Source organism: Saccostrea cucullata, unplaced genomic scaffold (genome assembly GCF_032062105.1).
Source record: "Saccostrea cucullata isolate Sc308-1 unplaced genomic scaffold, CSIRO_AGI_Scuc_v1 ctg4312, whole genome shotgun sequence".
Classification (NCBI taxonomy): domain Eukaryota; kingdom Metazoa; phylum Mollusca; class Bivalvia; order Ostreida; family Ostreidae; genus Saccostrea; species Saccostrea cuccullata.
Window position 1 is genome coordinate 1 of NW_026933389.1, and position 56,407 is coordinate 56,407.

At 33.3% G+C, this 56,407-nt stretch overlaps 3 protein-coding genes and 1 long non-coding RNA gene across 4 annotated transcripts; 3 read left to right on the forward strand and 1 right to left on the reverse strand.

The window, feature by feature from the left end:
- Positions 1-4,120: 4,120 nt before the first annotated feature.
- LOC134238157 (uncharacterized protein K02A2.6-like) lies at positions 4,121-16,900 on the reverse strand. The gene is made up of 2 exons (XM_062720273.1): positions 16,884-16,900; positions 4,121-4,919 (listed from the first exon to the last, which is right to left on the reverse strand). Exons 1-2 carry the CDS (start codon positions 16,898-16,900, stop codon positions 4,121-4,123), a joined length of 816 nt encoding a protein of 271 aa, XP_062576257.1.
- A 25-nt stretch (positions 16,901-16,925) lies between these two features.
- LOC134238158 (microfibril-associated glycoprotein 4-like) lies at positions 16,926-27,948 on the forward strand. The gene is made up of 5 exons (XM_062720274.1): positions 16,926-17,127; positions 18,387-18,523; positions 18,697-18,793; positions 19,136-19,300; positions 27,686-27,948. The coding sequence occupies exons 1-5, from the start codon at positions 16,926-16,928 to the stop codon at positions 27,946-27,948; spliced, it is 864 nt and encodes a 287-aa protein (XP_062576258.1).
- A 13,373-nt stretch (positions 27,949-41,321) lies between these two features.
- Positions 41,322-43,336, forward strand: LOC134238161 (uncharacterized). The gene is made up of 4 exons (XR_009985949.1): positions 41,322-41,821; positions 42,458-42,521; positions 42,797-42,864; positions 43,089-43,336. It is a non-coding gene; the product is annotated as an uncharacterized LOC134238161 (long non-coding RNA).
- Positions 43,337-50,539: 7,203 nt separating this feature from the next.
- LOC134238160 (microfibril-associated glycoprotein 4-like) lies at positions 50,540-53,674 on the forward strand (the record flags this gene model as incomplete). The annotated part of the gene is made up of 3 exons (XM_062720275.1): positions 50,540-50,663; positions 53,275-53,417; positions 53,578-53,674. Coding segments are annotated over exons 1-3 (364 nt in total), but the record flags the coding sequence as incomplete, so codon positions are not given.
- Positions 53,675-56,407: the final 2,733 nt, after the last annotated feature.

Genomic DNA, 56,407 nt, shown 5'->3' on the forward strand with positions numbered 1-56,407 from the left:
TTTTATACCCCACGTTTGATCAGCGGGAGGGTACATAGTAATCGGGATTTCCGTCTGTCCCTCCGTCCGTCTGTTACGCTTTATCTCTTATCCGCAAATTCTTTTATACTACCGAGAGAAATTTAATGAAACTTTCATAGAATCTTTATTCATATTGTCATTGTGCACCTCCTATGTTACTTTTTTATTCGACACGTATTTTAGGCTTCCCATAGCAAAACATGGACATTGCCATTACATATAGAAGCTTCTGGATAACATTTGATAGGACGAGTTATTCCTCTTTACACATTACCGTTAAACAATATATAGCACCACATTGACATTATGGAAGGCGGGGGTATCATTTAGTGAGCTCATTGCTCACAGTACTTCTAGTTTTTATTAATTTTAGAATATCTCTAGAAGTGTACGAAATTTCGGAATGAGATTTGGTAGAATTGAAGAATGTTTATCTCAAAAGAGATTTAAATAAAAAGTAGAATATTAGAGCACTTGATTAAAAAATATATACTTTATTAGCGAAATCGGTTACCCAGTGTAAGAGTTCCATACCTTTATATTTTTTACAAATAATTTTTAAGCAATATGAGCTGAATGTTTGACATCGATAAAAATATTTCAATTTTGTTATTTACTTTTTCAATGACAGGAAAATAGAACGTTTATAAACTTCTTTTGTTCATATTTGCTTTGGAAGAACTTTTTAAAAACTTCGATTGAAGCAAAACTGAATTATTATCACCCTGTAAAATAATGATTTCTTATATGATACTGTATGTTCGGTTGTACAGAAATATTTCTTCTGAAACCTTTTTAAACTTTATTTTGGTCTTATTGATCATAATGGTTAAATTAACATACAAATTAATCATAATAACACATTTTACCAGCAAAATAAAATTCTCAAAAATGCAGATCATATTGGTTTAAGCGATCCAAAGGCCTATGTGCTACAAATCACATAAAAACCTTTAGTTTTTGTCGCTCAACATTATTCTAACTGTTTTAATCTTGTGTTTGCATTACCGTTGATATAAATATTGAATTATTACTGTGAAGGAAATTCAAAAAGGTTAAAGCTTACCATTCTACTCTGTAAATGAGCCCGGCTCTCTGTACTTCTCAGTACTTTGATTAATTACTAAGGAATAAGAAGTTTATCAGCGCCTAATTGCTCTTTAACATGTTCACGAAAGCTTGATATTAAATTGGAAACAGTCAAATTTAAAAAGCCAGATTCATAACACCTCATCTGGATGCCATTTACAGTATCTGTTCTTTATTCAATGACATTCTAATATTTAAAATCTTAAACATACGTATATATCATTCTCTATATTGTTATCAATTTGAATGATTTACTTAGTATAACATTTTATTACAAAAAATACACTTACTCAAAAGAACATCACTCTTTTGTGAAAATCTTTAAATACTTTATAAAACTCAAACCTATCCAATTAAATATCAAAATTTTCGTTTTAAAATCTAAGTAGCTCTAAATGTTCTTTAGACAATGAAAGTTTCGAAATCATCTGATAATTAATCAGTTTTATGTCATTTATAATTTTTCAAAGAAAGGAATTCAATTCAAAAATGTAAAATTTAAAGTTTCACTTTAATTAGTTGTTGACAAAAGTTTCTGATAATAAGCATGTTTAAATTTATTGGCATTTAAAGATTCATCAGTGTGTAACATTTTATAATTATGGATATTTAATAATGTGTATATTCACCACCACTTTTATACAGTTCTTTCACACGCCTTCTCATACAGTGGACAAGTCGTCGTAGGAGGTTTTGGGGGAACTGTCTCCATTCCTGAATTAAAGCGTCTTTTAATTTTTGTATTTTTTTTCACATCTTGGGGTCGTCTAATAAAGTTTACGACCAAGATTATCCCACACATGACACATGTTCAATGGAATTCATATCTGGGAACAATGCAAACCAAGGCATGATTTCAATGGCTTCTTGGCGAATATAGTGTTGAACAACTCGGGCCCGATGAGGTCTAGCGTTGTAATTCATTAGTACAGGTCGACTTGCTAATGGATGATCATCGAAATGAGGCACAATTAATGGGCTTAGCATGTTGTCTCTGTACTTTTGGGCATTTAAGGTGCCTATGCTGTCTTGCCCATTGTAATCATGCTTCTTTGTGTCTCTGGGATAAGAATGGACGTTCTATTCGCCGACATGGTTGCATCCATTCTTTGTTAAGCCTCCTGTTAACTGTGCTTCTACTGATTTGAGCTTGGGTGTTCCACTTGCTTCTCAGCCTGTTTACAGTGTCAAAAGGGCTCCGTTTAGCAAGATGTTTTAGAAGTCTATCTTCCCTTTTTGTGGTCTTTCGGGGTCTTCCAGATCTTGTCGCTTCGTCCACACATCCAGTTCTTCTCCAGCGCTGTACCAAACACAAAATAGCAGTGTGACTGACATTAAAGTGATCACCAACCCTCCTATACGTCCAGTTCTAACCAGCCTGCCAAAGTTCGGCATCCGATAGTTTCCGACGAGGCATGGTTGCCCAAAACGTGTTACTTTGTTTCCCCATCGGTATAGCTCATGCGAACATTGATGTGAATACAATTGAAAACTGGATTGTTCGAACACGCATTGATACCCTTGAATAAACCGGCGGTTTTATGAGTATATAAACAGAGATATCCAGGTGACATGAAAACAAATTTTAAATAAAGGTCTGATTGACCAGTAAATCTGAATTTATTCAATCAAAATATTTTTTGTTTACTTTCAATTGCCATAACAAAGTCCATATCAGGGGTCCTTAACTTTTGAGCAAATGTATATAAAACCTTATTAAGTGAAAATGGTTTTGATTTTTTTTATTTCATTTTTTTTTTGTTTGTTTTTGTTTTTTTTAGAACAGTTTTAATATCTGTCATGAAGCGAACCCTTGTTTTTACAAATAAGTCTACAAATATTCGATGCTATTCAGTAGACAGCATCGCAGAATCTGATATATGAACCAAATTCTCTGTGGAGTTATCTCTCTTGTCTTTGAAAAACAGTTTGTCTTTTGTGACACGTCAAAAAGCATGAATTAAAGAATTTAAGAGACTGGAAGCAAACCTTTTTTTAACTAATTGAGTCAGTACAATTAACGTTATCAGTTGAATTTTAAAGGATTATATTTAATCATATAACCTTGAGGCATTAGAAAAGGGGGAACGCAGGCGTATACAAACTTGATTTTTTTTTCTACATACATATTAGCACAGGAGTTCGCGTATACCTACCTATCATATATACCGAAATTTTCATTTAGTAAAAAAAATGCGTAATACGTATTATAATAACAAAAGGAGTGCAACCCATTTTTGGTCACCTGGGAACACTTCGCTTAATATCAAGGCTGTCGCCGCACAATGTAATGTTATGTATGACAGGGGAAGGAGGATGTCTCGGATATGTCAAGCACAATAAATCTTGTCAACATGTGCAGCCATTTATTAACTGGTTCTCTAAACTGGTTACAAAATGAAAGCAGCTAGTAAAAGTAAACTTGGCACAGCAAATAAATCCGTAATAAAGTTATGAAAATTACAACTTTTCCTATAACAAAATTTTGATGTAATAAAATTTTAAAGTTCAGTCAATGTCTTTGTTATAATTTCTTATGAAATAATTGGTTCACACATTATAACAACTTTAAACTTGTTAATAAATAATGACTTGGGTAGACTGCCCAGTCATATAAAATGACTAGAAATAATGGGGATTATTCTGGCCCAGTTTACAAACACAAAAATTATTTGCACAAATCATTCATCACTGACTCATCCTTAATCTATTCCTCGAAACGTTTGGGCTTTCGTACTTATCGTCCAGATCGGATACGATAACTTCAAGTAGGATTACGTGGAGATTGTGGTTCCGAAACAATAGCACTCTGAGAGCCTACTGCTGTATCGGATCCCTGTGAACTCTTTGGCTTATTGTCAATGGAAATTGCTTGTTTTGGTTTAAAGTTTTTCTCCTTTGAAATAAGAATGTCCTTCCGGTTTCTACGGCATTCCCCTTCTGGTGTGGTCATCCATTATGATCGGTTTTCGTTCTTCATCACATAACCCGGTTTCCATTCATCTTTGTGTCAGAATCGAACAGCTTGTCCCATAGAAATCTTTGGTTGATCTGGAGCTGAGCGATTGAAATAATATTGTTGTCTCCTTTCCGCTTCCTTTCGATCCTTGACGACGTCTCTGGGTTTCACCGTTTTTGGTCTAAGTTGCCTTTTGGTAACAGGTAATATGGATCTCAACCCTCTGCTCATCAATAACTTAGCTGGTGATTCAATATCCGTTGCTGTGTTCCTGTATTCCAGTATGGCCAAATAAGGGTCACTTCCATCAACTCTCGATTTCTCAAGTAGTTGTTTTACCGTTTGAACTGTCCTCTCTGCAAGTCCGTTAGCTTGTTGATGGTAAGGACTAGAGGTAGTATGCTTGAAGTTCCAATCCTTAGCAAATTGTCTGAATTCCTGTGAAATATACTGAGGCCCATTGTCACTCTTTACTTCATACGGAATGCCATGTCTCGCTAACATGGACTTAAGTCTGTCAATCACAGTTCCACTTCTGGTGTTAGGTAGTTTTGCAACTTCAAAATATCTGGAGTAGTACTCGGTAACAATCCAGTAGTCACTGTTGTGTAGGCTGAACAAATCTGTTCCTACGACTTGCCATGGTCCTTCAGGAATGTTTGTCGAGACAAGAGGTTTCTTAGGATTTTGATTGCACTGTAGAGTCAATGTCTCTATTCGTATTTGGCCAGTATACAATGTTTCTAGCTCGACGCTTGGTTTTCTCCATGCCCATGTGTCCTGTGTGTAATTGTCGCAAGATTTCCGGCTGAATATCTCACGATTCTTTCTCCCTTGAGAACAAGTCCATCTACCACAGTAAGATTTTCTTAATTACAGATTGTAACTGTATATTCTAACTGCAATAATCCTCACAAGATGAAACACACCCTTTAAGTCCGGCTTAATGGTGGCTTATAGGTCCTTAATGGTGGCTTAATGGTTGTCTTTAAGTCACCATTAAGACACCATTAAGCACCTTTAAGTAACATTTACACCACCATTAAGTTACCATTAAGCCAACTCAACGTCCTTAATGGGTGCTTAAATGTAGCTTAATGGTGGCTTACAGGTCCTTAATGGTAACTTTAAGACCACCATTAAGTCACCATTAAGCTACCATTAAGGTAGACTTACAGGTGCTTAATGTCCAAACTCCATTAAGCTACCATTAAGCTACCACTAAGCCACCATTAAGCCAACATTAAGTCACATTACGCAGTCGATAATATTGTTTATATGGGTGAAAAATTATTTTTATAGTGATTTGTTATCAATATTATAAATGTAGAGTTCGCTTATATCTTGATTTGGTAGAAATAATGATAAAGAACGAAATTCAAAATCCAAAATTAAAAAAAAAAGTGCCGCAGTCGGGGCGCGATCCCATGCCCTTAGGGTTGGAAGGCGAACGCCTTATCCATTAGTCTATCGCCGCTCTTGAAAAGGTATTGAAAATATTATATATTTAACTTTTATTTTTTTCAAAATTTGTTTGGACTTGGAAAAGGTATTTACTAGTATTTTATTGAACATTTCCAAAAGTCTTCAATTGATTTATTAATCAAAATAAAAACAATTTTATTTGTGGATCTTAACAAATTAATATATATTTCTACACTGAGTTCGGCTTTTAGATTGATGTAATGTGATTGAGTTCTTCGCTCTGTTATTCGAAAATTTTCGAAATGTAAGCATTAAATCATGATTGAAAATAAATTAATTATAGATAAAACACAAAAGTCTATCATCGAACAAGAAAGAGGAAAAATAGTTTCTACTATTATTTTTAATATACTGCGGATATTAACGGTATCTGTGTCAACAATTTAGTGACAATCCTCGCGTAAGTGTTACCTGGTTAATTACGTTTGCAAAAACTTTTTTTAGAATATCATATTCAGTTTCAATTCTTTTTGTATCATAATGGGTATCAAAATAATTGACTTTTTACGATGAATCTTAATTTTTAATTTGTTATATGCTTGCGTTAAATTTAAATTTTTTAGAAATAATTTATCATTAAAATCTGTCAGCGTACGTTGTGTATGTATAGTTTCCTGTTAGTTAACCGGGGACGGGGGGACTCCTAATTAAGGTCTCTTGTCTGACCAGTCGGTTTACTGTACACTGATCATCTGTTAATCTTACCCCGTTTCTCAATGTGTATACATCTGGTCGGATGTCATGTTTTTAGTCTGATCGGCCGTTCCTCTGAAAATCGATTTTGAAATAACAATCATTGAAGACCTACTAGATTTTGACAGATACTTACCGCTGCATTATTAAAAAAAAATAACGAATTAATTAGAATTATTCATGATGTAAAAGCCATTATAAAGTTTTTCATGGTAAAAGTCAATCTTTGAAAACTAAACATTTGTATACCAGTAGCCCCCCCCCCCCCCCCCCTAAAAAAAGGACAGAGATTTTTTTCATGAGATTATATAGTTATATTCCTGTGAATTCTGTAGCGGAATGTTTCTTTTAACACATGAAATAAAAATACCATTTTGTTTTTAAAAAGTAATTTATATTTTGTGTTCATGAATATAGATAATTTTAAGAACAAATTGATTTTTGGTATGTAAATTTAAGATAATTCACAAGGACTTGCTCACGGTGTGTAATAATTATTCATTTTTAAAAATCATAACACTAAAAATAAAAACAACGCATGTAATAATGATTTATTTAAAAAAAGTAATATACGGTTCTGATACAGGATGTCTTGTTTTATTATCACTGTAAATGATTTCAAGAAAAAAATAGACACCTCGAGCAAGCTACTGTGGCTATTAGCTAACTTTGTTCCCAGCGATCAAGTTTATGCATGTTGACCAAAAATTCGTAGAAAATATGATCGAGACAGAATTATGAGTTGGAGTAGATTTTGCGCAAATGATATTAAAATAACTAAATGTTAGTTAAAGATTCTATATATAAGATGCGTAAAAGTTTTATGAGGGTTGACCATTAAGTCACCATTAAGCTCAGCTTAATGGTGGCTTAATGGTAGCTTAATGAAGTTTGGACATTAAGCACCTGTAAGTTGCAGCTTAATGGTGGCTTAATGGTGGCTTAAAGGAATTAACTTCTTTAAACCACCATTAAGTCACCATTAAGCTACCATTAAGCGATTGCTTAAAGGTGGTCTTTCGTCTTGTGCCTATTCTGAACCAATGATTCGCCGAGTAATTACCGGTATCAGAGAGCATAATTATTGTGCGAGTCTGATATGTATTTTTTTTAATTTTATTCTAGACACAGTACATATAAATATTTATTTATTTTTTAATTATTAACTGACTTAGTATAATCACGCATCTGATATGCACTACATATGAATGCACGATTAAGGAAAAACGATCTTGTATCAACAATTTAAATGAACATGGTTTAAATAAAAATCGCAAGTAGAAACAATCAAGTAATCCATTTATTAAAGTGTGTTTCCTCTAAGCGTAACATAATAATAGTCTATTGACCTTTTTATAATTAATATAATTAGGATTGAAATAGAAACGTTATTGTACATTTTTTTTTGCTGGACACGAGCACGTTATTATTTAATTGTAAGGCATCTTATTAGTTTAAACATCTGTATGCAAAGAATTACCAGTATTAGTTTTTTGGAAATGTGCAACAAATATTTCAAAAGGAAATTGATATAATTTTATTTAATAAAGGGAATAAAAATGTTCTCCTTGAACACGTACAGTAAACATCGTGTTACACGGTGCAGAGAAACGCTGACTTCAAAGACACCGACTTGGTTAGAGGTCCAAGCTAAAGCGTGGACTTGTGGTCCAAGGGGCCCCGTGGTTTTTTTTTAGGATAACTCGTGGCAAGTACTGTATTGTGAAAAGGCCATTGGTTTTCTCTGTACAGTAAAAGTGCATTTTGTTTTGATAAAAATGTCTCCATAATTCGCAGTACAACTAATTGGTCCTTAAAAAGATAACGATTCCATCAACTGAATTGAACTAATCAATAATATTTAAGCGTTTCATTCCATTACCATTAGCCATTTAATTACGAGTAAACTAAATATATCATTTTAGCAAAGAGAACCTATTAAATTATTTTGCATTCATTATTAATGAAGGGAGTAGTATTTCTAAACGACACTTTGTCTACTAAATATCAAAGGAAATGAAGCTAAAATATTACATATCATCTCCCAAATATTAATGTTTAATGGGTTTCTCATACATATTTCAATACACACGGAATTTAAATTAGTTTAGGGAAAAGGGATCGTTAAGAAAAGTCTAAAAATCAATTACTAAATGTTCGATTTTTTTAACTTCAAAAACATTATGTAAAATTGGCGATGTTTAAGAGCAATATTCCGTGACTAATTATACAATTTTAGTATTTTTTTTCATTTAAAGGTCAGACGATACGTTCCTAAAATGTCTGTTATGTATATCTTCATAATATTGTAACCTGTACATTATCTGAGTACTTGATAAATATATTAATTTAATTATTTATAATATAATAATTTTCCTTTAACCTATCTGGGTTATTCTATTTTTTCTTTAATCAAAGAATATACTGTAAACCAACTTTTATTCGCGTGCGAGAAATTTTTGTGATGTTCGCGAGAGCCTCGTCATCGCGAATATTTCTCGCCGCGAACCGGTCTTCAGGGTGTATGTGCCTATTAACAACAGAACAAAAATAGGCTTGATCGCGAAAATTAGTCGTCGCCAACTAGTTTATCGCCGGTAAATCGCGAAATAAAGTCGTCGCGAATAAAAATCGGTTTACAGTATACAAGCGTGGTTAAATTATGACTTGGTAACAAAGTACCGTGTACCTCTAGATTGCCCCAGGTTCCTATTGATGGCGGATAGTAGGAGTTTCCTTCTTATGCAGATCTACACCCCCAGTATCTTGCCTCTATTCCCCGGGTTTCTTGCCACTGGTGCAATGTTTACTAATTTCTTATATTCACCTTTTCTTATTCTAAACCAAATTCTTCTACTGCTTCTTCTTTGGAGCTTTGCATACGACTGACAGACCCTGACACTTTCAGTGCGTTCTTATCTATACACTTTGGTCGAGTCTATTTCAACTCAGACAAAGGGACAGGTTATTCCATTTAACCCTAATTCTTGGTCTCCTTAACGTTTATAGTTACTATAGTTACCACAAATCATTAAAATATATAAAGAAAATACACAATATTCATTACTCTCTGATTTCTAGCGATATTGCTGCGGGAAATTATCAAACTTGGTTTTAATATTTAGTATGCGATTCAAATACAAATTATAAATATCAATAAAAGTTTAAAAAAAAAAAACAACAAGAAATTCACCAGGATTCAGAATAATTTATTGTTAACCATACATCTGGCATGCATCGGACAAAGGGTAATCTAAACAAAAAAATGTCAAAACTTCATCACCATGCTTTGGTATTATTGTAAAAACAATGGAACCCTCTAACGTGTTAAGAATAGTCATTCGTCTGAATAAAATTGAAGAATTTGTTTCCAATCCTATTGCTAGAACATGCCTCTGGGTTTTTTTTCCAATTAGAACTTAGATTTTTGCTTCAATTGGTTTACAGGCTTATATATTTTTAATGTCAAAAGATTCCGACATTTATTTGAGTTAATGTGGAAGCCCCCATCCCCCTCTCAATCTCTCTTCTATCTTTCTTTGAAAAAAACAGACTTTACGAGGGTATTTCCCTTTTTAAAAAGTAGCTTCGTTAGAAAACTAAACAGACTTCTGCTCGATTTCCCTTCATTAATTAAAAGAGGGATATGGAAATAACGAACAGTATTCATTCTCAACGTCCATTTAACAATATACAAAATAAGAGCGGAGCAAACACGGACCTCCGAAACATCAGAGGTGGAATCAGGTGCCATGGAGGAGTGAGCATCCCCTGCCGACCGGTCACACCCGCCGTGTGCTCGTTGTCATAATCAGGAAATAACGGAAAAAATCCGTCGTCAATTCAGTGTATAAATAATGGACTAACAATTGGTATGAAAAACGTCAGTCAGCATTTCATTCAATGATAAATTGTATTTGCTGACAAGGTCATTGTATCGACCATAGAATTTACGAAATGATGACTTTAAACGAGACTGTTGATATTCTTGTTTCATCAACTTGTTTATCAATAATTTACCTCGATTAAGAAATTGTTCATACGTAGAGCATGCTCTTGCGTATCGAATCAACTGAGATATATACAGTATAATTTGTCCAAACCGGCTACCGCCCGTTCCATAAAATTTGGCCGGTTTAGACAGAATCCGGAGTGCAGGAAAAATGCAGGAAAACATTAATTTTGAAAATTTCGTTGTTTATTTACAAGTTCATTATTATACATGATATAAAATATAATTAAATGACGAAACCAATCAATATTTTGGAGTCAAAAAATTATAAAATAGTCTCTTTTGACTTACTGTATTTTCTTGTTTTTCACGAAGATTGAAAGTCGGGTGAAGTGTAAACTAAATCAAAATCTACAGGCACGCATAATATAGGCCTACTATATATCAAGCGAATCATGTTTCGCTTGTCAAAGAGCTCATTCAATGTAAAAAGAGTAATGCACAATTATTTACGATGTGCTAATTATTAGATTGAACTTTTAATTTTTATGTAAAAAATTACGTCTTCCCCCACAGTATTATGGCGCCATTTTGAAATGCGTCCGATTTTCGATCCCGATTTATATATTGATTTGTAAATCGCGTACATATTTATTTTTTTGTTATAATGTTGTAAAAGGATCAAGTTAAAACAAAATTATTATTTTTTAATTGTAATTCAATCATAAACTAGTATTTTTTTTTCAACTGGGCTGTGTCACCGCTGCAATTCACTGAGTTCGTTTCATGGCACTGCTAATGTAAACACAGATTATCAAATCCACCACGAAAGGTGTTAATTGCTTTGAAGTAACTCAGGTGTGGCCGGATTAGAGGAAATAATTACCGTTAATTATGAGCAGTTGGGACCAGTATGGCCGTTCGGAGTACAGAATAGACAGTATCCGGATTACACAGAATTTTTTCTAATGAATTTGTGGAAGAAGTGCATGGGACTAAAATTTATAGACGGAATGGACAAAAATCCGGAGTACACAGAGTCCGGATTAGACAAATTTTACTGTATACTCCGTATGCAGGTGATGAAGGTATATTGCTACATAAGTAAGGGAAGTTGACGATAGAAAAGTTAAAGTCATCACGTTTATCATATAGCTTGGTTGTTAGATTACCATTAGTGTCTTTTTCAAGTAAAATATCCAAGTAAGAAGCAGAAGTGTCAGACTCTGTGGTATCTTTTATCTCAAGCTCACCAGGATATATCGTGTCGACGTAGGAATGGATAAGATTTTGCATAAATTCTGCTTCATATGAATATAAAAATAAGTCTGCTAATAACGGAGAATAATTTGTACCCATTGGAATTCCAATAGATTGTTGGAATACCTGGTCTCCAAAAACCACATAGATATTGTCAATCAGAAACTCAAGCACTTTCTTGATGTCAATTTCAGAGTACTTATGTGTGCAATCAGAATCTGTTTTAACAAAATAATTTTTCAAATGACCAATGACGAGGTAAGTAAATTTACGAGTTCCAATTTTTGTTGAAGAAGCAGCTGTCAATGATATCAAAAAGCCTGGATTTTAATTTGTCGTGGGGAATTGTTGTGTATAAAGTTGAAAAGTCGTAAGTTTTTAAGCTGTTGATTTCTGTAAAGTCTTGTGATTTCAAATTGTCCAAAAGTTCTTTAGAATTTTTAAGTATCCACATCTGATTTACACCACTTCTTGAATATATAGTTGTACAGTACTCTTGAAGTCTTGAAGAATGAATCGAAACACAATTGAACATTGTCTGTTGAGTGCCAATGTGATTTCCTTAATAATAAGTGTAAGGAATAAAGTTATCTCATGAGTCAATAAGAAAACTATAGGCTAATGTTCACTTGTAATACCTCAGCTCTGATGTGCACAAATTTCAAGCATCTGCTATGAGTAGTTGATGAGAAAACTACGACAAAAAATGGCATGTATAAAACGGACAGAGGCACATATTAACAGGAAGTTGAGATAGCATTAGGAAAAAAAAATGAATACCAGAACACGGCATGCCTAACCAAATAGATTGTTGCTGAAAACAAGAGGCCCATGGGCCTTATAGGTCACCTGAGCATCATGCAACAACATTCAAAAGATTAAATTTGGTTCAAGTTTTAAGCTAGATGCTATGGCATCCACAATTTTGAAAGAGGCAACATTGTTTATCATAACTATACACTTAGCAATTGTTTTGTTTGTTTACTTAATACCAATAAGCAGGGTAGGGGAACAAAAAGCATGTCAACTAATCAGTAATATTGAGCAATAATCAGGAGTGCTCCTTAACCACACATTAACTCCTGACCCTAGGTCTACACATTGCACAATTTTTGAAAAGGCACACTTGCTTATCACAAATCTTTGATTAATACCAAGGAGCAGATTTAAAACAATTTATTTTCAGTATATAAGTAGAGCCCCCCCCCCCCCCCCCGATCCTCCCCATTTTGGTATCCCTGACACTGGGGCCTTTAAATTCACATTCCGTGAAGAGGAGCCCATCATAACTATGTAAATAGTTCATCTTCTTATTACCCAGGAGTAGAGAAAAAGAGTTTCATAGATGTAATATATTTTCACCACATAATCATTATAGAGCCACATACTAACACCTTAACCCCTGACCCTGGGGCCATAAAATTCACAATTTTGGTAGAGGCACTCTCCCTCATCTTAACTATGAACTTAATTAGTTTATTTAATACCCAGGAGAAGAGAAGAAGATTTCAAAGAAATAATGCATTTTCACTATTTAATCAATAAACCCCGCCCTAACACCAGAACCCCTGACCCTGGAGCCATGAGTTACACAATTGTGGTAGAGGCATTCTTGCTTATCATAATTATTTACTTTGTTGGTTTATTTAATACCTAGGAGCAGAGTAGAAGATTTTCAAAGATTTAATGCATTTTCACTGTATAATCAATAGAGCCCCGCCCTAACACCAGAACCCCTGACCCTTGGACCATGAACTTAAAATTTTTGGTAGAGGCACTATTGCTCATCATAACTATTTACTTAGTTTATTTTATACTCAGGAAAAGAGTAGAAGATTTTCAAAGAAATAATGCATTTTCACTATATAATCAATAGAGCCCCGCCCTAACACCAGAACCCCTGACCCTGGGGCCATAAAATTCACAATTTTGGTAGAGGCACTATTGCTCATCAAAACAATGAAATAAATTAGTGTTTTAAATACCTAGGAGCAGAGAAGAAGATTTTCAAAGAATTAATGCATTTTCACTAAATTATCAATAGAGCCCCTCCCTAATACCAGAACCCCTAACCCTGGGGACATGAATTTCACAATTTTGGTAAAGGACTCCATGCTGTTTACAACCATACCAACAGTTTGACTGCTTGATGTCTGGAAGTGAAGGAAAAGATTTTAAAAGATTGAACTAATTTTAGTGGTTTTTGCCCCATCCCTCAGGCCCCAGGGGGGCAGGGATCATGAAATTCACAATTTTTGTTCCACTTCACCCACATATGCTATATGCCAAATTTGGTTGAAATGGGTTCAGTGGTTTTAGAGACGAAGTTGAACATGTTTAAATGTTAACGCACGATGCACACCGCACGACGCTCGACGGACGACGACGGACAAAAACAGGTAGAAATAGGTCACCTGAGTTTACTCAAATGACCTAAAAACTGCATATGCAATGAATTGTTGCTCAAAAAACTGCAGCAAAAATTCTCATTGCCTGACGTCACGGCGTCATTCTATATAAGGACTGATATTCGCAAAATCCGAAACTTATAGATTATACCTTAAGAGCTAGATTTTGTACAAGATTATTTACGTAGTAATTCTTTACCTGTAATTTAAAAGAAACGGTTTTCAGGAAAAAAAGAGTGATATTACTGATGCAAAAAACTGTAGTGTTTCCCTAAATCATGTTGCATGGAACGATTTTCCATGTGATTCACCGTTTGAACATGTCCGTGTATCTTTTTTTTTCTGCATTTCTATAATACTGGATCAGTCCATTTATATTCTACGAAAGGGGCTAATCGCTTTTTTCATGCCAAATGTCACTTCTTTCTTCGCGCCTTTTCCTTGGATTGTTCTATTGTAAGACTGGGTGTTTTAACTTCCATGGAATTAAGAGTTTATCCCTATAACCTATTTCAGAAATTCTATCTTCAAATGAATGTTTAGCTCATTCTTTTAAACAGCATATCGTTTAATATACATGCATCGGTAAATGGACATGAAACATAAAAAAAGAGATCTAATTTGTTTCCCGATCCCCCGGTTGGTTTATTCCATAAATGGGCTAGTCCAATAATAACAAGAGGCCCAGGGGCCACATCGCTCACCTGAGCAATTGGCTAGGAAAAAACACAGTTCATATCAGAACTGAAAGTAAACTGAGGGGGGGGGGGGGCGCTTGAATTTTACACCTCCCCCAGGGGGTCGTGATTTGAACAAACTTGAATCTACACTACCTGAGGATGATTCCCTATAAATATAACGAAGCCTGGCTTTGAAGTACTTGAAAAGAAGGTTTTAAAAGGTTTCCCTATATGTTCCTATGTAAAACTTTGATCGGCCATTTTGGCCCCACCCTTCCCCCGGGGGTCATGATTTGAACAAACTTGAATCTACACTACCTGAGGATGATTCCACATGAGTTTCATCTTTCCTGGCCCAGTGGTTCTTGAGAAGAAGATTTTTAAGGAATTTTCCTATATATTCCTATGTAAAACTTTGATCGGCCATTTTGGCCCCACCCTACCCCCGGGGGTCACGATTTGAACAAACTTGAATCTACACTACCTGAGGATGATCCCAAATGAGTTTCATCTTTCCTTGCCCAGTGGTTATTGAGAAGAAGATTTTTAGAGAATTTTCCTATATATTTCTATGTAAAACATTGATCGGCCATTTTGGCCCCACCCTACCCCCGGGGGTCATGATTTGAACAAACTTGAATCTACACTACCTGAGAATAATCCCACATGAGTTTCATCTTTCCTGGCCCAGTGGTTATTGAGAAGAAGATTTTTAAGGAATTTTCCTATACATTCCTATGTAAAACTTTGATCGGCCATTTTGGCCCCACCCTACCCCTGGGGGTCATGATTTGAACAAACGTGAATCTACACTACCTGAGGATGATCCCACATGAGTTTCATCTTTCCTTGCCCAGTGGTTATTGAGAAGAAGATTTTTAAAGATTTTTTCTATATATTCCAATGTAAAATTTTGATCGGCCATTTTGGCCCCATCCTATCCCTGGGGGGCATGATTTGAACAAACTTGAATTTACACTACCTGAGGATGATTCCACGTGAGTTTCATCTTTCCTGGCCCAGTGGTTCTTGAGAAGAAGATTTTTTAAAAATGCCATTAATTTTTCTCTAATTCATAATTATCTCCCCTTGGAAAAGTGCCTGGCCCTTCATTTGAACAAACTTGAATCCCTTCACCCAAGGATACTTTGTACCAAGTTTGGTTGAAATTGGCGCAGTGATTCTTGAGAAGAAGATGAAAATGTGAAAAGTTTACGACGACAACAACGACGACAACAACGACGACAGACAACGGACAAATTTTGATCAGAAAAGCTCACTTGAGCCTTCGGCTCAGGTGAGCTAATAAACTACGTATTTCTACAGCCATGGTCTCCAGATGCATAGACAATTATATGTCCCTGTTTAGATGCACACAATATATGCTGAAAGGAAAAAGAAACGCATAATAAAATTTTTACTAATATTAAAACTATTATGTCCAAAATGTTTTTCCAGTATTGTTATCAAACATTTTAATTCAACTTTAAACAAAAAGTAACCGAAATCTTGTGTGATTTTGACTGATAATTCTTGAGTTGTTGAAATAGATATGTCGATACCCCCCAAAATTAAAATAAAAATTCTCATCATCTCCCGTGCGCATCATTAACACCCATGATTTTCTTGTGCATTGAGTTCACCAGAGCATTTATCTTTCTCAAGGATTATCATTCAAGCCTTCCGGCGGTAGTCTTAATGATTGAAAGTACCTGTATTATTCCAAAGCCAACAAATCCCGCCGCCCAATGAATCCCGCGAATTTTCGATTTAGGATAGAATTTACAGAATCTAGCTGATTTGGTACACTTGAATGATTGTAAGGAAGTCTCGACAAACACTTGCTACATTTTCTCAGCATGAACATGCTAAAAACATTACGCTTATTGCGCGTACGTACGTACGTACGTACGTGCGTACATACGTGCGTAAATTTATCTTTAAATATAAATTTAAAAAAATTCTTTTATATCTTTAGTTCACATCCAATAGCTTACAATGACGTCATATTTTATAGGCAAGTGCAATATTTGGTTCTAACGCGAACATTCCCAAGTACATTTTCATTTGAATATTTGGAATGCAAAATCAACATTTGTGGTAATTTACATAAGATTCAACAAATCAATATTTCGATGAATGAAACATACGGTGTACGTAACCTTAGCCAATCATGTTTGATAGCTCATGTATATATTGATTTTTATATCTGGCGTTTGGTATTCGACATTGCAAATTTCTAAAGATACCCCACAACGTAGCCACTTGCTTTAACCACAAATTACGACATGGGCGCCCTTTGTGCATTTTTTTTTAGTTTTGGATTTTTTTTTTACGTTTGCCAGTCTACCATTATTTCGAGGAAATACGTCGCAAAAATGAACATGGATGATAAGAAATCGAATGAAGACCTTTTAGGAGAGCACAACTCTACATCAGTTATAGAATGTGCAGCACGTTGTCAAAAAGATTGTAGCTTCTATGGGTTTAATCCCGAGATGAAGAAATGCCGTACCCATAAGATGATTTTCCCGTCGGGGATGTCAAATGAGGATGGCTGGAGATACTACTCACATGACTGTATGTAAAACTGTAATTTTTCTTTATTTCATTTGCCACAAATTAGATTAATAATATGATTTTTTCGTCGATTAAATGATTAATTAATTTTAATTAATAGTCTTTTCTTATTTTTTCTATTCACTTCAATTTCTGTTGTCCGCTTCGTGATCGGGAGGCCCGGTTTCGATTCTCGATCGCGGCGCCGCGTCATACCTAAGACGTAAACAAAGGTAGTGACTGTTCCTTCGCCAAGCGCTCGGCACTAGAAGTGAAAGTCACGGGTCTTTCGGATATGACCTTAAAAACGTAGGTCCCGTGTCACGGTAGGCGTTGGCACGACAAAGAACCCTCACTGCTCAATCGCCCTGAGTGCCGAGTATAGGTCTAAATTTGAAGCCCTTCACCGGCATTGGTGACTTCTCCATATGAGTGAAAAATTCTCAAGAGGGACGTTAAACAATATACAATCAATCAATCAATTTCTGTTATAAGAGCATTCTTAACAAAATCTACATTGTAGTTGACTAACTTAGTTTTAATTAACAGATAACCTTAATCCTTTTAGAGAGCTATAATAAAGCATTGAATTCATATTTTTGGCTGTCTTCGGTCCTAAAACACACCTGGCCGTGCTGACAAATTGAATACCGCGCGTTAGCGCGGTATGATAAATTTGTCGGCACGACCAGGTGTGTTATAGGACTGAAGACAGCCAAAAATATGAATTCAATGCTTATATTTACATTCTCTAATTTTCCATCTTCATAATTTCTTATTTCGTTAATCTTTAATGTGATTTTAGCGCCCTTCAAAACTGACGTGGTTAATAGACGTAAGAGCCGCTTGTGACGTCAGATGACATTGCAAAGTTAAATAACGCAAACAAACATTGAGAGGCAAAAAGTGACAAAGTATTTTTAAACGCACATTTGTAGTATTTTTACATTAGTTTAATAGGGTTATAGTTTTAAATTAAATTGAGTCAAAACATTGTACATTTCGTTGTTACTAGATTATGGAAAATGCATGTAGTTCCTTTTGTGTATTCTAACGCGCGGTGACAAGGCTTCGCTTGTGTTATAGAAATTTGAATGTCATGGAATTCTAATGATTTTCATAAGGAAAAATACACGGAATGTAAATATTGTATCTTCTTTTATGTACATGGCATGATTCCAGTATGATTACTATTACTTATTTCTGTATATTGTATATACAAAGTTTGATTATTTTCTATTAGTTATTTCTATGGATTGTAAGTTTTTTTTCTGCTTAAGTCATTCCAATAGACTGTAAGGATCTTCAATCAGATGGATACTTTAATTCAGGAATCTTTGAAATATATCCCTATGGAACCATCACCAGTCCTGTCCAGGCGTACTGCGATATGACCACAATGGGCGGTGGATGGACGGTTTGTTGTTCATTTAATATTAAGACACATTATAGAATTTATTTCACACTCAATGTTTTTGTTGTTTGACAGTATATAGATTGATATGAAATATGAATAATTTTAGTTTATATCATACAAATTGATCACACAACAGTTTTAACAATGGTTTGCTATACGAGTTAATTTTAAAGGCAATCCAAAAGAGAATTACTGGATCCCTAGACTTTAACAGGACCTGGACGGAATATAAAAACGGATTTGGTTCACCGGAAGAGGATGTCTGGATTGGTAAGTGTAAATCGCTTTCAAATAAGAAATTTTATTCCTGCAAAGGTCGAAAAAATACGTCTCAGGTAACAGACTAAAGCGTAATAAAGATCAGAATTTTAGATAAGGTAATATGTGTTCTACGATATTTACATATCATGTTAGATTGATATATCAAAAAAGAGAAAAGAGAAGAGAAGAAAATCGTTAAGCGGCATATTTTTAAGAGACAATTTTTTTTTCATTACTGTCTATAGCTAAGGACAGTAATTTGAGAGTTCATTACGGTATATTCATACTTATAATAGAATTAATTGTATTGCAAAGGGTTTTTCAGCTGATGTCAAATATATCTTAATACAGGAAATGATGTAATCCATCAATTAACAAAAGAAAACACCTCATCCCTGTATGTTTCCATCACTCTCCAGAATGGTACAACGCTTTATGAAACGTACGATTTCTCTGTCTCTAACGAAGCTGGAAAATACCAACTCTTTCTTGCAGGACCTGCCACGGGAACTTTAGGTAAGTGTATTCAAGTTCTTACAATTAGGTTCAAATTACGTTATCGTCATAATCACAGTAAAACTCTGTTAGTACGAACACGAATATTGTGAATTTTCAGATATAGCTAAGTAATCTTGGATCCCAAGCTATATAATTTAAAGGAATTTCTTATACGGATATAACGAATAAGGGATAGAGCAAAGTAATTTCATAGGTCCCATGGACTTCGTTATAACCGAGTTTTACTGTCCACTTTTCTGTATTGACAGGTTATAAAATTATTGAAAAAAGATAAAGATGCGTTTTCATCTTGTATTCTGTGTACGTTCTTGATTCCACGCTAATTAAACTTGTTTAGTTTAAAGTTTGAAAAGCCAAATTCAAATTACCTCAATACGTTTCACATTTACAATACCAATGCTTTATTTAATGAAAATCTAATATTCCAAAACATTTACAGATACATCATATCTTATCTCGTTATAATTTTGAATGATTTACTGCGCATTGCATTTTAAACACTTTAAATATATGGTCTATAACAGCTTTTATTTGTTTACATTTAATAATGTTTTCATATATTTTCAGTGGCGTTTACCTCCAACCCCAGCCCCCCCCCCCCCCCCCAAAAAAAATAAATAAATAAAATAAAAAATAAAATAATAATAATAAAATAAAAAAAAAAAACATTATCATAATTTAAAGGTGTATTACGCCTGGGGTTAGGTGTTATACTAGAAAGTATGCTATAAGTGTAACAAGCCTGCAGTTTATTGTTACAGAACAAAGGATGCCATATGAATTGCTCATTGTTTTGATGTCTTGTTTTTTTAAAGGTACTTGAACACAGATTTGAGGTCAATATGTTCTCTATAATATTACGACTTATATATTTTAATAACATTTCACACAAAAATTAACTAAAAATATTATTCCATTTTTAAGTTAGTGAAACTTCAAATTTTTTGGCGGGTCTGATTGACACATCCTTACACTTTCACAAATTTTAACTTTATTTGTAATCGTCGCCCGCGTGGCGCAGTGGTTAGAGCGTCTGCTCTATAGTCGCGGAGTAAGGAGTCAATCCTTATGGGGTGGGTTCGAATCCCACTGTGGGACGTGGAGACCGGTCCTTCGGATGAGACCGTATAAACCGAGGCCCCGTGTCGCAGTAGGTGCTGGCACCAAAAAGATCCCTCACTGCTCAAAGGCCCTGAGTGCCGAGCATAGGACAAAATTTGTAGCCCTCCACCGGCAAGTGGTGGCGTTTCCGTATTAGTGAAAACTTCTCGAGAGAGACGTTAAACAACATACAATCAATCAATCAATCATTCCTAATCCTTAGAAAAAGTAGCAATCTTGTTGTGTATTAATGAAAAATATAAAAACTTTTATCTAGAAAAATAATTTTATTCAGAGTAGAAATGTTAGAAAGCAAAACTCCTTCACAAGTATCGTCATTCCGAACAACGAGTTGCGTACAGGGTCTAGCAAATCGAGCACACTCTTGTTATGTACACAGTTTTTGTAAACAGTTCTGTTATTGTTGATGTTTATAATTCACCGGGTGCGTTCAGTTAACACAGTCTGCTTACCACAACTGTACAGACTGATAATATATTGCGTGTTTGTTTTGCTTTCGAACATGTCCACTCTGAATTTTCTGGATTATAGTATTAATATTTTTCCTTTATACACAACAAGATTGTCACTTTTCCTAAGGATTAAGAATAAAATGAATTTGTGAAAGTGCAGGGATGTGTCAATCAAACCCGCAAAATTTTGAAATTTTAATATCTTTTAAATGAAATAAGATTTTTAATTAATTTTTATGTGAATTGCTATTAAAATATATAAGTCATAATATAATTCGCAATATTATAGAGAAAATAATAACTATCCCTCTTACAGGAAATACCATGTTAAACAGCGTATCTCAGACGTACTTCAGTATTAAGATTAATATGATGTAAATTATAGTAAATAATAATTATCGCTGTTATTTATCATCTCTTATTCTGCAGGCACCAGTATGATAGACACCGAGGATTCTAAGACCGCCTAGATAAAAATTATCGCTTTTTCCAGCAACTAAAACCGTCTATCTTAGAAGTACCTTACAATTAGATCACGGTAGTTTGCGTACCTATCAATTAAACAGAACTTTTCAGTAAAGAAAAACTCTTATACCTATAAAAATAACACAAGGAATGCAAACGTTGTCCTCGACGCCACTACATGACGTTTCAGGGCGGTCCATTTACCCCCCCCCTTAAAAAAAGTCTTGATTTAACAATCATACACAGTGAACCAGAGCTAAAGATTTTACCATCAGATACATCTACTTGTTTGTCTATTGTGAAAAATAAGTAAAATATATAAAACTTCACCATGCTATATAGGCAATGAATTTTTATTCTTTAACTTCGTGGGGCATGAGACAGACAAGGGTTGTTATTTTTTTTTATATCTGTGGGAGAGTAGGATCCTAACCCAAATTGAGGTATTTTCAATTTTGGAGACGAAATCTTCAACAAGTAGAAACAAGAGATAAAAACAACATCATTGCACAGTTGTACACTTTGAAAATATACTACTTCAGTAAAAAAAAAAAGAATTGGAAAACATACAACATTATTATTACTTATTTAAAATACACTCTAGGTTCATGTGAACTTTCCTGGTCAATATTTCGCTGTTGTTATGACAAGTTAGCAAGATACAGATGCCATTTTATAGGACATGTACTAATACCTATATATATTGAGGAGGTATTCACTAAGTTGATATAGAAGCCGTCAGGAGGTGGGGGTGGGAGAGGAAGGATATATATACTCACCATCAATAGAAACGCAATACCCTTATTTTAGAGTGAAAATTATATACATGTTACAACTATGTACCAAAAAAGTTAGGACATCTTTTACTATGCCAATCATCAAATAAAACAAATAAAACATCCCCCTTCTGGCTATCAGTCATTTTCAGGAAATAAAGGCATCACATCCGGTAAAGAAAGAAGGATTTTAGTACAGTACTTATGATTATCAGCTACAAAACCTTAAAAACTCAAAATATTGATAAAAATTTCATTAAAAATGTTACATTTTGATTTCTGTTAAAAGGGCTAAAGAGCAACTTTCGGTAGTGGAAAGAAATTCATTCAACCGTTAAATAGTTGAAAGTAAAAGTTGTCCTAACTTTTTTGGTACATAGTTAATTTATATAATTTTCAACCTAAAGTGAGGGTGTTGCGTTTCTATTGACGGTGAGTATACTTAGGGATTGATCAAGTGCTGGATTCGTGCCCTAAATTTCAATTCAGCCTTTGGAGGAATAATTATCTACATAATTGATTTATTGACCTGATTACTCAAATTTAGTTCAGGTGCATGTAATACATGCATGAAATTATTAAACACTTGTAATCCATTTAAACACTAGATACTGTTATGAGACCGTGATACCTGCACTACGGTGTTTGCCTTTAAATACATAATCCTTTACTTTAGGATTTCCAAGGAAAAAATCAAAGTAATTTTATAGAATTATTTTACACAGTACATGTTGAGTATAAAATCCTCAGAATCTGTGACTGTGTGACCTTTGGCTCAGAGCCTCTTATGTGCATTTTATATGCTTAATTCATTACCAGTCTGAAAAAAAAAGAATTAAGTTGATGCAATTTAGATTTTGATTTATGTTTTGCCCATAATTAATTTTTTTTAAAATTTACTAATGTCCCCCAGACACCACACAAACACACCACAGGCGTTGGAAGCATATTGGAAGTGGGAGGGGTAATTGAAAGTGGGGGGCTAAACCAACAAAAAAAATCAATGCCTATATAATGTCCATGCTTGCAAAAAATCATTTCATTTATGCGACGGAATCATCCAAGGTATGCCGAATGGGATAGCACATGGTGCAGCAATGTGGCATGTATTCAAATAATTCATTTTGTGTTATAATTGGATTATATTTTATGAAGTTTACAGGACCTATGACAGTAAGTACAAGATTAAGCATCAATTTGGTTGAAATAAACCGAAATGCAAATGATATGGTTTAAGTTCAAAAAGGGTCAAAGAAAATCGCATGCCACAGTAGAAAAATTTCACAACGTAAAGTTATCTCACGTTGTCGATATGACATTCTGTTACTGGTGCAGATCAAATTTTTTTTTCGGGAGAGGGGTTCACACATAAGTAAAAAAAAAAATTTTCCAGCCCAGAATTTCCTGAAAAGCAAAGAAAAAAAACTGAAAACAAACAAATGAAATAAAAACAATGATAGTGGGTCGTGGAATCAATGTTTTCTAAGGAGGAGGATATCCAAAGTCATTTTTATTTGCTTCAGTAAATAGTCTTATATAAATGAGAAAAAAAATTCACAGGGGGGATCAAATATCCCTAACAACTCCCTGTCTCTGAAATTACAATATTGATCTTGTGACTCCAAATAATAGAATTTTCTCGATTTGACAACATACATAATTTGTTTCATGTGCTTATATGATATCTGTTTGGCTGTTTGTCCGCAGAAACTTTAACCTTGCCCATAAGTTTTAAGTAGGATGAGCTATAGATACGGTTTCCTAATTTCATAGGTTAATCCCCTGTAACAAGACCTTTCATTTGGGCATCACCAATTTTGACCTCTTGATCAATAGATCTTGACCTAAATTGGATTTTTACCCATTTTTACAAGAACAATACCAAACTTTTATCTTGGCTTAAACTTTGATTAGTAGGTGCTAGGGCTTTCATGCTTACCATGTGTATATGCTATGAACTTTTAACAGGTTAGTATAAATATATGTGACCTTGACCTTAGAGTTTGACTCACTTGAAGAAACTTTACCCTTGGCAAGTAACTTTTAAACAGGAAGTATTAGAAATTATTATTTCGCATGTGTATTCCTTGTGACAAGAAATTCTTGATACCAACAATTTTAACCCTTTGACATTTGAGTTTGACATACATCTGAAAACCTTTGCCATGAGCTTCCATACGAGGGCATCAGTGATTCACAAACACATTTTGTCTTCATTTTTTAAAATGCTGATGTCTCAATATTAGGGAAAAATTTCCGAGAGAGATGTTTTCATAACAAACAAAGAAATCACTAAATAAAACCATGAGAATGTTGGTCGTACATGTGTCTCTTATTCTCCCTTGAATCAGAAATGATGATATAAATATTTTTAAAATAATTATCTCGAAAGAATAAGCAATTCAGAATGGCAGTATCTGTCATGGCTTTATTTTGTTTAAGATAGGTTATTACATAATAAATCAATGGTATCAAAACAATGGACAATGCTCAAGTATTATTGCAAGTGTCAATGAGTAAGCGCCGATCCTCAATCTGGCATTTGGCGCCTACGGTTTGCAGAAACGGAGCCATATGGTGCTGACAACCCTGGAGGGTAAACAGAAGTTGCCAGCGATGGCTTGATCAAAATCGTCGAGCGGAGAGGATGTGTGTGTAAGCGCATTTATGACTTTGGGCTATTTTGGAAATTTGGTTGAGGACAGGGGAGTTATTGCGCTTAGGCTATTCTTCTTCGATAACTGGCATTTACTGCACATGGCGGTAAATGAAATTATTATAAAAGGTTAAATGGTTGTGCATCTTAAAATTGACTAAGTTCTGTGTTTGAATTAGCTATAAAAGTTCACTGGCTTTATTTTACTACTCAAAACACCTTGATTAACTGTTTTCAATTATACTGTTTTCTAAAATTTTAATTTTTTTTTTTCAAAAATGGAAACATGTCATACATTTTCAGCTTATCAAAAAATTGCATGAAAAAAGCTTTTTAAGTACTGTAACTTGTGAATTATACATTTTAGCTTTTTTGAGCTTTTCTGGTTTCCTTATCACATTACGTCTGTCGTCTGGAAACATTTTACATTTTAAACTTCACTAGAGCCACTGGGCCAATTTTAACCAATTCACATAGAAATATGTACATTTGTATTTCAGTCTGTCCATCTGTCACAATAAATTTAACCTTGGTCATCACGGTCATATCTATTGATTGCGAAAAGACAAGGCATTCATATTAAACAAACGTTTTAGTATTTACCTGTGACATTGGCATGGTTTTTTTTATATCTACGACCTTGAAGTTTGACCTACCTGCAAGAAAATAACATTGTTTTAAATTCATCATTTTCAAAGAGAAAAGTTAGGGCATTCATATTATACATGCATGTACATTAAATGTCATTATTTTAAATTCATCATTTTGAAAGAGAAAAGTTAGGGCATTCATATTATACATGCATGTACATTATTAGCTGTGATAAGACCTTGAAGCTTGACCTATTTTTCAATACTATTGCAGTTGCTTATAACTTTTGAATAAGAGGAGATATGACTTTCACATTTGACATGTACATTACTCGTTAGAATACAAGAGGTTTCCCAGTATGCCATGATTTTTTGATTCCGAAACCTTACTGCAAATCTACAAGACACCACCAACCATCTCCAAAAAAGAGGATTAGGCCACTGAGAAAAACGTGGAAGGAGTTCAGGGAGGACAGGGGTTTTTGTATAAAAAAAAAACGTCATTTGTCGACCCCAATTTGATCCCCCGGGAAAAAATCAAAATTCCGAAACCTTACTGTACATCTACATGACACCACCAACCATCTCCCAAAAGAGGATTATGCTACTGAGAAAAAAGAAGGAGGAGTTCATAGAAGACGGGGCTTTTTGCATAAAAAACGTCATTTTCTACCCCCATATAACCCCCCCCCCCCCCGCGGACAAAATCAAAATTCCGAAACCTTACTGCACATCTACATGACACCACAAAGCATCTCCCAAAAGAGGATTAGGCTACTGAGTAAGATAAAGGGGGATTTCAGAGAAGACGTGGCTTTTGCATAAAAACGTCATTTTCCAACCCCAATTTGACCCACGCGGCAAAATAAAAATCCCGAAATCTTACTGAACATCTGCATAACACCAGCAACCATCTTCTTAAAGAGGATTAGGCTACTGAGGAAAGTGTAGGAGGAGATCAGGGAAGGCGGGAGTTTTTGCATAGCAATCGTCATTTTTCGACCCCCATTTCACCCCCCTCCCAGGAGGGGGGGGGGGGGGCAAAAACAAAATTTCTAAACCTTACAGCACATCTACATGACACCATAAACAATCTCTCAAAAGAGGATTAGGCTACTGAGTAAAATGAAGGGGGTTTCAAGGAAGATGGGGCTTTTTGCATAAAAATCGTCATTTTTCTACCACTACTTCACCCCACGGTTCAAAATCAGAATTCCGAAACCTTACTGAACATCTACATGACACTACCAACCATCTCACAAAGGTTTTTTAAGCTAATGTGAAAAATGTAGGAGGAGTTCAGGGAAGTAAAATGTGACATGAGTAACAACAATATACCGAACTTTCTTCAGAAAGTGCAGGTATATTAATGTACTAGAGTAAAAGACCCTCACACTTTATATGCATTATTCTATCGCTATGGGAATAAAAGAGTGTCCAAGGCACATGTTATGTACCATAAGGAGATATAATAATGAAAATCAATTCAGAATGTGTTTTTCTATGATTGATTAAAAAAGAGAAAAAAAAATCTTTTTTTAATCAGTAAAATGCATCATACAGTAAGTCAGTATATGCAGTATTACTCTAGTATGTTCCCCCTTGCCTCTCGCTCTTTATCCACAACCCCATATATGCAATCCCGTCCCCTCCCCGTTTTAAATTTTATTAAATATCTACTGACTTGTCTCTGGTTTCTTTTCGCATATGTTCTCTATCATCTAGAATAGCATTTTTTTTGCTCACTTCAGACAGTTTTGTTCCTTTTGAGTGAATGGACCGCCCGAGACGTCACGTAATGGCGTCGGGAACAGCGAATATATTTGAGCGAAGTCGTAGAAAAACATCACCACTGCTGCTGTAAAACATGCTTTAAAAGCATATGCATCAAGAGGTAAAACAGTGGTCCCGTCCGAAAATATTGATTTGTCTTTTATGATTTTCGATTGACAGTTGATTGTGCGGTGGCCTCGATATTAAGCGAGGGGTTCCCCGGTTACATAAAGTGCGTTGCACTCCTTTTTTATTATTATAGGTATTATGTATTTTACAAGTTACTGAAAATGTCGGTAAAATTAATAGGTATGCGTACTCCTGTAATTAGATAGAAGGTATATCAATCAATTATCTTTGTGATTCCCTTTACAGGTGATGCTTTGTTAGACACACAGGATTTGATAACGTGACCGACCCACATCAATCCCCATTGAAGTTTATGTACTTGTTATTTATTTCTTGATAAATGTGATATTAGTTGTTTGAAATAAGAATGATGTGATTTGATGAAATGACCATGTAAAAAATTTAATTGATAACTGTAGGCGACAGTATGATAGACACCGGGGATTCAACAAAAGATTTGTCAGGGATGTACTTCTCCACTATGGACAGAGACCACGACAGATGGGGTGATGATAACTGTGCTGTAAGATGGGGAGGAGGAGGAGGCTGGTGGTATAACTCCTGTAAACGATGCTCCCTTAACGGTCCCTGGTCCCAAAATTCGAGGGGTAATTCCTGGTATACTGCAGTTAGGGATCCTCAAGAGATAAAAGAAACTCTCATGATGATAAAACCTCACTGAAAACTTTATATGATGAGTTCATGACGTGGTTTATATTATTGTTCTTTAAGTTGTTTGTGAAGTAACAACATTCAGTCCATTTTGAAATTTTCTTTGATGTCTGTGACGTGTTGGACACGTCTCTTATACTGTAATGCACATAAAATATTAAATATATTATGAATGGGGATGACGTAATTATTCTAATCATAAAAGATTTATCGGTGTTATATAACGAAGTAATAAAGTTATTATCAAATATATATGTTATATAATAAAGTGAAGCTTGTTTTTATTATTTTATTATTTTGTTATGGATTTCTTCCTATATTCTTATTTTGAAATAAAGTTATAGGAATATTATCTAATAAATTTATTATCAAGTCTTTTTACGTAATAATGTTTTTATCTATTTTTTATGCTGATGTATTGTGTGGTACTGTTCCGTGTATTATCTCCTATCATTATGTCGTTGTATTAAAACTTGTACACTGGTATAACCCATTAAAAAAGATTAACAATGAAACTGCTCATATCATTTATCATAACGATTTAAGAATTAATCACTCAGTGAAATGCCGACTGACTCTTTTCATACTTATTGTTAGTCCATTAATAATACACGGAATTGTAACGGATTTTTCCGTTATTTACCGATCATGACAAGGAGCACATCTCGTGTTTGAACGGTCAGCAGGGGATACTCACTCCTCCATGGCATCTGATCCTACATGTACCTCTGATGTTTCGGAGGTCCTAGTCTGCTCTGCGACTATTTCGTATTGTTTTATGGACTTTGATAATGAATATTATTACCTTAACCACTATATGCATAGTAAATAGAAATGTTGAACTGTTTCAAGATTTATTTATAGCTATATTTTTGCGTAATCATGAAACAGTCGAATTGTTTACTAGGTCACAGAATGAACTGTTGAAAGCGGCATCGTGATATTCAAGCGTTTTGATGATCACGATATCACTATTTACCTGTTATATAACTAATGAAACTTGAATAAAACACACAAACAATCAATAATTCAATTTGTTAAGTATTACTTTAAATAATTAAATATTAATTAATCTTTATATTTTGTGTTCAGCTGATGAATAGACTAGTATATGAATAAACAGTTGTTAAGGACCCTCTCCACACAAGGGGATTTTTTTTTTTTTTTTGGACATGAAGAAAAAAATATATTGTATAAAGGAGTTAATATTGAGCCTATCTATTTATTTTTCACTGTATGGTGCGTGGCATTTACCCCCGGGAAAAATGTTCAAAGACAACACAGTATCACTGAATAGAAATAACTATTAATTACTTAAATAGAGAAAATACATGTAAATAACATGATCTGTTAATTTATCTTGGCCTTTTAAAATGCTAAGAATACAAAAAAACAAAGAAATAATTACAAATTGAGTAATATATTGTATTTTTTTAATTTTTTTTAGAATTTAGATCTAAGGGCAGATGTCGCCCGCGTGGCGCAGTGGTTAGAGCGTCTGCTCTATAGTCGCGAAGTAAGGAGTAAAAATCCTTACGTCGCGGGTTCGAATCCCACTGTGGGACGTGGAGACCGGTCCTTCGGATGAGACCGTAGAAACCTAGGTCCCGTGTTGCAGTAGGTGCTGGCACGAAAAAGATCCCTCCCTGCTCAATGGCCCTGAGTGCCGAGTATAGGACAAAATTAGCAGCTCTCCACCAGCAAGAGGTGGCGTCTCCATATGAGTGAACAATTCTCGAGAGGGACGTTAAACAATATACAATCAGTCAATCACTTTAATCTTCAATTATAATCTCGTATTTTTCGTTTATTTATTAACTATACACGCCATATAAAGCTATAGATATTAAAAACCTAAACAAAAACACACACACACACATCCTGTACACAAGCACTCCTCAGTTTTGCTAGTAATCCCCCCCCCCCGAACTTTCAAAAACTTCGTCTGAGCACTAGGGTCTCCCGAATACTTCTTAAAATAGTACAATACAGTCGGGCTAATCTAGGGAAATATTTTATAAATAAATATTGTATAGAAGTAACTTAAAAGTATATATTAATATCATGTTCGAACCTTGGTCAGATACGTTCAAACCATGGTAAAATTCGTTCAATAAATTAATCGTCTAGTTACTCGGAACTAAAATCTATTTTTGTTATATATTTACACTTGATTAAGCCCGAAAGGTTAAAAAAAACCTTTCACATTGACAGTAATGCCCTAGACAATTGACATTCGGAACAACAGCTTATTGCTTGCAAGCAAATCAAGAATCGTCAGAACCATGGTCAGTTTGCCCTATCACTGGGGACTCCGAAACAGAATCAAGAGTGTTCATCATAATGTGACGGTCGGAATTTTCTCGTTAACAATTCACACAAGAATATGTAAATGGGATAATTCTGCTTGGAATTATGCTCCAGAGGATTGATAAAGTACTTCGTAGCTGCAGATTAAATGTGCGTGCATGTCTACATGTACATACGGCTTGTATGGTGAATAAATGTTCAACTTCACATCATTTCTCGATTTCAGTTTGAGTTTGTCAACATGTGTCCAATTTCGATGGGACGCACTAAAAACCGGATATACTAAAGACCTGATATTTAATTATTTTAAATTAAATGATAATATTGAGTACTTTAAATGACTTCTTTAAAGACTTTTTAAGTATGATGTATTATGCTATACAAAAATTCATTTGTTTGGAATATTTACTGACAATTATGAATCAGGTCAAATCAGGTTTTTAGTATATCAGATCTTCAGTACCTTCACATTTCCCACAATGCCGCGCGTTGTTTACAAACAGGCCCCGAAAAATACAAGTGTCGCAACAGAATTAATTTCTGCTATATATTCTTACCAAAAAATGCGCAAGTTTGAGTAGATGTAACTAATTCAAAACAAACTTCTGAGACGTTTCCTTTTCAGATCTTGTAAAACCATTCTTTATAAAGATTTTAGTACCAAAAAATACATAGCCATCCAGCACGTCACGCAAGTTTGTTTCGGTCGAAGTCGAGCAGGTGCTTGAAAATCTAGTCCAGGGTCTAATCACTCCCCACTCTTGACAGTGTATATAGAAAAATCAGCACGCCCTAAATTTTAATAAATCTGGTCAATAAAGGAAGTTTACATGTTGTTTTTCATCTCATAAAAAAATCAGCTCCAGTCTCGTATCAAAATGCTCGAATCGGAAGGAAAAATTCCGGGATTATTTTGCGTCATCCATGAATTTACGTGAAGCAAAGTGTAATACTGTTATGACACCTGCATTAAAATGCAGAAAAATCATTTTGATTTCACCTTTTGAAGGAAGCGGAAGATTCTAATAATAATAATAATAATTTTTGTCTTCTATTGGTTGGATTGCTAAAAAATAGCTTCATTTCTGACATCCTTTTTAGCCTATGAGTGCACATAAATGTTAAAAAAAAATGTATTGGAAATATTTTCCATGTAAAATCTTCTACAAAATGAAAATCAATTATGCCTATATGAATAGCATTCTATAATGTTGATTTTAAGAGGGCCATAAATAACTCATATTTATATATATAGTCATTTGAAATCAGAAATATTTCTTTCTTATTTGCAAACACTGATAATGAAGATGTCTGGAAGTAGACTAAGAATAAATAGTACTTTATCTTTTAACTTATTACAGTGGAACCTGTTTAATCCGACAGGTGGGTAATACTCTTAACTGTGAGTTAAGTCATACGATTTCATTTATCTCGCCTCTGATGTTTCGGAGGTCCGTGTTTGCTCTGCTCCTATTTTGTATTGTTTCACCGATTCGATATTGAATACTGTTCGTTATCTCCATATCCTTCTTCTATATATGACCGTTCACGGTAGCGCAGTCGGTAGAGCGCTCGCTCCGTGATTGGGAGGTCGTGAGTTCGTATCTCGGCCGCGACTGACCTAAGTCGGTAAAAAAATGGATAGCAACTGTTCATTCGCCATGCGCTCGCCACTTTGAAGTGAAAGTTACGGGTCCTTCGGATGAGACCTTAAAAACCGAAGCCCAGTGTCTGCGGCAGGTGCTCAATGGCCCTGAGTGCCGAGTAAAGGTTAAAATTTGAAGCCCTTCACCGGCATACGGTGACGTCTCCATACGAGTGAAAAATTCTCAAGAGGGACGTTAAACAATACACAATCAATCATTCAATTTTCTATATATGTCGATCATCTTTACACTCTCCAATGTTACAAACCTCGTTCATTGCGACACAAACATGTGTAATTTGTCTCCCCGTGCATGCTGGATAAGACTAGGACCAGATCCATGGAATAAAATATTTTTAAGATATTAATTAAAGTAGGTGTATTTGATGAGAATGTCTTGTAGCAAAATGCATCTAAGAGTATGCTTCTCTGAAAACATCCCAACATCTTTTTTTCATGCCTAATGCATTTTTAATGGGTGAGCAAATAATATTCGTGTTTCTTTTATACAAAAACTGCTTTAATGGATGTTGTTGTTCATGAAAAAAATACGCTTTGCATTTGACGTCATAGATACTAACTATATTTTTTCACAATTTCATGTTTAGATATAGCTTTTATTTTACTTGTGGCAAATGATCAAAATTTAGATTTTTTTCTGCTTTTAATGCACAAGATACGTAATTAAACCATCCAATTCAATTCAATAGTTTATTCTCTTCAACTGCACAACAGCATAGAGAAAATACAAACATAAATTATGTACAGTACAATACAATACAGCATGCGTGAGAAAAATAAAATAAACGATGAAAAATGACTGTCATAAATCAAGCAACCAACTCTCTCAATAATACACCCAATAGATTTACATAGTATAACTAGTTGAATTTTATTATTTTTGATTAAATAATGTTCGGACTCAAAACTTTAGTATTTGTATAGTATACATTAACCTGGACGGGAAACTCTCTTATTAACTATAGTAATGAATTTACAAAGGTTATTGATAACGGATACTTTTTTACATGAAAATAAATTTGAAAACTTGAAAGCACTTGGTCGAGTTGTATATGTTGACGGGATTAACAGTTTTCTCTATCATTTAGAGCTGGACACGACATAATATAATGGAATTCGTCTCCAATATCATTATTACATAAAGTACATAGTCTTTGGTTTGAGGGTATATTACTCCATCGGCCTATTTCTATGGGTAATTAATGATTACTGGTTCTAAATATTGCAATGTAATTATAGTATTAGTTGACACATCGATATTTAAATACTGCCTAGATGTAAAATTACTGTTAGAGAACAATTTATAAATTTTGCCCTTACTCGATGCATCACAATTTGAATTCCAATTTTGTACGAATTGATCAATAAGTGTTTGCTTCATTATATTTAACAACCATTTTTCATTTTCTACATTTTGAGACATCCAGATATAATTCAAACCACATTCTTGTAAAATATTTTGTATATATTCAATCCATTTAGAACTACAATTAACATTGTTGTACATTGATGAACTGTAAAAAAAATATATAAAATGTGACATAATTTTGTTTCTTTACATTTCAACAGTTTTACCCAAAATTTTATCATTCTCATTTTAATACTAACACTCAGTGGATATCTACCAAGCTCGCCATAAACCATATAGTTTGGAGTAGATGTCTTAAGATGAAGTATAAGTTTACAAAATTTTAATTGAAGTTTCTCAATAATGTTTACATCAATAATGTTTACATTTTTAGATCCCCATATCTCGCAACCATAAAGAAGGATAGGTATAACCATTTTATCAACCATATCATTTTGACAATCAATGGACAAATTCAATTCTCGTGCTTTATTTTATTATGGCCTACATAACTCTGGTTGTTCTTTGCACAGTATATTTTCTTGTACTATAAAATGATCCAGTTCTTGAAAAAAAACACTCCTAAATATTTAAATTCTTTTACAATTTCAATCTCATTATTATTGTAAGTAAATACTACATTAGAAGATTGCCTGCCCTTACCAAAACTCAAAATTTTTGTTTTATCAACATTCACATGTAATTTCTATTTTTCACAATATTTTTGAAAGCAATTAAGTTGATATTGAAGATCTTCCTTAGTTTCAGACATCAATACAGTATCATCTGCATAGAGCATGATCATAATTCTTACGTATACATCTAACTTTTGTTCAATTTCTTCAGACAAATTTTTTAATCCAATAACATTTTTTTCTATTAAGAATTCTTCTAAGTCATTTAGATACAAAGCAAAGAGAAAAGGAGACAAATTTCAACCCTGGCGAACTCCATTTCGACAAGGAAAATATTCAGAAAAATCATTGTTATGAGATATTCTAGACTTACAATCATTATACATATCAAAAATAACTTTAAAGCATTTTCCCGTTATATGGTATTAAATAAGCTTTTTCCACAATCCTACTAGCCATACTTTATCAAATGCAGCTTTAAAATCAATAAAGGCACAATATAATTTCTTTTTCTTAAATAATGTCAGTTCTATCAATGAATGAAGTACAAACATGTTATCAATGGTAGAGTAATTTGCCCTAAAGCCGCTCTGGTTTTCCTTAATAAGGTCAATATTATCTGCATATGTGGTCATTCTTCTACACAATACAGATGTAAAAACTTTTCCAAGACAACTTAACAACGTTATACGACGATAGTTTTGTGGATCGCTATAACTACCTTTTTTTCTTATAGATTGGTTTTATATTTCCAGCTAACCATGCCTCTGGGACAATACCTGTATCAAATACTAGATTAAACAATTTTACATACAGTGACACCATAACGTTAATAGATGACTTAATGTACTCATTTATAACAGTATCAGGTCCAAAGACCTTTATCCTGCCTCTGATGAAAATCTTGAAATTTCGTTGGTTGATAGCTATACTGTATTAAGCAATGCTATGCTGTCTACCCACCTAACATTGCAAATGTGCCCCCCCCCCTCCACCTGAACTACGCGTACCTACCACATATTAAAACAGTATGCCCCCTCCACTTGCAATACTGAACAGATTGGTTGTTTTCATTTGAACACACAAAGAATCTAATAACTGACCTCATTAAAACATTAAACGACATCAAAATGTAAACAATTGTTAAAGCACTATTTGCTAACCAAGAAAAAAAAATTAAAAGTAATCTTCGACAGGATTAATTCGTTATGTAGATACTTAGAGGGGTAGTACGGAAATATGTGAAATAGGTGGGCGAGGCCAATATTTTTTTTTTCAAGGACCACACATATTTCCGTATTACCCCTCTAAGTGTCTTCAAGAGTTATAATATCGATACTGTATTTTTTTTCAAGTTTATTTCAAAACATAGACTTAGGCCAAAAATTACTATGCATAAAATACGTTTTATTTTAACATAAAAGTTTCAATGTTGTGCGTGGGCATTGTCATAAGCGAAAAACAAAATGAAAAAAAAAATATATTTACATTGATTAGTATTCACGTGCGGTGCGTAGCAGCATGGTGGCTTATCGAGGCCGAGTCTTATTATTTCTGCCCTGGGGATTTTGAATTATTTTTGATAATTCATTTCTACTGTAATGAACACTATGAACAATTTCTAAAACGAGGTAAATTATTGACAAGCAAGTTGATGAAACAAGAATATCAGCCGTCTCGTTTAAAGTCATTATTTTGTAAGTGTTCTGGTCGATACAATGACCTTGTCAGCAAATACAATTTATCATTGAGTCAAATGCTGACTGACGTTCTTCATATTAATTGTCACTCCATTATTTATACACTGAATTGAAGACGGATTTTCCGCTATTTCCTGATCATGACAAGGAGCACACGGTGGGTGTGACCGGTTAGCAGGGGATGTTCATTCCTCCATGGCACCTGATCCCACCTCTGATGTGTCAGAGGTCCGCGTTTGTTCTGCTCTTATTTTGTATTGTTTTATGAACTTTGATATTGAATACTGTTCGTTATCTCCATATCCATCATTTATTGTTTTAAGATTAAAAAATCGAATGTTTACAATCCCAATTTCTTAGGAGGGCATGTCAAAAGTTTTCAAATTTTACTATCGGAACCTATAGGGATTTTGCAGCATTGTTAAAGCTTGAATAAGGTGGCGGGGCCTAATTTATACCGGAAAAGTTAACTGTGACGTCAAACAAAAATATGACTTTTATGTATTTCTCATTATACCTGAAAATAAAATAGTTCGCAACTTTTAACTGTATTAGCATAATGAACAACAATAAAACTTATCAATGCATTTTAAAAACTTGCTAGTTAAATCCCATGTAGCTTGTTATAGACAAAGCACTGATCGCGATGAACTTATAAACGCGACGTCATTTTTGTAAAAATGAAGTATGTCATGTGCTGTGAGAGGCAAATCGAGGAATTTTTTTAACAATGAAAAATGCGTTTTATTATTACACGGAATATTATTTATCAGGTTTTAAATAGTCGATTAATACCAATGTATATATCCTTTGTTTAGTCCGATAATTCATTAACTATCAAGAGAATGTATTTTTATTAATTATGTCGTGTTTTATGTGCAGGTTACGTATATTTTACAATGAGATGCCTCATAAAATCGTACTTTCGCAAGGGCATACACTTAATAGATCTTAACCATTTTTTGAATATAGATAAAGGGTATTTTTCTTAACTTGAAACCGCCGAAATATGGCTGAAAAGTTGCCGACTCGGCGTTAATCAATATACAATCAATCAATCTTAACTTGAAAAGTGCTGCTGCTTTCTTGAGATCGAGGGCGTGATTTTATAAGTACATTGTATATAAAATATTTGGTAAAAGTCATAAACATATTTCGGCTTTGGCTTATTTACCTGAAAATTTAACTATTGAAACGCAAATTCTATTCAAAGCAGCAGCACTTTTCAGAAACTACAAAGTATGCAGAAACAATAAAGAGCTTGAAAGTTTAATTTCAACTAGGGTATGCCCTTGCGATATTGAAATTTGTTCATGACCTACACTGAGTACACGAACTATGCATTCATCACGTGACTGTCCATCGATGGGACCAAACTTCATACAGTACAGAGTGGGATATACTATGCTATTTCCATAAGTATATGAGTTCTGTGATAATAAAACAGCTTAATTAAAAAATTTCAATTTTAAAAAGGTCCCCCTTTTTGCACGTCTATTTTCTTTTAATTTCTCACATTAGGCCTTAACAGTGCTGCGTTGCTGGAAAAGCGCCGAATTATCACATTTTTAGCTCTACTGGTAATAGACCAGAAGAGCTTATGCAATAGTAATGCGTCCGGCGTCCGTCTCCCTGTAAACAATTTTTCAAAATGCTACTCCTCCTACAGTTTTGGTCTGATTTCTATATAACTTGGCACACAAGTAGACTACACTATGATACAAAATTCTATTTATCGGCTTTTTATTTCGATGAACGATGTTGCCATGGTAATTAAAAATAAAAAATTCTGTGAAATATTTTCAAAATGCTACTCCTTCTACAGTTTTGGTCTGATTTCCATATAACTTGGCACACAAGTAGACTACACTATGATACATAATTCTGTATATCGTTTTTAGATTTCGATGAACGGTGTTGCCGTGGTTACTAAAAATAGAAATGTCTGTAAAATTGTTTCAAAATGCTACTCCTCCTACAGTTTTGGTCTGATTTCAATATTACTTGGCACACAAGTAGACTACACTAAGAACATAAAGAGACTTTATCAAGGATCATTATTCTATTTATTGCTGTTGTAGTTTCAATTCCTAACTACTAAAGTACTTTTCTCTTCCTTTGCTATAAATACAAACCAGTAGAACTTCAGTCTCGACAGAGACTTTTGGTTTCCATATACGTTGTATTTTTGACCAAGGGATTTCTTTTTCATTGAAGTAGATAAAAGTTATTGTAAAAAGTAAAAAAAAATTGCAAAATTTAAAGATCCCCATCTAGGTTGGTCTATGAATTTATTATTAAGTTTATTTATTCAAAGTTCAATACCTATTAAATTGCCATATACGATATAAATACATCTCAGTGCTGATGAATTATCGGCTCATATGATTTTTTTCGGTAAAAATAGCATTTTTTAAATTGATGGTATGTTTCTTTGAATGTTCTGTTATCAGTTTTTAGTATAATATCCATGGACGTCTTAAACAAACAAGCGCGTCATGTTTCATATTTCAGTGCCAAGCATTGCTTACAAAATCCGGAAATGGTGACGTCATTAAAGCCATTTCAGCGTTTTCACCCTCATTATTGTCTCAAAATCATAATTTCAGACCAGGAGGAGTTATAAATAATATTTATTTTGTATTAAGATCAAAATATTTGGCAATAGTGTAATGTCACACAAATGACTGCATGAAATTTAAAAGCTGTGCAAAGTCATGTGAACTCGAATTAGACTCGGCCTCGTTGAAGGTATCAACAACTTACTTGAAAAAAAACAACGATTTTATATTATGCAATCTCAATACCACAAACCTATCCTTTTGTGTCTAAAGTCAACAGCATATTTTTATTTGACGTCATACTTTCATCATTCAAACTTTCTTCAATCGAAGGCCCCGTGGGGATCCAGGTTAGAATAGGTCCTCAGTACCACCTTGCTTGTCGTAAAAGGCGACTAAATCGGGCGGTCCTTCGGATGAGACCGTATAAACCGAGGCCCCGTGTCACAGCAGGTGTGGCACGATAAAGATCCCTCCCTGCTCAAAGGCCGTAAATGCCGAGCATAGGCCTAAATTTGCAGCCCTTCATCGGCAATGGTGACGTCTCCAAATCAGTGAAATATTCTGGAGAGGGACGTTTAACAATATACAATCAATCAATCATCACTCAAACAGCTCGGGTAAATCTGTTTTGTCGGAATGTTCCGAAGCTTTGAATGTCGATTCCGATGCATGGGATGTGATTCTTTTTATTGCTGTGCTTTCTTCTTATTTACTCTCTTTCTTTATTGAACTGAGGATATGCAGTGCAAGTGTAACTTATTTATAGTTTTTTTTTAAATACAAAGCTTCGCTCGCCCCAATTGGCACACAGTAAAACATGTTTTAAAAAAAAAATGTTCATTTTTCAGCGGTTTGCGTACTCGGTAATCGCTGAATGGCATGTAGCCAACTATCTTACACAATTTTAAACGACACCAAAAACATTCATAAGGCGCTACTTATCGACAACGGAAACTTCAACAAAGTGTTACCTATTATTTGTTTACTATTATTCGCCGTTATACGCCATCTGGTGAGAGACTGACAAAATGCCGTGAAAGAAGTGTGCAAAATCAAATTCCTCTGAACCCCCCCCCCTCCCCCGCGATGAAAAAAAATATAAGACACTCAAACAAATAAACTATTTCTTAAAATCATATTTTTTCTTTCAATATTCTTGCAGTTCTTTATGTGTGTTATTCAAACAGCTTGCTTGATACATATATTGATATACCTGGATTTGTGTACATGGACTGTGTGATACATTTACGTTCTTAAAACTACTGGTTCTTGGTTTCCGATATCTTCATAATCTTGCGGGTCAAACAAATAATTTCGCAATTATTATAAAAAATACAAATACTTCATTCTGTAATCATTATTAATTCTCTCTGCATATTTTCATTTATTAATTTGGGTTTTAAAAATGTTTTGATTTCTATCGCCATGTGTAAAGTTCTCTACATCGATCAGAGAATGCACCCTCGCCTCACTGCTCCATGTGCTCAGACAATAGGGATACATTGTAGATCGCAATGCATGCATATATTTTCTAATCGTACATTATTTTCTTTCAAAATTTAAAGCATTTTTTGTATTATACAGTATGATATTAAATTTTATTTTTTGAGATTTAATTAAGCATTGAATATTATACAGCTGTTAAACATAACTTACACATATTTCCCCTTATTACGTCACAGGATTTTTATATCATTGGCAGCTGCTTTTTCAATAAAAATCAAACATGTACAATTACTTTGCTTCCCTGGTTCATTGCAACATTATTCTGTTCAATGTTACTCTAAAGGTGACTTTGAAAAGATGATGGAGATAATGTGTGATTTTGGAGACCAGGTCTTATTGCAGTCTATCTGGATTTTCATAGATACCATTTACACCCTGTTGCAAGCAGATTTATTTTTGTGTTCATTTAAAGCAGAATTAAAATTTGAAACTTCACACAAGAAAAAATACATACTTGCTGTGACCTTCAACTCAATTATACATTGTGAAATGGGTTGGTTCAATCTGTACAGTAAACATGCATTTCGTTTTGATAAAAATGTCTCTATAATTACATGTAGCAGTACAATTAATTAGTCATAACGCTTCTATGTAACGATTGAACCAATCAATAATATTTAAGTGTTTCACTCCATTTCCATTACCCATTTAAGTACGAGTAAACTAAAATAAATCATTTTCGCAAAGAGAATATATTAATTTATTTTGAGTTCATTTTAAATGAAGGGAAAAGTGTGTTTTTAAGGACACCTTGTCTGCTAGATATTAAAGAAAATGAACCCAAAGTATTACATATCATCTTCCGACTAACATATTTTAATAGGTTTCTCATACATATTTCAAAACACAAGGAATTTAAATGATTTAAGGGAAAAGGGATCGTCAATAAAATTCTCAAAATGAATTACCAAATGTTTGAGTTTTTTTTTTACTTCAAAACGTTATGTAAAAGGTAGTTTTCCTCTTGAATAGTTTAATAACTGTTGTTAAGGGGGCCAACATTTCGTGACTTATTTTGCAATTTCATCTTTTTTTATTTTAAGTTTCTAAAATAAACATAAAATAGATCCTTCTCCACAAATGGTTAGGGTAAGTAATTTTAGATAAATAAAAAATGATTTTCAGGAGTATCTCAAGGCACACCAATTAAAAACATAGAAATAAAATATTTACATAGTTTATGCTGTTTGTAAAGAAAGATGTCTTTTTGATGATCTTTGGTATAATGTGAGTCCCAAAGTTCTTCTATCTAGTGATCAGTAAGGCGAGCTAATGAAGACAAACTATAAATGACAAAGTCACTTTGAAACTGTCAACACTTAGAGAACTCCGATTTTTCAACTCATTTGTGTGATTTTTATGACTGTTCTTTTGAATAATAATCCACTCGATGGAACAAACATAAAAAAAGACCTTGACACATTTTGAATAGACCAAATGTCTCAAATGGATGTTAAGATCTCACAATAAGCGAATATTGAGACGAGTATGTTTAACATCTATCCTTTCTATAAACAGTAACAGAGAGGAAGGCGGGTATGTTAAGGAAGCATATAAGTCATTTTTTAGGAAATTTAGACTTTTTGAAGAAAATTAAGTTTGATAATTTACCAAAACCGCAGATATACGTAAACTATTACGCAGTACAGTTAAGGCAACACATGAAAAAAATATGGTAATGAGGTCATAATGAGGTCTGACGTCATGACAGTTGCTCCGCCCTGATTAATCCTTATAAGGAAATAGAGCTCAAAATAACTATTTACCGATATTTGCAAGAATTTGTAGCAAACCTCAATATTTTCATTTTTAAATCAATACTTATTAGTGATTTTCTCTTACATAGAATAGCATATCTATAAAATAATTCACTTTTTATGTGCCGCTTGGCTGCATTCGGCTTTAGCCAAACGCTTGCACTCGATGACACGGAGTGTTGTTTACATCTACAAACGTGGCGACATCAGCTGAGATATGCAGTGGATTTTAATGCAATAACCGGGAATCTTAAGAGAAAATAGGGATAAGATAAGAGACAAGGCATTGTTTAACCCTATTACGAGAATATGAGAACATTATTTCGGAAGATAATGGAAGACTGAGACGATCATCATCCAGCTCCCTATTTCTATCTCTGCAGTACATTTAGCCCAGGTATGTATGCGCATGTTTTTGCAATATCTAGATATTTTATGGAAAAAACCGATAGCGAGTGTGTACATGATCATTTTCACGTATTACATGTATCACAGTCAGTGAAAACCTACTGCAGTGTATTGCGATTGTGTGTATATTATGCCCCCCCCCCCCCCAGCACCAGTTCCAACATACACATACAAAGTTGCACACTTTTTATATTAGAATTTTTTATGTAATTGTACCATAAACATACGGTACAGAGTTCTTGTCAATTCGCTTATATTCTTTGAGACATTATGTGTAGTAATGGGGATCAACTGTGACAACAGTAATACAGATTTACACTAAATTAAATTTGAAATTTCATTGTTTCAGTAAATGAGTTGACAATGATTTACTGAACATGTTAGGTTGTTTTCTTTCAGTATACAAACATGCTACATAACATATTAATAAAATATTATCTGTATCATTACGTTGAAAACAAAACCTACAGATTAAATCTATGTTTGTAAATTTATAGAATTTCTAAATTAATGGGGGAAATAAAATATTTTTTTAGTTTGATTGCATGTCAAGTCAATGAAATTCTGTAATTTATACATTATTTTTGTTTAAATTATATGATATATAAAACTTCTACTATTGTAGCTAGCTGTCAAGAGTTCCAGGCTTGAGGATGAATAAATAAAAATCCGTTCCATTTCTCCACAGGGTATGTATACTTCTAAAGCATTTCATATTTTTAAGCATGCAGGTGTGATTATATTTATTTTTCATTTTGGTAAAAATGAAAGAATGTTTTTTTTCATATACTAATTACTTTGTCTAGTAAATGTCAGAGGTTTTAATTTCCCAGAAAAGTTTTGTAACACAACTTTGTTTCTATTCAATATCTTGTATATCATGATTTGTTTTGTGTATGTAATGTCATTTTATTCTACAATGTATTTCATTTTAGTAATCTCATAGCATTATAATGTGTTGCAGCTATTCCCAAAGAATTGGATCGATGAATTCATTCAGGCAGCAAGTTAATCCATCATTTACTGAAAATGGTATGCTCCATGATATTAGCTATTATAAACCAAGCAATATTCCTGGCAAAATCATAAAATATAGCAGTAAAATTGCATTTAATTTATTCTTCAATTAATCATGCATTCAATGCTCCATGTTTTAATACATTGTTTTGAATTAAATTTAATTTTAAACACCAATTTACTCTCAATAATGGTATGTATACATGTATATCCTGACTTTCTCATACTTGTATTTTCAGAATTGACTTCATCCACAAGAACATGAAGTGATGGAAATAATTTGCACCTGCTCAGTATTCCTTATAAAGTCTACCTATGAATTTGAAAAGCTGTTTATGAAATAAATTTTCTTGATCAATAAATTATGCTTTGACTTTTTCATACATTTACTTATACTGTATAATTATTGAAAAGGCTATTAAGATTTGGAAATCTCAACTTGCATATGTTTTGTGTGGTGGGTGTCAATCTCGATCAAGATATTATTTCCAGCATGTACATAGTGTTAATTTGTTTTTCTATAAAAGGAACTGATTCAAAACAGGTACATGTAAGGGGACCACCATTTTATTCTGAAGGAGAGGGGTGGTTGGCATGTTTTCCCAAGTCATTTTTTTGAAAATAATATTTATTTCCAATAAGATGAAGGACAGATTATTTATTTTCCTCTTCACTGAAAAAATGTCTGGCAAGCAAAAAAAAAAAAAAAAACAAAAAAAAAAAAAACCTCTAATTCATAAGAGGTGAGCGCTGGTCTGGGGCAGATTATTTACTTCTTATCCAGTCCGGGACATATGTATTTTCAACATTTTCGAGAATTGCCCCCCTCCCCTCCTCTTTCGGAATGAAATGGTAGTCTTCTTACCAAATACAGGAATATTAATGCTATCCACTTAGTTCTTAAAACGTACAACTTAAATTCATTAGGAGTTGAAGGTTTAAGTGAAAGCCATCATGATACAATCTCGTATGCAAAAATAAAATGAAACAAAACCAAAACATGTTCTTATGTGTACACAAGTGTATGTACAGTAGTGAGAGAGTTGTATAGTTATCGAATTAAATGTTGCATTGATGGAGCCTATCAATTGACTATTTAAAATTATAATTGAATAATTCCATTTTTGTTAACAATCGGCGTTTTGGATTATATGCTGCAGCAAATTTACACTACGTGTAGCTGCATGATATTGTGTGTTGACACATATTTGAGGAAATGCGGAAGGTCTGAAAGACGTCTTTTAGCATACATCATTCATATATTGTATAGAGAACGAAGTCACAAAATAGAAGGAACAAATGTTCAGGATGTTTTATGTATACCGTTTAATTTAGTAAAAAATCCCAGGGCAGTTCGCAAGTTTATTTTTTTTATTTATTTAAAATCTATGAGGTAAACAAACTACATCAAGTACTAAAGAATTATCTCACATGCTGGGTCGGCGATGCGTTTGAAATCTTTATTTAGATTGACTGTACCAAAATGTCAGTTTTTAATCAAAAGGTTCAAGGGCAAGGCGACAATCTAAATAGTAGGTTTATGTTTGAAATTATTCGTTTTACTGTATAGTTTTCAAAAAGTGATGCTCATTTCTTTGTTATCCTTTAGGTAATTTATAATTATCTATGAAATTAAGAAAATACCCTATTTTTCATATGCTACTGTCTGTTTTAGCTGAATAACTTAAATATATCGGAAAACTAACTGAATGAGCATTGTTTTTGCAAAAGTATAGATACATAGCGACAGTTTAAAACACTGTGCAGTTATTTTTTTGTTTGCCTTGCCCTTGAACTTTTTGGATAAATTTGACAATTCATTTGTTGACCTAAAATCGGAGCCCACGTGACTTAAGAGGGTCACATGATGACAAAAAATACCGATGTGAATAGCGATGGACATACTCTTTAAGATAACATAAAGCTATTTTAATTAGAATGTCTTGCCGAAAATTAAACAATTTAACATTAAGTGTATCATTTTCGGTGACTTTTTACAGAAAATGTTGCCTTAACTGTACTGCGTATTATCTAATGCATAAAGATAAAAGAGTGTCTAAAGCAATGACGTGCACCACCACCACGGCATCACGTGACTTTTATTTATGGTGAAATTTTCCTTAATAAAAAAGCTAACAGAACAACAATACCCCGGAGTTTGATCATTTCTTTGAGTAAAAAATGTTATTGAAAAAAATCTATTTTGCCTAAAAAGTACTGCTAGAATCCAACTGTCCCGTTAGTAAAATAATTATTCCACAAATTTGCACAAAACCTTACCCGATGTTTTGATTTTTTTTACATATGAACCCTGATTTTTCATAAAACCATGCTTAACTCGGGATTCTATCAGTACTTTTCAACTATTTTAGGAGACAAATTTCCATATGTACAAATTTTATGTTTTGAAATATTCAGCTTATTGTTGTTCTGTTGCATTATTTTTGTCACAAATGACAGAAGAAAGGCCGACCGGGATACGTATATAGCTGACTGTCTTCGAAAGAGAATAAAATCGATGAAAATAAATTAGCAAACCTGTGTTATTAACTGAACTCCATATGAATATCACAAAATATTAACAATATTTGCTGTTAAACTCCATTTTACGTATCTTTGTACATGCCGTATTAGCCAAATTCTCTGTACACGGCAAGATCAATCCCCAAGTTACTTGATGTACACATATGACGTCATCGGTGGTAGATTTTGATCAAAATGACAGAATACAGTATTACAAAATAACAGCATTTTATTTTTGTTAATGTTTACATGTGTCTATTCATTTTCTAGAGTAAACTTACATCTCTAAATACCAATATTACAAAAACTTGTGTTTTAAAATTGACGTCATCTCGCCTACTATGACGTCATAATGTAGTCAAGGTGGAATATTTTGTATGCTTCCTTATTCTCCCTGCGAAAAAAAGAATTAGAAGCATTTCTTTGCATAAGTCCGAGCATGAACTGCATTCCCTTTGTTGATAAGGCTGAATATTTTCATTTTATGTAAGAAGAATGGAATTTGATTCTGAAAATGGTATTCAAACTTATGCCTCTAAATTCTTTCATGCTATGGATATTCCTAGAAATAGTATGTCTTTGTTTTTAAATTTTTTTATACTAACTTGCAATTTCTACCTATCCTGGATATCTCAACTTCAAAAAAAAAATTAAAAAAAAAAAAAAAAAAAAAAACATAAAAAAATCTAGCGGGTTCATTTAAATGTTCCGCCGTGTTCTTTCTTTACTCCTAACTAAAAAATTAGTAGTGAAACAGATACTTTAAGAGTACTGAAAATATTTATAAAGTGGTGAGAAGCGGATGTGGATCGATAGAAATTTATCAAACTTTAAGAAATTTTGAAATTACATTTTTTCCAAATAAATAACATCAAAACGTTACACTTTTCAACTTTTTTTACAACCAATCCCCACGATTAATTAAAGACCTGGAATTTCATATAATTGGCTGCTGCTTTTTCGATAAAAACGAAACTCGTACATTTGCTTTGCTTCACTGTTAACTTGCAACATTATTCTGTTTAGATTTACCCTCAAGTTGACTTTCAAATGGTGCTGTTCAGATTATCTGTGGTTTTGAAGACCAGGTCTTAAAACAGTCTGTCTAAATTTTCATAGATACCAATTAGGCCCCGTTACAAGTAGATTTATTTTTGTATTCAGAAAAAATGTATAAAGCAGAATTGAAATCAAAAACTTAACATGAGAAGGAATAAATAATAGCTATTTCAATTCATTTGCAGATTAAATATATTGAAATGGGCTTGAAATAAAAGATAAAACTGAGTCTGACATATTTGATCTACGTATTGGTATTTTACTAGAAAAAGACGTAAAGTGTAATCTATAACCATGGTTAATATAATGACTTTACTTTTAAATCCTCAACATATGGGGGCAGTTGATTTGATGTGCAAAAGCATGTTCTGCGTATGAACAGTTTATAAAACGAGGTACGTTATTTACAACTTATTGTTAGCTTAAGGCAATCAATTGCACATTACACTACGGAATTTTGAGTAATTTCCTGATTATGACAAGCAACACACGGCAGGTTTCACCGTTTGGCAGGGGATGCTTACTCCTCCAAGACACCGGTGTAAAGTTGAATATTGACCCGAGATGAGAATTGACCCGGGGTCATTTTAAACATTGAATTTTGAACTGGGATGTTTTTTCTCTGTTGAAAATTGAGAGCAAAAGTCGTTGAATTTATACCCGGGGTCATTTTTCGACAGTTTGTTTTTTTTTTTATACATGATGACCTCAACAAGTAGAAATTTGATCCTGTTGAATATTGATCCCACTTCAGAGTTTTAACATTTTTTTTTGATTAGAAGTTGGTTTGCGGTATTTATTAGTATCTCTATATTTATATTTTGGTTTCATTTTTGTCCTTTTCAAGAGTAATATATAGAAATAAACCTAACATCCAGTGTATGTATCTACATTTTGATCAGTACATGATTTCAGTTATCTTCAAGCATGACAATTCATTTTTTGACAATACTTTTAAAATCCATAGCATCCATAAATAACTACAAAAGTATGATAGAGCATGAAAAAAATCCTAGTGTATATACAGTGAACCCTATATATATTGTTCATGTGGGCAGAACATCCCATCTAGTCAAATTCAGTATAAAAATTAGCAAAACTAACAACCTAAAAAATTAGAATAAAACACACCGGCCAAAATGAATCTAATGATACCGGTATGACATATTTATGAAACACATCAATATAGTGTTTACTTCTTCATTGAGGTAAATTTCAGGATAAATAAACAATTTTTTGCAGGGATGCAAACGTCAAGTCACAACAATTAGGAACATAGATGCAGGTTTTTACATGGTTTAAGCTGTTTGTAAAAAAAAAATATCGTGGATGTTTAATAGAATGTGAGTCCCACTCTTGCTCTATCTATAATAAGTAAGACAAACTAAGCAAGACAAACTATAAACAATATGTTCCCTTATTTTAAAAGTGTCAACATTTAGAGATTTCTGATCTTTCAATTTAATATAATGGTCAGAATTTACCAAATGTTTCACATGGATATTAAAATCTCACACTAAGCGATTGAGGGGCAATATAAATTCTAATTATTCTTCGGTTATCAATAACTCAGAAGTAAAAAATCAAAGTACTCAGAAGTACAGAGAGCCGGGCTCATTTACAGAGTAGAATGAATTTCTTACATGAATTGCGTTTATATTCTGATGAAAAAATTATTTTAAAACTATCAATATAAATGATAAGACACTGACAGTGAGTTTTTCAATCCTAATGCCACGGTCCGATTTTGTCAGAATCAGAATTAATCTGGTACCCCAGCTGAATGTAAACAAACAGGCCAGTCTGGTTCCCTCTCCTGCTTTACCTCGTATGTCACTTGTGTAGAGAACTACGGTAACACTGATCATCAAAAATCCTAACGCTAATGAACTATGTTCTTTGACTTATGAAGTTTTCAAAGTCATTACTACTAATGTTTATTTTATATAGATAAAACTTCGTTTTATTTTTGTTGCTTTATTTAGCGTTTGTATTATCTCAAAAGCGGTTGAGAGTAAGAACTATATTTTTGCACGTAACTTTAAAATGGCGACTATGGGGTCAACATCCTGCCTTGAACAGGATCACATAAGCCGGCAATTGCTCTTTGAGCAATAAGCCCGGCTGAAAATAATGTGCATTAAACAATCTGTTTGTACTTGTCTGAGCTGACAAAAAATCTTCATTTCTTTAAGGCTGATTATTTGACGTGTATATTAAAAGCAGTTAAATTCAATTTTGCAAACAGTTATCTAACATGTACCCTTTGCTCCCTTTCTAAGGTGGAAGTTCTTAAAAATCATAAGTCACTTTTTAAGCGGGTTCCAGTAAATATTCCACCGGGCCTCTCTCTTTGGTCGATACATTGACTTTGACAGCAAATAAAATCTTTTATTTATTCAATTATTGGCTGACTTTTAAAACTAAACGTCCGCTAAAAACGATTATTTACACATTGATCTGTTTACGGAGTTTTCAGTTACATACCAATCCTGACAAGGAGTAGAGGTCAGGTTGGACCAGTCAGCAGGAGATACGTACTCCTCTATGGCACCTGATCCAATCTCTGAAGTTTTAAAGGTCCTTGTCTGTTCTATTCCTGATTTGTATTGTTTGAATGACTATAAAGCTTGAATATTGTTCGCTAAATCCAAATAATTCATTAAAGGGCAAAATTTATAATTATGAACCCCGAAATATATTGGGGAAAAAGTTGTGTCTTTTGATAGGCGAAGATCAAAATAAATATTAGAAGTTTTAATAAACATAAAACTCTTGCACGTTTGCAGGATTCTCATTGTAAAGAAACAAATGTACTAGTCATATTTCTGCAAAGTTACTAGACAAAAAAGATAAATCTCATTATTCAATTAATAATTTTGATGGAACATCGGGGGTTGCAGCAAAGATAATTCTAGCGATCCCTTTTTCTGAACTTTCGTAAGTACATATTGCTAGAACCTTATTCCGGATACTAAGACTATTATCTTTTAGAAGGTAGTAAAATGGCATTGTAAAATAGTTTCTTGATTTCTGAGGAAGGGACTTCGTGATTTTCCTTTAAGTATATAATTCACATATAATTCACATGTTAGAGATTTTTAAACTGATACAGCATAATTCTGAAAACCCGGGGTAGGTTTTCCAAATCTATATTCATGCCTAGATTATAGCTGTATTAAGGGCAAAGTACTTTAACACGGGATTTCATGATTTTCCTTAAAGTATATAATTTACATGTTAGTGATTTTTAGACTGATACAGAATAATTTTGAAAACAACTCCACAAAGAGGTCTGTTTTTATGTGGAATTTACTGTTAAAATAATGAGTATGAATTCCCTAACGAGGTTTCAATCTAATCTATCTACCATGATCCCCTTTTTTAAAAATAAGTATTTTGTACCCTTTATTTAGAACTTTTATCATAAAACTGGTTATGTATTTTTTTATTACAACAGCTGCGACATTCATTCCCTTACTAACAACCAATGAAAGCGTTTTATTGTTTAAATAAACCAATGAAGATGTATCGTTTTTCATTGACATAAAAAGGTTAATACATAAAATAAAATCTTAATATATTCTGAGGATCAGATAATTGAAAAAAGGAAAGTAAAAAAAAAATCGATATTATCTAAAGAAAACTTACTAAAAAAGTCAGAAATGGCCTTACATTAGAGGAATAAGTATGTGATCAACAGCAAAATTTTGAATGTAGTATTTGAAATTGCAATTGCAATGCTAACATTTATGACTATTCATCTTAAAAATAAAATCGATACTTAAACAGTTTTAAAATACATAGTTAGTAACAGTTAGCCAATGAATTTCAGTCATTGATTAAGGTTAGGGTATATTTATTTTGAGGTTGAATGACAATTTAGCAAAATTTCGAAAGAACGCATTAATTACTTTTTTTCTTTAAAAAAAGAAAGATAAAAATGAGCAATCAGTGTGTTTTCTCTTTAGTTGTTGCCTTCTTATTTTTATCCGAAGCTACCATTATATCTCAAACTTTTACGGCGAAACATGAATTTAACGGTAAGAAATCAAATAACGAACTTTTAGGAGAACATAGTTCCCATTCATTGACCTATTGTGCCGCAATGTGTCAAAGGGAGTGCGTCTTCTTTGGTATCAACTCTCACATGAAGAAATGTCGTACCCATAAGAAAGTATTAAGGTCTGGGATCTCTGATGAAGCCGGTTGGAGACACTACTCTGGTATCGGTATGTATACTGGCTGTTTTTATTTATCTCTCTGTTTGCGTCTTTGGTTTGCTTTAAATCCCTCTCGACGAGACGAGTTTTTTTTCTATGACACTTCTTTTTATGTAGTATAAACAATTGTTCTTTTTTAACATAATTGATTCTAGTGACATACTCATCTCTTTGCTGATTTTTTTCTTTTATATTTTAGTTTAATTTTGAATTATTTTTTAATTTGAAATTTATTGAATTATACTTTGTGATTTTCTATTTTCTCTTTTCTTAATATCTCTTATCATGTAATGGAAAACATAAGATAAAATTTCTACACCTTGAATATTTAAAAATATTCATTTAAGATTTGTGACAATGATCAGTCCACACCATCAGAAAATTGTAGCTTTTTATTAACTGAATACGCGACAAAAATCTCACTTTATCTCTTATCTTGAAATTGCTCTGTTTAATAACAGCCGTTCTGAAAGCTGAGATGTGAATCCTGAAAACAGCTAGCCTGTGCCACGGAGAATTAAACAACCCCTGACGATCGGTCAGACATAATATAATACATCAAAAAGATATCATGATTTTTCTAACTTTTTTAACATCTATTTCAGCGTCAAAATTGTTTATTATATCTACACTCCATTCCTCTTTCACATTTGTTTGTCAATAGAGTATTGAAAATAATTGTGTTTAATATTAAATACTTTACTTCATGTTATAAATCAAAGATTTGTATCAATTGGAAAACAAGAAATCATTGATGTAACCATCAATTGTCGCCCGGGAAATAAATAAAGCAAACAATGGAAATGAGTCTTTGAACATCAAACCGCTTTATATGTGTGAAAAAGGCATGCGTCTAAATTATGGAGACGATAGTCGAGAATATTCTGAAAACTTATAGTCGGATGAAAATCGAACAGCACGAAACCAATTTTAAACTTAACCAATTCTTCAAGTAATGTTGACTGCATAAAATACCATTTGAAACTAGACTCATGCATCACCTATTTTCAAAAATGTATTTCACTTTAAGATTATAAAACACGAACTGTGTAGAGTACGTTTTTATGCGATTAGTAAAATCCAATGTTCTAAGAAAGGGACCTGTCGTTTTTTCAATAGTAAATGAGAAGCAAATTTATATAATATATATAATATCAAAAACATATATACGAGGGTAGATCCAAAAGTAATGTCACAGTGTCCATATCTTTTATATTTGGCGTCATATTATCAAATACAATATACCAAAAGATGCACAAATATAAATCTAATTAACATTGAAATTTTAATTAAATAATGTTTAATTGAATTTATTTTATAGATGTTTAAATCATAGAACATAGGGGGTGTCGCCGCGTCACAACGGAACGTCACGTTTTAAAGTGTAGTTTTTCTTAGAATGAGAAAGACAAACACATTAAACGATTCTAAAGAAGCACCTAATCTCCCAATTTCTTTTCAAGATGTAATTCTCGTCATTTTCTAGTCTTTAATTGAAAATTAAATGAAGGCATTGGTATTTGTGGTCATAAACATTGTTGTTTTACTCTGTTGAATGGAACAAAGGGATTGTCGAAATGGGAAAAAAAGGCTCGACGAGTTGTAATGCATTTTTTGCTTCAAAATATGGGAATCAACACTAGCGACATTTTTGTTAATCAATTTGACTTACAGAATAAAGAATGTAAATAAGAGACATCTTAATAGATGGTTTCAGCAATTTTGGGCGGGTGATTGGTCACTGAATGATTAGCAGAGATCAAGAAGGCCGAAAGATTGGATATCGGACGGAAACGTTCAATGTTGTGTGACGTTGTCAAAAAAGACAGACGTACAGAGTGACATGTGAATTTTTAAGTTTGTCTTATGCTACTATTCAAAAAAAAAAATGACAGAGGGCTTAATTATGAACAGATTTAGTGTATTATGGTACCAATAATCCTTACAGGAAGTGGAATTGGTCAAAGTGTTTGCGAATCACAAATATTTTTGAATTAAACGAAGGGGAAACGCTGAAAAGTATGACGGTGTGTATCCGTCATATGACGTTATATTTATATTTAGGTGCGGCGACTACCATAAACGCGCATTGCTCAAAATCCGATATTTTGAAAAGTATACATCAAATTCCTTTGAATTTTTCAGGTCTGATTTGAAATAAATAAAGTTTTCATCATATATAATTTTGTTGCTTTACATCGATTTATAGAAATTTTATCAATGTTGTGACATTACTTTTGGATCAACCCTCGTATTTTTACAAATTCACTTTCTGGAAGTAAATGTATTATGTATCTCGTAATTTATAAAGGGAAAGAACATTCCAATTAACAATCTTTCTAATGTTCAGAAAACCTTTAATTCTGAATAACTTCTCCAACCTTAATTTTCATACACCAACATGTAAACTTATATGTATAGAGCAGCCCGGTCCTCCGGGCTGCAACAAGAATGCTTTTAGATAATGAGGAACAGTTTAACATAATACACATTGTAAATGTAGTTAACATTTTAGCTTCACTAATTAACATTTATGTATCATGCAGGCATTATATATTGTCCTCTCACTTCTTGTACATATACATTGCATGATTTTGGTATTCTTTTTTTTTTTTTTTAGATTTTTCTAGCATGCCCAAAGATTGCAAGGATCTCCGAGAAAACGGACAAACCACAGGGGTGTATGATATATACCCCTACAGTACATTAACCACTCCAATAAATGTTTACTGCGATTTGACCACAATGGGCGGGGGATGGACGGTAAGTTGTTTAATCTGAAATTAAAAGTTCATAATATAACTCACATTGTTTTGGTGATTTTAAGGATTGTAGGATTGTATTGTAGTTTATATCATAACACATGGATCCTATGAATATTTGAAGTTATTAATTTAATTGTTATGCATGTTAATTTTCAAAGGCCATTCAGAAACGCGTAGACGGATCTGTGAGCTTTGACAGGAACTGGACGGACTATAAGAATGGAGTTGGTTCACCAGAACAGAATGTCTGGATTGGTAAGTGTAAATCGCATTAATAAGAAATTTTATTCCTCCAAAGTCTCTAGATAAAAGAATTTTTGTGGCAGATAAAAAATTAAAAAGCATAATAAAGATATAAATATAAGACTACATGTAGATAATGTGTAATTGATATCTCAAATAATTTTTAAAAAAAATAGAAAAGAAGGCTATCATCTAGCAGCATATCCTAATGAGACCAAATGTAGCATTATTGCTACAGCTATGGAAAATAATTGGATTTTTCATTACGATAGATTCATATTTTTAAAAGAGTTACTTGTATTCGATGAACTTTTCAGATGATTTCAAATATATCTTAATACAGGAAATGACGTGATCCATTAGTTAACTAAAGAAAACTCCTCATCCCTTCATGTGTCCATCATTCTCCAGAATGGTACAACGTTTTATGAAATGTACGACAAATTTTCTGTCTCCAACGAGGCTGGAAAAATATCAACTCTTTCTTGCAGGACCTGCCACGGGAACTTTAGGTAAGTGTATCCACGTTAAGTTCTAAAAAATAGGTTCAAATTACGTATATTATCATGATAATACTTTTCTGTATTGAAATATTATTAAGTTGATAAAAAGAGAAAGATACGGGTTTTTTTAATATCCTTTATACGTTTTTTAATTCCATGATAATTAAACATTTTAATATATCAGAATATTATTTGCAGGTACATTTCACGTATTCAGCAGGCACTGAATTGATTATTTTCAAGTACCTAGAATTTAAAATTATATATTTTATGTACAAGGAAAATAATGAAATTATTTTAAACAATTAAATCCAGTAATTACATTCGCTCAACCATTGTTATTCAGCTAGGGTTTCCTGATAATTTATTATAATTCACTTAAACCACTACGATGAAAGAAGTGTACAAAATTTTAATGATCTATTATGTCAACATATCCACAAAATTTTGATGTTAAAAATATTCTTTTTGTTCGAAAACATATTCAAATAAAAAAAAAACAAATTCAAAACACCGCAACATGTTTCACGTTTACTATACCTTTTCTCTATTAAATGAAAATCTAGTCTAATCTTCAATAATTCACATTATAAATACAATGGAATAGGAAGTTAACAGAACGTAATTAATCTTAAATGCTGAAGAGTTTATGGGAATTTAATGATAAAAAACAAGAGGCCCATGGGCCACATCGCTCACCTGAGAAGCTTTTACCAGTCTGTTCTTTACCAGATTTCCCCCTTTTAATACATATTGCAACCTCACCCTACCCCAATAATCATAAATAAGACATTTTGAAATGTACACTACCCCAGGATGCTTCCATGTGCACATAAGTTTCAGTTTTTCTGGCCCAGTGGTTCTAGAGAAGAAGATTTTTCAAGATTTTCCTATATATTTCTATGTAAAATTTTGATTCCGCATTGTGGCCCCGCCCTAACCCCCAGGGGTCATGATTTGAACAATTTACAATCTACACTACCCTAGGATGCTTCCAAATAAGTTTCAACTTTTCTGGCCCAGTGGTTCTGGAGAGGAAGATTTTTTAATGACCCAATCCCATTTTTATCTTTTCTTGAAAATCTCCCCTTGTGAGGGGATTTGGCCCTTTTTTAACAATTTAAATTCCCCTTCACCCAGGAATGCTTTGTACCAAGTTTGTTCAAAATTTGCCCAGTGATTCTTAAGAAGATGACGAAAATATGAAAAGCTTACAGGCGGACACACAGACGGACGGACGGACGGACGGACGACGGACAAAATGTGATCAGAAATGCTCACTTCGGCTCAGGTGAGCTAATGATCGGAAATTCATTGGAATAAAAAAGTTAAATAATCCATATTCAAAACACCCCAACGCTTTTCATATTAACAAAACCTATGCTTTATTTAATGAAAGTCTAATATTTTTGAATATTTGCAGGTACACCATATCTGATATCGTTATAATTATGAATGAGTTACTATGTATTGTATTTTATACAATTTTAAAAGCACGGTCTCCGACATATATGAATATTTTATTTATTCATGTTTTCTGAAATTTTTGGTGACCTTAACCCCCCCCCCCACGCCATGCTTTAAATGTGTAATACGCCTGTGGTTTATTGTTACACTAAAGAAGATGCTTTGTGAATTGCACAGTGTTTTGTTGACTTGTATTTTTCAATCTCTCTTCACAGGGAACTAAACTTTAAACTGTATATCTCAGACCTACTTCAGTATTAAGATCAATGTGATGTTAATTAATAATAAATAATAATTATCTCTGTTATATATTTTCTCTTATTCTGCAGGAGCCAGCATTATAGACACTGTTGATTCTAGGTCTGAACTAAATAAACATTATCGCTTTTCAAGCACCTAAGTCAATCTATCTAGAAGTACTGTAGATCACTAATTTTTCGAGACACCTTATTTGCGCGAGTCATTGACTCTTGATAAGCGCAACAAAATATTCACAAATTGTGGTTATTGCTTTATATAATCTTAAGAAATACTATTATACGCGATTACTTTTTTTCACGAGCACGCTGTCTCGCTTAATTTCGCAAAAATAAAGTTCTCGCGAATAAAAAGTGATTTACAGTACCTCAGTATTATTATTGACAATTCTATTGAAGACATATAAATCCGTTATCTTTGTGATTCCTTTTGTTTACTTATACAGGTGACTCTATGTTAGATACAGGTATTCCTACGAGAGATCTGTCTGGGATGTACTTCTCCACCCCAGACAGAG

Coding starts and splice junctions, on each gene's coding strand:
- LOC134238158 (XM_062720274.1), top strand. CDS start 16,926: ATGAACATGGATGATAAGAAATCGAATGAAGACCTTTTAGGAGAGCAC. Junction 18,524..18,696: donor CAATGGGCGGTGGATGGACG/GTTTGTTGTTCA, acceptor TTAATTTTAAAG/GCAATCCAAAAGAGAATTAC. Junction 19,301..27,685: donor ACCTGCCACGGGAACTTTAG/GTAAGTGTATTC, acceptor TGATAACTGTAG/GCGACAGTATGATAGACACC.